Source organism: Canis aureus, chromosome 1 (genome assembly GCF_053574225.1).
Source record: "Canis aureus isolate CA01 chromosome 1, VMU_Caureus_v.1.0, whole genome shotgun sequence".
In the NCBI taxonomy this organism is placed as follows: Eukaryota; Metazoa; Chordata; class Mammalia; order Carnivora; family Canidae; genus Canis; species Canis aureus.
In genome coordinates, this window is record NC_135611.1 from 117947415 (window position 1) to 118015651 (window position 68237).

A 68237-nucleotide genomic window follows, 5' to 3' on the forward strand; every position below is an offset into this window, starting at 1 on the left:
GGGGGGGACCTCAAGGAAGTGACTTGACCTCTGTGTCTCAGCACTTCTAGGTTCACAAACGTCAATGCGCCAGAATCACCTGGAGGAGTCATCAAAACAGACTGCTGGGCCCCACCCGAGTTTTTAGTTCTGTAGTCTGGCATGCGGCCTTGAGAATGTGCCTTGCTTCCTTTTTTTTTTTTAAAGATTTATTTATTTATTTATTCATGATAGACACAGAGATTGAGAGAGAGGCAGAGACACAGGAGGAGGGAGAAGCGGGCTCCATGCCAGGAGCCCGACATGGGACTCGATCCCGGGTCTCCAGGATCACGCCCTGGGCCAAAGGCAGGCGCCAAACTGCTGAGCCACCCAGGGATCCCCCCCCCTTTTTTTTAAGATTTTTATTTATTTGATAGAGGGAGAGAGAGAGTACAGGAATGGGGCAGGGAAGGGCAGAGGTAGAGGGAGAAGCAGACTCCTCATTGAGCAGGGAACCCAACGCAGGGCTCGATCCCAGGACCCCGAGATCATGACCTAAGCTGAAGGTAGATGCTTAACTGACTGACCCACCCAGGTGCCCCGAGAATGTGCCTTTCTAACAAGTTCCCAGGTGATGCTGATGCTGCTGGTGCAGGGACCCAACTTGGAGAGCCATTGTCATACCAGTTAGAGAAGGTAAGTGGAGGTTAGTTCACGTAAATCGAGTAGAACCACTCATAGTAAGCGCTCGACAACTCTTAGTTATTACTACCATTCCTCCCAGAGAGTCTGGCAAAATTCAAATTGCCAGCGGGGGTTATGGAAAAAAGAATAACTGAGACCAGGGCCTGGCCACTCTGTTTCCTAGCTCTGGGACCCTAGGAAAATCCCCTGGCACATACACTGAACCCCAGTGTTATCTTCATGACACGGTCCCTTCCCAGGGCAGCCTGAATTCCTGAAGGGGCTCCATACACAGCTGAGGCCTAATTAGTGTTTCTGAAACCAAAAAAATACACTTGGAAAGGCTGCAGCTGCGGAGTACGGCCTGAATGCGAGGGACAGCAGTCAAACCCCCACAGGCCCATGAAACACCCCGAGCTGCAGGGGACAGGAGGGAATGTCAGTGCGTGAAGAGGCCTCAGCCCACAGCTGCCAGCTCAGAGTGGGAGCGGCGTCAGGGCGGGTGGCCTTGGGCTCGGGGCTAGAACACCCGGGCCCTTGTCCCCACACGGGACCTTGCAGGGGGTGGGGAGGGCGACAGCAGGCTCCCCTAGGACGGATCAGAAATCATCAGGATCTGGACAGGTGTTTGGCTTTGTGGCATTTATTTCACGTCCCTCTGTACAGGCCCTGGGGCCGGGTGTGGGGGGCAGGAGACCAGGCAGGGGTAGCAATAAATAACATGGACAGACAAACAGGGCTCCCCTCCAGACAGATGAGGTTAAAGGAGGTTAGAGAGGAGCCACAGTGTGGGGTGGGTGCTGGCAGGGCTGGGGGCGGCTGGGAAGGAGGGGAGGCCAGGCCCCCAGGACCTCGCTGTCACCTGCCTCCTCCCTTTCCTGCCCTGGCCCCCACCACTCTGGGGAGCAAGGGAGCCCGTAGCCAGTAGGGGCCAGTGAGGGTCCTGAGGGAGGGGTGGCCACACAGGCGGCCCCCAGCCCCCTCACTTGACCCGGATTTCAGCATACTCGGCCAGCTCCTCCGTCAGGGTGTAGCTGTCCTTGGTGGCTCGTTTGCCCAGGTCCGAGTGAGAATAGCTCAGGTCCAGCTCTGGGGGTTCCCCCCGAAGGCCCAGCAGCCTCCTCTCCGATCCCAGTCGCCTCTCACTCTATGAACAGACCCAGCCCATTAGAAGGCTATGGTTCCACCTTTTCCAGGTGCAGAGGCAGCAGGTACCTGCACCCCCGCAGCTCTGGGGCTGAGTCCCAAGGCCCTGTGCGAACCTCCTTTCTTAAGGACCAGCACGCAGCCAACCCTTCGGTGTCCGGGTCCCGCTCTGGAGCCTCTGCCCCAGCTGGCGCCACCACGCACCACCCCCTCTTCCTTGCTAAGCCTGAAAGTCACCTACAGATCCACTGTCCCCAGGAAGCCCTCTTCGACCTAGGAATTGGCGGGGGCGGGGGGGGCACACTATTCAACCCATAGCATCTTCCCAGATTAAAGCCACCTGGCTGGGACCCCACCTTTCCAAATATTTGTAAGCACCTGGCTCGGTACGTTCTTCCCCTGATGCCTGGGTCTGGTGCGGCTCCCCTCCTCGCTCCACCCGGGTGACCCCCGCTTCCCCGTCGCAGGCTCCACCCTCACCCCCACCCTACACGGGGCCTTCAGACACAGACACAGGACAGTGGCCACAGACAGAATAGACAAGGCCGGGAGTGCCAGGCAGGGCCAGGCTTAACCAGGGAACATTCTGGGTGCCTGACGAGAACGCACACACATGCACCCCAACCCCCAGGCCCGACAGGGGCCCAGAGGCGGACACACTGAGGCCCCGGGGACCTACCTCCTGGGGCGCTCAATCCAGGGTAGAGACCTCTCTGGACTATTAGAGAAGGAAATGCAGTCATAGACCGGGGTGGGGAGGTTGGGGCTGCCCTCCGCTGAGCCCCTCAGCCCCCTTCGTGGCCTCCGCCTGAGCGGCCCTCCCAGCCCAGGTGCACCCAGCCCTCCGCACTTCCTCCTTCTCCCTCCCTTGGCCTCCCAGGCCCTCCCAGGTCCTCAGGGTCCCTGGCACCCACCCAGGTTCTCCAGCTAGCCTGGAGCCACAAGGCTCTGGCCCTCACCTCATACTTCTCTGGTGCCCCAGAGATGCGGAAGTCACTGCTGAACAGGACAGGGGGGTTGTCCCCCGCCGAGAAGCTGGGGCTCTCTGTCACGTTCTTTCTGCAGGACAGGACATGTCAGGCCCCAGCGGAAGTCCTGGGCTTCCCTCCCAGCTCCCTTTCTGCACCCCATCTACCTTAGGAATTTGGCTCAAGGGACCCCATGTCTCTAAGATGGAGCAGATGCCTCTTCAGAATGACCAGCCTCCTCCTGCCCCACCCCCCACTGCCCATCCCCCTGTCTGGTCCCTGGTCTCTGCCACTTTTCGGGGCCCCAGCCTAGCTTCTTGGATTTCTTCTCGAGTGCTCTGGCTGTCAGCCCCTCGCTGCCAGGATGCGGAGCAGAAAGGTGCATTCATTTTCAGGAAGGCTGACGTGCGTGTGCACCACAAGGAGGAAAACCAGCCCAGTTGTGGTAGGTGCGTGTGGTTTGGGGCTGGGGAGTGTTTTCGTTGCCAGGGATGATGTGTGTAAGGATCGGAGCCCTGGAACCCACGGTGCCTGACCCCGTGGCTACAAGCCAAGGGACGCTGGCTCTCCCCCATCACTCCGGAGCGCTTGCGGGAGGGTTCCCGGAGGACAGGAGGCCACAGCACCGAACGTGGGGCACAGGCATCCATCAGGATGCGCTCGGCCCGGCGCCGGCCGGCCTGACGGGCGGGGGTCTCTCCTCCATCCAGCCAAACATTCAGAGAGCAGAATCCGCCCTCCGTCACACGCACAGGGCCGCCCTCCGCTGCCCACCCGCTGCCTCTAACTGACCTCCCCACCTCCCCAGCCCTGGGGCACCCGCCGCCCCCAGGGGAGCCCTGGCAGGCCGCTCACTTTCTGCGTGTCTGGGTAATGTAGCAGACGATGGCAATGAGGATGGCGAAGGCTACCACAGCTCCCACGGGGCCGATCTTGGCCCACATCAGGCGGTCTGAGGACAGAGGACCCAGGCACCCTCAGGAATGCCAGCGGTAGCGAGGACACGGGGGCTTGTAGGAGACGGGCCGGGCGGAGGTGACAGTGAGGACATTTACACAGCTGGCAGGTCCCTGCACTGCCCGACGGGCCCAGAGGGCTTAGTTGCCAGAGAGCCCAGGACAGGGCCCAGTAAAGCGCCGGCCAACCCAGGGCAGCCCCCCCTTACCACCCGGAAAGGGCATCTTTATCACTTGCTCCATCTGTGTCGCCTGGCCCATGCTTGGAGGCTGATGGCCAGCCCCGGGGCAGGAAGCCTGGATCCAAGAGGTACCCTCCCTCCCTCCGTGCCCACCCCCCCCCCACCCCGCCAGCACTCACGGGCTCCCTGGAAGGGCAGCTCCAGGCTCTTGGAGCCGTAGAGGTTGCGGGCGGTGCAGATGACCCGTGGCGGGGCCTGGGCCTGCCCGCGCAGCGTGAGGATGCTGGTGAGCAGGAGGCCGCTGCGCTCCGAGTACACGAACTCCCGCTCGGTCTCATTCACGGTCACGTTGCGCGAGGGCAGCTCAAAGGCCACGGATGGCTCCGGGTTGGACTTCACCACGCACAGGCACTGCACTGTGTCTCGGGCTGCCGCGCAGTGGGACTCCAGGAGGATCACAGGGGCAACTGCAGGCCAAGAAGGACCAAGACTCAGGGGACGACGGGCGACAAACGGAGGCGGAGGGCCAAGAGCAGGTGGTAGCTGTCGCAGAGACGAGCGGCCTTTTCCCCTTTGCATGGTCTCTGGCCCCCTCTCTAACTTTGTTCACCTTGTAAGACCCAAATGACATCACGATGCTCCCCACTCAAAAGACAAACAAACAAACAAAAAATAAATAAAAAACAAAAAAACCCTTCAGTTGCTCCCCATGTCACTGACAATGATATCCAAACTCTTTTCCTGCCTTCATGAGGCCCCGAAAGGCCCCAGCCGCACTAATCTCTCATCGGGGCTCCTACCCAGTCACACTGGCCTCCTCGCTTCTTCTTCTTCTTCTTCTTCGTTTTTTTTTTTTTTAAGATTCTATTTATTTATTCATGAGAGACACAGAGAAAGAGGCAGAGACACAGGCAGAGGGAGAAGCAGGCTCCCCGCAAGGAGCCCAATGTGGGACTCGATCCTGGGACTCGAGGATCATGCCCTGGGCCAAAGGCAGGTCTGAACTGCTGAGCCACCCAGGGATCCCCTCCTCGCTGCTTCTAAAGCTCATGGAGCTTCTTCCCACCTCGGGGTCTTTGCCTGGAACACTTCCTTGACACCTGCTGAACTCAGGTGACATGTCTTTTTTCTGACCACTCATGGAAACTGCACCTCACTTCACTGACCATTCGCACCCATCTCGCCTCGGTTTGCTCCCAGCACTTATCCCTCCCGTGTTAGACACCTGTACAGCTGGGCTCTTACTGCCATCAAGACAGGCTCTCTTTCCGCCTGTACCCTGTCCCCACACTTAGAACGCACCCTCACATAGCGGAGTTCTGTGGAGACCGGTGTGGGCCACTGAGTTCCGCAGGCTCCCCTTCCTGGCCATCCTACAGATGCCCCTGCTGACTCCCTAAGGCTCCCTTATAGGCTGCCTGTCCCACTTTCATGGGATCCTCCACTTCCCCTGACACCAACCCCCACCCTCCACCCAAGACCATTGCATCGAGCTCTCCTTTGCTGCCATTTGTATTCCAAGAATGATACTGGTGTGGTTTTTGTGGCTTTTTTGTTCTTGTAGTTTCTTTCATTTTCCAAAATATGATACTATAATAGAACATCGAACATTCCTTTTTTAAAACTATGTTCTCTTTCCCTCCTGAAAAATCCAGCACCAGAGTCTGCCCCGCTAGACTGAACTCTGATTCTCAGTTCTGACCAGAACCCACTTACAAACGGCCAAAGGACCCTCGGACCATCTACCGCCACTTACTTTCAATTTCCGTCAAAAAAAAAAAAAAAAAAAAAGAATATGCACGTAACATTGACAAGCCAAGGAGTCACATGACTGGATTCAAACTCGAGATGGTTCCAATTGGAACCTCAATCTGTACTTGCATCTAAACCCGGTAAATTAAAAATATATTGCCCGAATTCTGTTCAGGCAAACATGCACTATGCTGGCTCTAGTGTTAACAGATTGACACTCCGCAAAGTGCATAACGACAAACCTGAACCAACAGCTATTACATTTTTTTAGAAACCCTTTCATTCAAGACTGCACCCCTGGTGCTCCTGTGACAGCTTCCACCCTTGACCCCTGCCGCCTCCCTGCCTGCATGTGCTCAGTATCTCCGCAGCTTTGCAGGTGGCCTGGGAGACCTGACAAAGTCTGACTGACCCCACACAAACCCCAAGTCCCAAAGAATGGGGAGTCTGGGGTGTGACAGCTTTGGCTGGAAGCCCAGCTCTGTTGCTTACTGTCCCCGACCAGGCCATTCGGCCTCCTTGGGCCTCCAAGATGGAGTTTTCATTGTGCAAACAGGAGTGGCGGTCCTTTCTTGCAAGGGCCTATGAGAACTCTGAAGATACGCTCCCTAGTGTGATGTTAAGGCTTAACTTTTCCCTTCCAAGGATTTAGGATGAGATAAATAGAGCCATTCCAGCAGGGGGAGCACGTGAGAAAAGCCTTAGCAGCAGGGAGGCCGGAGGCACCCAGCCTGGAGTCCAAGGGAGAGATTAGTGGGAAATGATTTAGGGAGCACAGAGGAGGTGTCAGTCAGGCACTGTGGGCGCTCAGCATAACTTCCAGAGTCTTCACAGGCTTCTTTGGGATAAGCTACTGTTATCATACCCATTTCTCAGTAGAGAGGCTCAGCAAAAGTGAAATCACTTGTCAGGGATCGTGCAGCAAGATGAAGACAGAGCTGGGATTCTGCCCCAGGGCGGGTCAGTTCTGTCTGGTGCTGGACACCAGTTCATAATTTGGTTTCCTTCTATTAAACTGGGGTGAAGAATAGTCCCTCCAATCACGTTGTGGTGAGACCCACATAGGTCAGGGAGCGTCAGGGGCTCAGGTTAGGCCCCTGGGCACAAGCACTCGGTAAGGTGAGTACCTGCTGCACGACCCATGCCACCCTGGCCCTGGGCTCAGCTGGTAAGAAGGAAGCCCCGCACTAGAACCCCTGCCATTGTCAGGGAGCACCAAACCCCTGGTGCTAGGGATCACGGACTTCAGGGACAGAGAGGAGCCTGAGGGGTGCCGTACCCAGCACCCTGTGGCCGCACTGCCAGAGAGCACGTCCTGTGATCAGGGCCCGGGTGAAGCCTGAAGGGCTCAGCAGGTGGGGCGGGGCCAGGTGGGAGGGGGCCTTCCACTCCAAATCTGTTGGTTTGTCTTCAAAAGAAGCTAAAGTAAGTAAGCCCTTGGGTTCCATGGGCTTCGGGGAGGCAAAGCAGCCAGCGGTTTAAGAGCTGGGTGGGACAAGAGTCCAGAAGATTCCTGGCTCCGACCAACCTTCCTTGCTGCACGTTCCTTGGGGATTCTGACTTTTATTTTCTTCTTCACAGGGTGACCACACAGGCTCAGCAAAAGAACACCTGCCGAGCTTGTGGTCCTGCCCAGAGTAGACCATTAATGACCGACCTTACTGCGCAAGAGAATCTGTGACTGCAAATGTGTGTGAGATGCTGTGGTGTGCATGTTCCGGGGCCTCCATATGATTCTCAGGGGGCTCTCTGACCCTTAAACTTAAGATCCACTGGCTTGGGATGCGACAGAGAAAAAGGGTATAGCAGAAGGAGGAAGCTGGGCCCAGGAGGCGGCGTATGGAGAAAGCAGAGTACCCCACACTCATGATCACCCTGGGTACTGCGGGTGAGCAGAGGCCGGGAGGGAATGCACCCCAAGGTGAAAGGTTGGCACAGCAGTGCATGGCCACCCCTCTGCCACAGAAGGTGGCACTCCAGAAATAATCTCTATCTACCACGCGCTGATTCTCGCCACATACAAAGCATTGAGTACAGATTGTGCTCAATACCTTCTGGCAAACTTGCGTGGCGAGGACCACCGTGGGTAGAGTAATGGAGGCCGGGAGCGGTAAAGTCCGGAGACTAGCGCAGAGGCCAGGCAGGAGCTGGAGAGGAAGCAGGGGAGATGGAAACACGGAGGTGACACTCCGGAGGGAGCTGCTGCTGGAGACGGAGTGCAGACTGTGAGTTGGGAGCCACAGCCCTGAATGGCAGCTGGGGGTGGGGGTGGGGGTGAGGGTGAGGGTGGGGGTGGGGGTGTTGGCGATGCCACCGGGTGAGGAGGCCGGGAGAGGTGCTGATTGGCAGTGGAAGGATGAGTTTCACTTCCAAGACAGCTTTCTGTGCGCATCCATCCCATCTCTCTGGCTCGACTGTATCTGCTATAAGCCTGATGTCTGTACTCTCGGTCCTCTCCTCCACGGCCCCCAGAGCCACACTGCCCTTTGCATACAACAACTGCTTGATCAACGTATTCTGGTGTAATAACTTAGGATGAGGTCAGCTATGGCAGTCCAGGAAAGAGGAGGCAGACTGCCTGGATTTGAACCACTTTCCAGCTGTGTGACCTTGGGGTAAGTTGGCATAAACTCTCTGGGCCTCAGTTTGCTTCTCTGGAAACTGGGGACAGTAATAGGACCTCCCTCATAGGAACGTCCTGTGGAGGAAACGAATGGATCCCCGTACAGAGCTTCTAGCAATGCCTGGTACACAGCAATGCAACGCAAGGGTTAGGTGTTGTGGTTCCTGGTGAATGCAAAGGGGCAGAGGCCACGGGATCCAGAAACCTTTCTGGTCAAAAGCGCATCCCCGAGATGTGGGAACACAGCACTCTCGGGTGGGACTGAATTTCTTGCTGTGGATTCAGCTTCCCTCCCTTCCCCATTCTCATCTGCTGGTGCAAAGCTGACCCTTGGCTGGGATGCATGGTGCAATCCAGCAATCGAGGTGCCCCCCACCCCCGAACCATCCACTGAGGAGGGGAATGTGGAAGGAGGTCAAGTCCAGCCGGCGGTCAGCAGGGGAAGGGGCGAGGAGCGGCGGTACTCACACTCCACGGATAGGTTGAAGGTGGTGGCCCTCTGGCCATACTGATTCTCAGCCACACACCAGTACTCCCCATCATCCTCGGGCGTGACGGCAGGCAGCTCGAGCTGCAGCTCGCTCTCGTAGATGACCGTGGCCAGAATCTGCTTCTCCTTGAAGATGGTGAGAATAGGGTCCGGGTTGCTCTGTGTGGAGCACAGGATGGAGACGGTCTCCCCCTCCACGGCCACCATTGTCCCGTTCACCGTGGGCTTCCGGGGTGCATCTGGGGGCCAAGACAGGGGGCTTACGGTCAGAAGGCAACAGTGCCTCTTCCCACCCACCCCCCACCAGTGTGACCGCATATGCCCCAATCTGAGCACACCTGCTCAGGTAACCCTTGTCCTGGCTACCCTGTTTATAAGAACAGGGGCTCTGCTAGCAGGGCGCTTGTGTCTGAATCCCAGCTCTACCCCTTCCCAGCGGTGTGTGTGACCTCTCTGGGCCTCCTCTCTCTCATCTGGAAAATGAGCCTGATAACAGTCCCAACCTCAGCGGGGCCACTGAGAACCTAAGTGACAGGTGCCGTTCTAGCCTGAACAAGGTAAGGTAAAGATTCCCAACCATGTGAGGAGACGCTATGTAAGTAAACACATGTAGTTGGCAAGATGCAGATAAGGGCTTTGGAGAAAAAGAAATGTGGTGACGGAAGTCAGAGTAGTTACAGTTGTAACTGGGATGGTGAGGGAAATCTTCCCCCAGAGGAGAAGAGGTGGGTCAGGGCCAGCCCTGGGGATGTCTGGGGAAAGAGTATTTGTGGAAAGCGCTCAGAAACTGCTGAGTAAATGTTGGCTGCAGTTCTCATTATTATTATCCACAGCCCTGGGCATTTTGCCTCAATAAATATTTGTGAATGAGTGAATGAATGAATGACCTCTCCTTGGTTCCCAACAAAGGACCTTATCTGTCCAGCCCCTCCGCCGGGGACTCCCTAACGTACACAGTGCGGACAAGGGGCTGCGTGGGGTCTGGGGTCCCCTCATCCGTCCCCCTACAACTGCAACGGGGCTCACGGGGAAATGCGGATTTCCAGGGCCCGGCTCTACTCCCACGCCAGCCAAGGCTGTCCGCAGGACCCGGAGTCTACCCAGCTCCCCTGAGCCCTGCGCCTTCCCACCTCGCCCCGGGATGCGTGGTGCGCAGCAGGTGTTCTCCAGGTGCGCGTGCGTGGGGCGCAGGGAGGACCGCCTCCAGCTTCGGGTCCCCCTGCTCCGCCCGAGGCCGGGGGCGGGGGGGGGGCTTCCCCTCATCCCCCCTGGGCCGCCACTCACACATGACGCTGAGCCCCACGGTGCGGTTGTCCTGGCCGTAGGCGTTCTCGGCCAGGCAGGCGTAGACGCCGTCCTCCGCGGGGGTCACCTCCTCCAGATCCAGGAACAGGCTCTCGGCCACCGCCTCGCGGAGCACCGAGCCGTCCCGCATCCAGGTCAGCAGCGGCAGCGGGTTGCTGTCCGCCCCGCACAGCAGGCTGACGTGCGAGCCCTCGATGGCCTCCACCGAGGCGTTCATCTCCACGATCACGGGGGGGTCTGAGGCCCCGAGACACAGCGGGGGCGGGGGGGCGTGTCAGCGGGCTGGGACCGCAGACCCCGCCCCCGGCCCCGCCCCTGGCCCCGCCCCCGCCCCGCGCGGCCCCGCCCCCTCCCGGCCCCGCCCCCACACTCACACTTGACGTCCAGGCTGGCGTAGCCCTCGAAGAGCAGCGTGGTGTTGGGGAACGAGGCCTGGCAGCCCAGCCGGTGGCCGTTGGCCTCCCTGGTGGGCACGAAGTGGAGCAGCGACACCTGCACCCAGGTGCCCTCGTCCTCGCGCAGCCGACCCAGCACGGCGGGCTCCCCCAGCCCCTCGTGGCCCAGCCAGCTCAGCTCCGGGCGCAGCTCCGGGCAGTTGTCAGGCACCATGCAGCTGACCTCCACTTCCGAGCCCGCCACCACCTCCGGGGGGACCACGATGTTGGGGGTGTCTGGGCCACGCGGGGGAGAGGAGGGTTGAGGAAGCGTTCTGGCTTCCTGGTCCCCTCCCCATCCTTGGATACAGAATCCCCTACTGCCTTCTCTCGTCCCGGTGTCCCTTCACCCAGAGGCCCTCCAGGGTCCCCAGGTGTGTAATCATGAACAGAACACTAGAATGGCCTCACAGCATCTACCTTGCCCGGGAGGTGGGTGTTGTTATTTTGCTCGTGTTTTAGATCACAAAACAGGCCACAGCCCGCGCGGAGAAGAGCTTCAGACACTGTCACTCCAGCTTCATCATCTGTGCTCTGGATACTATGTTGTAGCCCTTAAGAAACTTCTCTCCTTTCCCATGTTTGCTTTGGTTCCTTTTCCACTTACGTACGTGAGCGTGTGTGTACGTGAGTGTGTGGTATGTCCTGGAGATACGTCTATGTCTGGCTGTGCCAGTGGGGTCTCTTTCTGTACTGGGGCTGTAACCTGACTCATTTGGACTCCCGGAGTCTGAATTTAGGGGTTCCGTGCTATGGGGCCTCTCAGAAATTGGGCAGCGTGGCCTACTCTGATGGCCAACTCTGGCCCAGAAATGCAGGTTATTTGGCCGAAACTGGATTTGTTTTTAAAAATCCAAATCCGCAGCCAGTGTTTAGGAGTTAGGAGATGACACAGAAAAGCACACGATTCTGGTTTCTCTTAATGCAGACTCCCTGAGAGCAACATTGCTTTCCTCCTAGTTGCTTCTAGAAGAGGAAGCACCCTCGTTTTCCCTCTGAGGACGGCAAGACTATTTGGGGCCCCGCTTTGCTTAGTTCTGTCAGCCTCCAGGTCTGTGCGGGCATCGGGGTTCGCTCCCCAGAAAGGCTTGGGGGAGCCCGTCGAGCCACATGCACCCAGCCTGGCCGGTGCGGCCCCAGCCCCCGGCACGCGCACGCCCTCGGGGACTCACTGATGATGTCCAGGACACTGTGCTCGGAGAAGGTGTACTGGTTGTAGCCGCCGAGGTCCCCGCGGAAGTAGTACTTGCCGCCCAGCTCGGGGCTGAGGCTGCTAAGCAGGAGGGTGCAGTTCCGCAGGCCCAGGTCCCCCAGGAGTCGGCTGCGGCCCTGGAAGCTCTCGTGCACAACTTGGGTTCGAGACTTGAAGACCACCGGGGGATAGTTTTTCGGGTAGGGGCTGTTGAAATACCAGACGCCGTGCACGACGGCCGGCCGCAGCTCGTCAGGGAAGTCGAAGCGGCAGGGGATGGAGACGCACGTGCCCTCGAAGGCAGAGATGGACGAGGGCATCCAGGCACCCCAGTGGCCCCCTCGAGAGGCTGTGGGCAAGCAGGACCACTGAGGTGGAGGGACAGGTCCTTCCCCGATCCCCCACCCCCACACACACACACACTCCCACCACCTTCCGCCCTGCAGGGACCCACAGAAACAACCCCAGCCTACTCGGGGACCAAGGCCCCGGGATCCCCAGCACCCCTAGCCCTTACCTGAGATCATGATCCAAAACAGAGGCAGTGTCGTGAGGAAGATCATCTTGTCCAGCAAGTGAGCAACAGCTGGAGAGGAGAGAGGAGAGCACGGGAGGCTGGGGGCAGTGGCAAACGGTGCTTCTGATAAGGCTTCAGGAGGGGGCCTGTTCAGATGTTCGCTGCAGCTGGTATTCTTTTCTTTTCTTTCTCTTTTTTTTTTTTTTAGATTTTGTTTATTTATTCACAAGAGACACACACACACACAGGCAGAGACATAGGCAGAGGGAGAAGCAGGCTCCATGCAGGGATCCTGATGCAGGACTTGATCCCAGAGCCCTGGGATCACAACTTGAGCCAAAGGCAGACGCTCCACCATGGAGCCACCCAGGTGCCCTTGCTGCAGGTATTCTTATGTGGAATTACAAACATTTCTGAGGCATTGACCATGCATCAGGCCCCAGTGCTATATTAATTCATCTGGTCCCTTTGAGGCGGGAGCCGTTATAACCCGCACTGTATAGCTGAGGTCCAGAGAGGTTAAGCAATTTGCCTAAAGCCGCATGGCTGGTGAGCGGCTGGGTTAGGATTCAAGCCCAGTGTGCCTAGCTCCGGGTCTGCAGACCTAACTGCCAAACCGCCCTGTCTCTGGGTCATAGTGACATGCTGATCATTCTCTTCATCGCCATCATGCCCCCGGGCATCTCCAAGAAAGTAAGGACAGAGCCAGGGCTGGACGGTCAGCAGGAATCAGGGGTAGCCAGGGGGAAAGAGAACCCCAAGAGTTGGAACCCCGCCCCTCACCTCAGTCTCCCTGAGTTGGGAATGTCTCGGGTCTCACTTGAAGCTGTCAGCCAGCCAACCTGGAATGAGAGCCAGACAGGTGCACCCTCTGCCGCCCTCTTTCCGGGTCGCTCTGAGTGGTGGCCAACGTGTGATGCTAGGGACCCTCCCACACGGCCTGGAAGCTGCTCTGTCGTCACTGCCCGCCCCGAGCTGTGATGGCGAAGAACTTTGGGGAGGAGAGGGGAGCGGCGGAGCATCGGGGTGGGGGGAGGCTGGCGGTGTGGTGAGCGGGGTGAGGGAGCAGATGTCCCACGGCAGAGGCCTGGGGGTGGCGGGCAGGGACCCAGCCCATCAATGACCGGGTTTCACAACATCAGCATTCCCAACATGCCGCGGGAATTCCTGCCGCCCTCTCCCACCCCACAGACGGCCCCTGCTGTCCCCACCCTTAGCGGAGGCCAGGGCCCCGTACAAAAGAGCCCTGTTCCCTCGGGGCAAGGGTGCCTCATCCTGGGGGGCTTCACGGGTAGGTGGGATGAAAGAAGAGTCTGGCGCTCCTGGCTGGGCTTGGGAGTGAGGCCAGGAAGGCCCCCGGGGCTGGGAGTTGGTGAGTCCCTGGCACCCAGCTGCTCTGTGGGTCGCCTCAGGGTCGAAGCCAGGGTTCCAAGTGGCTGCCTTCCCTGGCCCTCACCGCCCTCTTCCCACGGACACAGACGCATGCACAGTCAGACACATGCAAACGCTGGCATGAAATGTGACAGATCTAGACCCGACCAGAAGGAACAGGCTCACAACAGCGACCCGGGCACACTCCCGGGGGACCCCCTGTACACACGGACGGGCCCCGAGACCCCTGCCCCTGCAGGAGCACCCCCGCACTGCCCTGCCTCCTATCCACACATGCTCCCAATGACACACAGACCCGCACACACGCTGAGGGTCGCTAAGGACAGACCCACCCAGACACAGGCTGATGGACACATGACAGATGCCATCCTCGCGCCTGCGACGGGAAGGTACGGGACACAGGCGAGGGCCAGTTACGGGGCCAGGACAGACTTGTGACACAAGCATGCATACCCCCTGCTCGTAATGGGGGCAGAAATTGGTTCTTGGGGTGGAGGCCAGGAAAATCTTAGCTGTCACAGTGAGCTGTGACTCCCTAACGGGCCGCCCTACATAGACACCTACCGTACGGCTATAGTAGTAGCATTTCGTGGGCGGAATCGGATTAGGAAAAATAGCTCTGAAATAGTTCCTTAGTGGGGTACAGTGAAAACAAGGTGGAGGAACACTGATGTAGATTAAGGCTCACCCAGGGATGGTGTGTGTGCGCACACACACACGCACACACACACCTGTCATGCATCCAGGTGCTGGAACTGGCTCGCTCACAGCCCACTGCCCCCACCCCCTCACAGATGGCAGGACGCAGGTGGCTGATCACCTGCCCATCCTTCTGCTCTTCATCCAGCCCCCGACCACTGCCACCCCATCTGCCCCAAACTTAGGAGCCCCAGGGCTGCTGCTCCTGCAGCCCTTCCACCCAGAGATGCTGAGAAGAGCCCCTCAGTCTTTCTCTCTGGGGGTTTCTTCCCTCAGCCCGGTCACTGTCCCTGCCGTGGTCCCAGCCCATTCCCAACGCGGTCCTGAGCAGCACCCGGCCCCATCCTGAACCAGCCGCGGTCCCCGGTGAGCATCGGTGGCCCGGAGCACCTGGCCTTGCACATGCTGCTGCGCACCCTTTGCCCCACCCTCTGAGCCCGGCCCTCGGCTCCCCTCTCCGCTGGTCCCAGCCCCTCCGGGCCGCAGTACTCACTTGGATGCTCTCGCTTCTGCACCCTCCGCTCCACCGGCCCCGCTCACAGTCCCCTGGCTCGCAGGGTCCAGGCCCCCACTTGCCAGCCCGTCCCCTCCCCCTGGGTGCCAGGGGCCGCCTGCCTCCAGGGCCCAGCTCCTCCCTGCCCCCGAGGGAGGGGGGCACAAAGGGGCCCTTGTCACCACTGCTGGGACTGGGCAGCCTGACGCCTGGGTTCTACTAGCTCCTTCCTGGAGGGGACAAGGGAAGGCAGCCTCCATCGCAGCGCGCCCGGGTCTGGGTCCCTGGGAGGGCCTTCTAAGATCTCTGCAAGCCTCAGGCTAAGAAACAGAAGGCTTTGTTCTCAGTGTCTAGGGACTCTTGGTGGCCCGAGCAGGTATAGGTCGGTCCCAAGAGGCCACAGAGTGGGAGCAGGAGGAGACAGGACCTGCCCACCCTTGGTTTTCGTGTCACCTCTATCTTCTCTTGAGCCACTCCCTGGGTCATGTTTGGTGCCGACGTCCTGATCCATTTTCCAGACTCTTCTGACCGTCAGAAATGACCTTATGGATTGATTGTCTCCTCTCAAGAGAACATGATCTCCAGTAAGATAAGGGCTTCGCCTGCCTATTTCCAATCTATCCTGTTTGCAGACTGGCACTTGGCACAGAGTTAAGGTTCATAACCACTGAACGCCTTATTCCTCAAACACCAGCGGCACCTTCTGGCTGCCGACCTTTGCTCTCATTCCTTCCTCCTGGACCCCCACCCCATCCCACACCCCACTCTGCCGCAGGCCACAGCCTGCACATCCTACAGGCTCCCCACCCGGATGCCACTTCGTCTGGAAGCCTGCCCTGCCCGGCTCACCGAGCCAAGCCCCTCCACCCAGACGCTGCCCACAACCCCCCGCACATCTGCCCATTGCCCTCTGGGCACCCTCCTTCTCTGCCCCCACAGGAGCTCCCCGAAGCCAGGGTTTCTGCCTGTCTGCTCTGCCCTCTGTCCCCTAGGACAGTGCCTGGTGCTCAGTGGGGCTTATAGAGGGCTCTGCTTACCCTTCGAGCTGGGTGAGGACCCACTGTGTGCAGACTCCGGATTCCACAGCGATCCTCCTCCCGCCCCCACCCCTCCCATCGGTCATGACCCTTGCAATGTGCTTGAGTGTGGGGGCGGCGGAGGGAGCCGATGGTACTGTGATCGGGCATAGTCATGGTTTGACCACGAGCTGTTGAGTCACGCTGGAGCATCTTCTGTCCTTCAGGGCAGAGCAGTTTTGGAGGAGAGGGAGGGGGTCCTCTCTCCCAAGGGAGAACCCGGCCGGGCTGGGGAGGGTGAGGGGCAGGGAAATCCCTCAGACTGGGGTGTGTGGAGTCAGAGAAAGCTGGATAGAGGGGGAGGGGGTTCCCACCCCCACCTCAGGCTTCATGATGTCAGACTCTGCCCGTGCCTTTCCCAGGCAGGGACAAAGGCCCATTGAGAGTGGGGTGGGGCTTGAACGCCTGGGTCCTGGAGAAGAGAGGGGCCTTGGTGCCTGGGCTTTGGAGGAGGATGCCGAGCTCCTGGGGTACTCCTGGATCACAGCCTTCAGCCTCGACACCAACCCCCTTGGGGTCATGTGCCTATGCAGTTTGGGAGTCCATCACCTCTCTAGGTGTGGATGGAAGGCTGACCCTGGGGGAGGGGTGCACAGGCAAGTGTGTCCACAGGCAGCACCTGCAACTACCGCTGAAATCTGCAATCCCAGGTCCCTGGACCACAGGAGGCTGGGGCGCTGGGGAGCCTGGGCCTGTCCGAAGGGGGAGCCACCAATCCGATCCAGCAGAGCCCTCTCAACAGGGCAGGTGTGTTAGGGCTGCTGTGAGAGAGCACCACAGACTGGGTGGCCTAAAAACAGAACTTATTGTCTCGCAGTGCTGGAGGTCACAGTCTGACGTCAAGATATTGGCAGGGTTGATTCTTCTGAGCACTGTGGGGAGGGATCTGTTCTAGGTTTCTCCCTTTGGCTTATAGATGACAGTCTTCATGTTCACATGGCATTCCCATGGTGTTCACAGAGGCCTCTGTCCAAATCCCCGCTTTGTATAAGGATACCAGTCCAACTGGATTAGGGTCCAACCTACTGACTTCATTTTAACTTGATTATCTCTATAAAGACCCCATTTCCAAATCAGGTTGCAATCTGAGGGGCTGGGAGCTGGGACTTCAACATTTAAGTTTGGGAGACGGGCGACACACACATCTCAGCTCATAAGTCATAAGGAGCTGCACAGCCTGAGGAGCTGAACACTGCAGAAACTTCTCCTTTTTCAGATGAGGAGGCGGGGTTGCAGAGTGGAACGAAGATGTCTGCAAGATCCGGAAGCTCATGGTCCATGACCATGGACCATGCTGTCCACCTGCCTTCCTCTCCCCACCCTCCATTCAGAAAAACCTCTCCAGGCGATGGGCCTCTTGTGGCTTACAAGACAGAGGGTGGTGGACGGGATTGATCTGGCTCCCAGCTGGGTTTAGTTTGGCTCCCAGAATGTTGATTTAAAAAATAAAATCCCTTTAATCAGTTGTCAATATTTTAAAAATCAAGAAATTTCACCTAAAAATCAACATGGCCACCTTCTCCTGAGAAGAAGCTCTAGCTATGTTTGGCCTGCCTTTGGCCATGACAGCCATCTCCCGGTCCCCCTAACCATCTAACCCAGGCTTCCCTATCCATATGTGACACTGGGGCCAAAGAGCCAAGGCCGTTCATCACCATGCCTGTGCTGACGTGTTCTTAGGGGCTAAGAAGAGAGAAATGCATCTTCTGTTTCTGTCAAAAGTGGGGAAATGGGATGAATTGAGAGGGATACGGTTTCGAGAAGATTGGGAGGGAGCTGACCTCCTTGTGGAGGTGAGCAATATTCTCCAGCACATCTCAGCGCCGGCGTGTCCTCCCTGAGAGGACGTAGCTTCCCGCGCTCCCCTGAAACCCAGCCACTGCCCCCTGCTCCTTCACTGTGTCTGCCTGGAAGGCCAGCGGTTCTCCGACGTCTTGGTGCCAGGACCCCTTTCTGCTCTGCAGAATTATGGAGGACACCCCAAAACACTTCTGCTCAAGTGGGTTTGATTGACAGCTGCTTACTGTATCGGAAAACAGACTGGGATATTTTTAAAGCCCAAGGCGCACGAGCACCCAAGCCGTTATCGTCAGAGCGGTGAGGTGACCCCACATCGCAGGGCCTGTACACCCATGACGGAGGCGAGGGAGGGAGGCAAGTAACATCTTAGTGGTTTCCACCCAGTGGAGCCCTGCGAGGGGTTCCCCGGACCTTGCTGTGAGCACCCTTGTGAGGACTCTGAATCCGTTAACCTTGTCTCAAGAAAACTTCAAGGAGAGGAAACTTGGTTTAACTTCCAGGCCCTGCTCTTGCAGCAGAGATTCTAGGGCTTCTGAAGAGGGGGAGGAAGGGAAGAACAGGAAACAGATTTCCTTCCCCGAGCCTCCGCGCCAAGCCCCGTCCACACTGAGCCCGCACGCCCTCCCGAGTGCTGGCCCTGACCAGGCCGGGCCCGAAACCAACCTCCGGCGCAGGCCTGGGGCGGGAAGAAAGGACAGTGGACAGGCTAGTATGGAAAACAGCAGACAGAACCAGCCATTTTATTCCAAGTCTGGTCACCGAGGGGTGGAGGGCGAGGCAGGAATAAATACGGAGTGGAGGGGGCACCGGGGAGGGGGGCGGCCGGGGCGCTCTACGTCCTGCAGCAGAACCCACACTTCGGTGTTTTACAGCAGCCACAGCAGAATATGCAGATGGGGAAGTGGGTGTCTCGCCTCCTTAGCCTCCGGAGCTGGAGCGTGGGCTGCAGGGAGGAAGGGAGAGTGAGCGGAGATCCAGAGATGGGAGCTGGGGCCCAGGGGAGGCCGGGGGAGGCTCAGAGGGGGGCAGGCCCTCTCACCTGCAGGCCTGCCTCGGCTCCAGCTGTGTCCTGGGCTCGGAGGTCTGTGAGCTGTCCTGTCTGCGGGAGCAGAAGGGGTGGTGAGCATGGCCAGGGCCCGGGGGAGCTCGCCCACCTGCTGCCCAAGTGTCGGTGTCCCGGGGCTCAGTTGGTGTCCTGGGAGCGGCCCTACGGTGCGGCTTCTCCCCTTCCCTCGGGACATCCCAGGTGTGTCTCCTTCTCTTTCCACAGCTACTCTTTGGGGGACAGCGCCCTCCCAGCCCGATGCCCCCCCTGCCTGCAACAGCATCCACTCGGTTCCGTTCCACTGGCCTTCTCAGAGTGAAAGCCTGCAGGGCCCCCCTTGTGGTCGCTCTCCTAGCATCATAATTTTCCATTACTCATGAAGAGCATTTACTAAAACAGTCACCTTGTTTTAACTGGTCACTAATTCCCTGACCGAGACGTAAGCTCCGCGAGAGCAAAACTCTTCTCTCGGCTCCCGTGCTCGTTGCATGATCCCCACCGTGCAGAATCGGACTTAACACAGGCAGGGGTGGCATTGGGCCGCCCGTCCATCGGGTGGAGGGGGCTCGGGGCCCTGGTTCTCAGGGTCCCATCCCTGCACTTCACGCAGCTGTCCATTGTCCCCCCTTTTCCGTCCCTGAGCTCTGCGTGGTGCTAAGGGATCCCCAGCCCCAGGGTCTGGCTCTCCCGGGGTCTCGGCCGCCGGGTCGGGCCCAGGCCCCATGGGCTCTCACCTGGTGTGGAAGGACTGAGCCACTGGCCACGCTGGCCAGGAGGAGGAGCAGGAGGCAGGCAGCCTGGATCCGCGTGCTCAGGGCCATCGTGCCGTCCGTCTGGCTGTCCTGCTGTCAGGTTTCAGACTTGCTGTGGTGTCTGGGGCCCCGATTCGGTTGCTTTTATGGGTCCTTCTGGGGGAGGCGGGGGTGCTGAGCCCCCTCCCCTTTGTCCTAACTCATTTCCAAGAAGGTAGTGGCGCCGACAAGACGGGAGATAAGCGGGAACAGAGTGACAGGGAACAGTGTTATGTCACCCTTAGCCAGCAGAGGTGTGTCCAGGGGGTGGGGCAGACGGGGCCACAGACACACACAGACACACGCCTCTAGCCAGCCACCTGGGAAACACTTTCCCTGACATGGCATCATCTGTTGACGGCGGAAAATAAAAGTCCCCCCTTTGCCCCAAGAGTCGAACAGGTCGATGAGCAGGTGAGGTGACCTCTATTCTGCACTCTTGCCGGATCCGCGTCCACAGGAAGGCTAGGCTGGCTGTCACTTGTGGGTCCCTCGGGGGTGCCCAGCACAATTCCTACTGCTTCAGGCTCCCTTCGCGCCGGCAGGGATTCTGGCACGAAGCACTGGGGCAGCCAGGAGCAGCTCGTGTCGGCACAAGCCCCCAGCGAGTGTGGTTTTCTGTTATCAGAAAATGTATCTGGAAAACGTCCCCGTGCATTTTGGGCCAGGGTTAGCAGTGGCTGACATCGGATGCCCGCCTCTCCTATGCCGGCAGACACGTACTGACCCGCTTTTGTGTTACCCCAGCCTGTGCCACCTGTCCTCTGAGCAGCTCCTGCCTGCCCCGTGCTGGGCTCTGCTCCATATTCAGGGGCCGGGGCCCGAGCTGCCTGCTTAGCCACCGACCCCAGGGGCCCGGCTGCCCAGACCCTGCTCCCTCTTAGCACCATGCCCACCCCATGACTTGTTTTCTTCACTTTCTGGGAGGAACTGGAGGCAGAGATTGGGGAACTGCCCAAGCTCACTCAGGCAGAGGCAGGAACTGGGATTCCAGCGTGAGCAACCTGACCCGGGGCCCATGTTCTCCCCATTTGGCTTTCCCGGCTCCCCACAAGCACAGGCGGCCACAGGGGACTGTGCCAGGCCTGGGTCCCACGGCTCCGTGATCACGCGCCCCCGTCCCAGCAGCGGGTTGTGAGACATCACCCTGGCACCTTGCATCCAGCGATGGTGTATTTAAAGCACAGACACCGGCTGACACTACAAACCTGGGCCTTTCTTTTGGAGAGCCAGTTCTCCAGCAGGTCACTGGATGGAGATGAACCAGGTTGCCTGACCGTGGCAACCTCACTCCTACCCACTCTGAACCGTCTTTGGGTGCACATGTGCCAGGGAACCACGAACCTTGATTCCACATAGGCCTTTGGGCATGTTGCCTCCCTGACTCACTCTGGGACCACCTGGGTCAGCTCTGGCATGAGAGCCTGTGCACGATGCTGCCAAGGAATGAACACTCTTCCCAGCCCTGAACTGCTGCCAAGGCCCACTCAAAACCCACAAAACTGGGGGTGTGGGGTCCAGGGAGTGAAGGCTGCTCCCTGCCCTCTGCCTCCCGTTCACCTCACGTGAGGCTCTTCCTGCTGCACACACCTTGGCTCTAAGACGGCCTCAGATGGAGGAAGAAAGGGAGATGGGGTTGTCAGGGGGAAGACCAGTTGGGAGGATCTGGGTTAGGACCGGGTGGAGGGCTCAGCCAGGTGACTAGGCCGGCCGGACTAGGTCCAGGGAGTTGCATGGGGCCGCGGGCTGCAGCAGAAGGCAGCAAAGGGCCCACACTCACCCATGGGGAGAAGCAGCAGTGTCCCCCAGCACTACCCCGCATCACTGCATCTCCGCTCAGGCCAGGTTTCGTCATCAGCCAGGGCAGGGGTCACAGTACAGGCGCCAGAGCCACAGTATGAGGCGACAGGCTGACGGGCCAAGCCTGGCTTCCTGGCCATCTGCCCTTCCTGGGGGTGGGGGGCTCAAGGCCAGGCCCCACCATTGGCTGGTACAGAGGGGAGGGCTTCAACCCCTTAAGGGCAGGGTCAGGAGCCAGTTCTGTTTTTAGTAACAGATGACAGGAGAGACCCCAGCCTCTCCTCCAAACACATGTGCCATGTCCTTGACCCTAGCTTCCCACGCCCTCACACCACATATGCGCACCTGGAGCCTCAAAGAGGATATCCATTCCTTAATTTCTCCGCCCATCCGCCCAACAGCCTGGGGACCAGGTGGGAGACGATGGCAGGGACCCGCACACAGCCACACAAACAGCGGCCGAGGCACTAACCACCCTCGTGGAGCACCGCAGAGACCCCGGACCCCCTCCCCATACCCGAGATGGACAGATACACAAACAGACAAGGCGGGGCCACATGGGGCCAGTTTATTGCAGTTAAATACCTCTCTCTCTCTCTCTATTTTTTCGTCCACTTTTCCATAAAGAAAATTAAAACACACACACACACTCAAAGGGGAGCAGGGATCCAGAAACAAGAGGTGGGGTGGGACATGGCCTCCCTGCTCAGGTCCAGGCCCCAGGGTGGCCCCCCTAAAGGCTCCCCTCCTTCCCGAAAGCACCCTGTCTCAGTACCTCTAGAGACCAAGGAGGCAGCGGGATAGGGCAGGGCCTGTGTCCTCCTCCCTCTTGCCTCCAGGCGAGACCACTAGAAGTGCTGGGGCTTTAGTGGGGGCCGAGAGAAGGGAGACAGACAGGGGAGGGAGGAGATCGCTTCTCAAGTTGAGGAGAGCGGTGGGAGCTTATCCACAGAAATGCATTATTTCTCCCCGTTTTGTTAAAAATCTACTATAAAAAAACGCAGCTGGGGGAGGGGCGTCTGTCCCTCTCTGTGCTAAGGGCTGGGGAAGGGGCAGCAGGGGCCGGAGAAGCCCCCTCGCGCCGCGGGCTGGGCGTCACTGCCTCGCACTCTCGCCCACCATCTCCAGGTTGTGCTGCTGCAGCTGGGCGCGGAGCACGGCGTTCTCGTTCTTCAGCTCCTCGATCTGGCACACAGGACACGACAGGGCACAGGACAGTGGACGAGGAGCGGGCTGGCTCCCCGCACCCGGCCGGCTGCTCCGCCCGCGCCCTGCCCGGCTCCTCACCTGTTGCCGCAGAAGCTCGTTGTCCATCTGCAGCCGCTCGGCCTCCTTGAAGGTCTCCTGCATGCGCTGGTTGGTCTGGCGCAGCTCCCGGATGTAGTCGCAGGCCTTTGACAGGATCCCTCCTTTACTCTGGGGGGTGGAGGGGCAAGAGCACTGCTGGTGGGCACCGCTGGAGGGCTCAGCCCCCAGGGGACAGCGCCTGCGCCCAGGAACCCCCCCTTTCCCAAAGGGCCGGGGGCACTCACCGCTCCCGTCTTGCTGTTGTCTGCGTTACAATCTGGAATGATTTTTGAAAGTTGGACGATCCAGTTGTTGATCTTGTCCCTCCGCCTCCGCTCCACTGCAAGGGTAACAAGGGCAGGGGCTCAGGCCGTGCTCCCTTCGCCCGGGCGGGGACAGTGAGGCAGGAGGAAGGGCTCCCTCCCCCCGCCCCCTGCCCCAGGCAGGTCTGGGTGAGGGCAGACCCGGCACCCCCTCACACTGCCTCTCAAGAGGAACCCGGTGCGGCCTCAGGGGCCACACACACACCTTCAGGCACAATCGACGCTGGAGGCAGCGGGTGCATTTTGTTTACCCACCGGGCATATTTTTAAAAATCTGAGCCAAGATTTAAGTTTGAAAACTTCACATAATCATTGGTGCCTTCTGCAAAGCAGAGCTGTGGCTCATGTTCCTGGGAGGCAAGAATGGGCCAGAGCCCCTTCCCACGGGACCCCAGTGCCCCTGTCTGGTCCTCCACAGCTGCTGCCTGATTTTCCACGGTCCTCGGGCCTCTCGAGCTTTGGGCTCCACAAGTTTGGTTCTTCACTTTTAAAATCGTGTCTGACCATGTCTCACCCCCTGGTTAAAATCTTCCTCTGGAGCCCAAGCAGCAAGACCCCAGCTGCCCAGGCCGGCACTGTGGCTCCCAGGGGCCTGGCCCCATCAGGCATGCACCACCCAAGGGCAACGCAAACCCTACCCTGAAGGCCAGGGCGAGCGAACTCATGGAAGACTCTGCTTAGAAAAGTCCAGATATGTGATTTTGTCCCATTACACTCTGCAATCTCACCCAAAGTGTCAGCTGGCTTGAGTGGCAGCAACCCCGTTCAGACAGGGCATGTGCCTTCTCTCTAGGGCTTCTCATCCAGCTCACGTAATGGCCTTATGACAGCAGCTTCGGGGCTGCCTGCATTGGAGCCCAAGACCATGGCTCAGCGCTTACGGGAGCAAAGCTGTGCCAGAACCTTCCTTACCTCCCAAGCACAGTACTAGGCACTGGTGTGGACACACAAGAAAGCCCAGTCACTTGCCCCAACTGTCACATGCCCTCACCCCTCCTGCCAGGACAGCTCATGGACAACTGTAGGTAGTGTTTGTGGTGAGACTAAGCCTATAGGTGGGATTTGGAAAGCAGGGCAAAGGAGTATTTTCTCCAGGCTGGGTGGTGCCGATGGGGGTCCCAGAAGGGGGTCTGGGTGAGAGTGAGAAAGGAGGGTGGGCCAGAATCACACCCCTTACTCCTCATGGCCTCTGAGGCTGGCACCTGCCCCTTGACCCTGCTGTTCTCACAAACAACATGCCTGGCCCCTAAGAGGCAAATCCCATTGCGGGCTCTTGGCACTTGGCTTCATCTGCTCAATGCCACCCAGTCCTTCCCCACCTCCAAGTGCCCCATTACTGCTGGGGGGAGCTGAACCTCCCCACCGAGGATGGCCGTGTCCTACAACCTGCCAATTCTGTGGCTAAAAATCACCGAAGAGCCAAGAATCTGGCCCAGGCCAGCGGCACCGCCCACCGGGTCCCCAGCAGTGTGCTCTATTCCCCAGGCGTCAGCAGAGGGCTTCTCGGCTGCCTGCACATCCCTGCACACCGTCTGGCATTCTCAAGCCAGGGCACCACTGTGCTGTGCGGGGTCTCCTGCCATCCCTCCCTTCGGGCCACCAGAGGGCGGGGCCAGGGGCCGGGCATGACTTTTGTAGTTGTTTGCTTTCCTGCCCAGTGTGCTCAGGGGAGCTCAGTAGGTCGAGCAGGCATGCTCGAAAGGAGAGAAAGGACTCTCCTTTCTCGGTTCCTGCTGGGGTTGTGATCTGTCGTGGGATTGAACTCCGGGTCGGGCTCTGTGCTCAGTCGGCTTGAGATTCTCTCCCTCTGCCCCTCCCCCTGTTCTCTTGTGCACATGTGCACTCTCTAATATTAAAATAAAATAAATAAATAAAATAAAATAAAATAAAATAAAAAATAAAAAATAAAATAAAATAAAATAACAAATAAAATAAAATAAAATAAAATAAAATAAGCCCCTGCTGCCTGCCTTAACCATGCATACAGTCTATGGTGGACTCAGGTCTCTGCCTGGCTGGTGCTCACAGCATCCTTGAGGCGTGTGGGAACGGTGGATACTGACGCCACAGATGTATTAGGATGGAAGATTGTACCAAGTGCCTGGGGAATGCCAGGGAAGGGCAAGGACTTCTGCAGGGGCTGGGGTGTGGTGAGCCTTCAGAGGAAGATGGGAGACGGAACATGTGGGCTGGTTTCTGAGGGGCGTCAGGCAGACAGGTGTAGGAAATGCAGAAATGGGGCCATGGAAATACTCTGGAGGGGGCGGAGGCAGGTGGTGGCAAAGGCCAGGTTGGGAAGGCCTTGAATGCCCTGCTAATGGGTCTGGGCCCTTTCATCAAGCAGATGGGGAGGTGGTCCGGCCCGTGGCTCGGAAAGACCATCCTGGCACGTTGGAAATGGAATGGAGGACGACCAGTTGAGACCCAGGCCACGTCTACTCCACAGAAGTGCTTCAGTTAGGCCATACAACATTGAAAACAATTCAGAAGCAAAATCTGGCCAAGACAGATGGGAGAAGTAGACAAACTCCCAAGCATACTTGGAGATGTTAACGTTCCTCTCAGTAACTGATAAACAAGTAGACAAAAAAATCAGGATAGAAAACCGGAACAGTGTCAAGCACCTTGACCCAGCTGATGCTGAGGGAACCCTCCACGCCACAGCAGAGATTCGCAGCCTCTTCAAGTGCATGTGGGAACTTTCACAACACGGACCAGATTCAGGGCCATAAAATACATCTCAACAAATTTCAAAGAACCTAAATTATACAGTAAGAGTACGCTTCTGATAGTTCTGAACAGAACTAAATTAAAAATCAGTAACAATAAAATATCCAAAAAACCCACAAATGTTTGGAAATTAAGCAAGATACATCTAAATAACCCATGAGTCAAACAAAAAATCAGGAGGAAAATTGGAAAGTATTTTAAAGTAAATGACAATGAAAACCAATATATCCCAAATAGGATGCAGCTGAAGCAGCACTGGAGTGAAATTTGCAACTAGAGAGGCTTGTGTTAGGAAAAAGAGAAAGGTTTAAATCATCTTGAAAGGCTAGGAGGAAAAAAAAAAAAGCGAATTAAACCCAAAGTAGATGGAATGAATTAGCAACATTAAGAGTAGAAACTAATGAAATAGAAAAAGCAAATCCATCCTGCATTTAAAAATCAGATTTCACCTAAAGATGTGGATTTTTGGCTCCTGAGAGGCTCCCGGCCACAGTGGGCCCAAACTCTGACCCGGCTGCAATGGGCTGGCACAACAAGGGCTCCAGTTCCCCGTGGGGCCTGAGGATGAGCTCCTACAGTCCCAAGAAGCGGTGGGAAAGAGGGAAAAGGAGAAAGAGAAGCTGATTTGAGGCCCACTGCAGCACAAAATCTTGGGGTTCGAGGATGTGAGGGAAGGAGAAGGGACAGAGCAGGGTGGCCCTGGCTTTCGGTTCTAGCTTGGGTAATTCTAACAGGGGTGTCTTTTACCACTCTGGAAAAAGAAATGTTGCATGGGAGCCTTTGGGAGGCTTGGGGAGCAGCGGGGGGGGGGGGGGGGGGGGCTGTGCTTGTTTTGGACAATTGAGTATGAAATGTCTAAGGACGTCTAAAAATGAAGATTTTTAATGGGCAGTTCAAGCTATGGGTCTGGAGTTCAAGAGAGAAGAATGGAATAGAACAGTTTTGCACACAGCCAGGGTCTGGGGTGCGGGGGAGCCCTGGGAGGACTCCAAGGAGCGGTTCTCACCTTGTCCGAATCACATACTCCTTTCTGGAGCAATGATGGGTACCTACAGTTGGGGATAGGCTTTGGGGGTGTTGCCCATCCCTGGGCCTAAGGATTCAACTCTCCTGAGGCCAATGGAAGGCAGGACAGACCTTAAGGGATGCCAACAATCAAAGCAGTTTCCCAGCCTCTCCAATGGGAAGAATCACCAGGGCACCTTGTTGAAATACAGGCTCCTGGGCCCCCCTCTGATCTACTCGTTCAGAACCTAGAGAGGACAGCCCTGGAGCTCGTGATTCTTGACAAGCTTCCCGGAGCTACTGGGGAACTCTGCTTTGAGGAGCAGGCCGGGCAGGAAGAGCAGAGCGAGTAAAGCATAAAGGAACATTCCCGAAAGGGGAACAAGCAGGGTCAGATGGTTGGAGCAAAGACAGGAAAGGGAGCCAGTGGATTTGGCAATGAGGTCGTCACGGGTGACCTCAGACAGACCTCTTTTGGTAGAGAAATGAGCCAGACTGCCAAGGTACAGGGAGATGGGCAGAGGATGGGTGGGACGGCACAGGTTAGGAGAGAGGGTGGGTGCAGCTGGAATGTAAGGACAGGTGCGGAGAAAGATCGCTGTCTTCTGGAGGATGAGAAACATTCAAGACCTGGCAGAGACTTAGCTGGTGAAAGGCGGAGGGTGGACGGTGGCTGGATGGGACCCCCCAAGTGTCTGCGGTGGCCTTAGCACCACTGGGGGCCTCGTGCGTCTGGACGGGCTGAACTCGCCACGAGCCCCAGTTAGTAGTCATGCTACCACCACCTTACGCAGCACTGGGCAGGCGCAGGGACTGAGAAGCAGCCGGGACGCCCCCAGACACACCAACCACGCTCAGGCTCTCCCCCTTCCCTCCAAACCAACCTGACGCCATCATGAAACCCCACTTCTCTGGCCTTGGAATCTTCTCCCCAACGCGCTCCCCTACATCCTGCCGTGCCCTGTCTCAGGCCAGCATCCGCAGTCACCTCCCACGCTCCCGGCCTCTGGTGTCCCATCACCCTTACCATCCAGCCTCTGTACACAACCCCTCTGCTGGCTTCCCCTCCAGTTAGACTAAAACCCCGGAGTAGGAATGCTGGTCTTACAAGGCCCCACGTGACCCGGCCAGCCCTCCCGAAACTCCACCAACTTCCTCTTTCCTTCTGTGAATCCTGCTCTTTTTCAAACACATCGAGTCTGTTCCGGCTCTGGCCTGGCTGCACTTGCCCATCCCTCTGCCTGCGACTCTTCTCCAGGGACCTAGTTGGCCCGTTCAGGCCTCTGCTCCCATGTCACCTCTCAGAGAGGCCTACGGAGCCCACGCCGCCATCACTCTCCACCTTCCCTCGCAGCTTTATCTTCCTTCTTGGGGCCCATGTTACCTCACACCCCTGGAGCTTGGTGTAATCTGTCTCTCCCACCACTGCGAGCACTGCGAGAGCCAAGACGTCATCTGTTCTATCATCTGCGGTACCCAAGGGCCTAAAACCCAGGCAGACGTGGGGTACAGATACATGAACGCCAAGCTCAGTGAGCTGCTCAGATCATAGCCACAAAGACCCACAGCCAACCGAACGCGTTCAGGCTCTTGGGGCGTCACCCTGACATTCAATGCCTTCCTGAGTCCTCCCTGGTCCCCTGTCCCCAAGCACTCCGCATGGAACCTCTGCTATGACCAAACCAGCACTCCCCGAAGCAACCTTTCCCACTCTGCACTTCCTCCAGCCTGTGCTCCCCTCTGCCTGAAAGGCACTCCCGAACGAAGGTCAGCTCTCCTGGGAAGACACCAGCCTCAACTCCTTTCAGCCTCCTTCACACTGCAGACCAGGGTCCAGACCCGGCCTGGGTGCACGCTGCCCAGCCTAGAACCACCTTGAGGAAACATCTGCTGAGACACGACTGTCTGGGTGTAAATGTTCCCCTGGACTCGCACGCTACCTCTTCCACTGCAGTGGCTACCGACTGGGGGCAGGGGAGGGTTGGAGGACTGAGAGACAGCACCGAGGGCCAAAAGGACCTGAGGGTAGGATATGGTGCTTCCCGGAAGAGCATGATGCTCTGGCCTCAGCCAGCCAGAGGCATAGTTTCCGGGAGCTTCAATCTCAGATGTGTTCCCTGGCACACCAGAGCTGCTTCTGGAAGTCAGGTGGCAGGGGAATGGAGGAATGAGGGACTCAAGCTAAACAGCTGCCAGTGGGAAAGTTCTAGGGAAACCAAATCAGACTGATTTGTCAAGATAAGCAGAAACTCTGTATGTGAACGTGAAATTTGCCATTTCAGATGTTGACCGTGAATTCAAGATCACTAGCCAGCGTGACAAAACGCCTTCCGGATCGCACCTCCTGCCTACGTTCCTGACAACCCACTTCTACCTATTTCTCCTTCTCCAGCATCCAACAAACACCTCTTATGCACTTGTGGTGTGCCAGTGATCCGGGACACCAAGCACTGCACCCGGATGTGCCCGTGGAGCCCAGGAACTCCATCCTGACCTTACCTTCATTGTGCTGGGCCCTCCTTCTTTCATCCCGTGGTGTTCTGGTTCCGTCAATTTTCCTAGAAGAGGAAAGAAATGGGCATACGTTATCTCAGGTCCCATTTGTCTAAACATCTATTAAGACGTCAGACTTAAAGTTACCTCTGTGAGATAAACTCTTACGCAAAAAGAGAAGAACGCTAATTACTTACTTAATTCAAGAAGCAGAGAAGGCCAAAAAATACGCTGTTTGCTCTGTGCTCAACTGTCTGGCTCCCATCCCAGAACACCTTCCCTTCCTTTGGCCCCCTCACACCAGACCCTCCCAGGGTCCCCCATTTCTGGGCCCAGGTGTCCCGCACGTACGGGGAGTAGGGGTGCGTCCGGGGTGCAATTGTCCTCTGTGTTCCTGTCTGAAGCACGTCCTGTGGCGTCATCATGACATAGAACTGGCCTGCAGCAAAAGCAGGAGTTAGTGTGAAAACTAGGGGGGGCAGCCAGAACCAGTTGGGGGGCTTCCCTCCCTGCTAGGCCTGCTGCCTCCCCTGCCTTCCGCCCTGGCCCCTTCCTCCCTTTACCTCCGGCCTGCAAGCTCTGGTCTGTGGTCTGTACGGACACAGCTGTGGTATCTCCCACACTGGATGCTGGGAAATAGGCAAACCGTGCCTCCCCACTGACAGCCTCAGCTGCCGGGCTGCCGCCATTGCTGAAGGGATTTTGGATTACGGCCTGGGGAGTAGGAGGACACAGAGGCCACCCTTAGCCGTCTTTGTTGGCCGACTGGTCCCCTTGTTGCCGCGGCTCATGGTTCACCGCATCCTCTGGAGGACGGGAAACAACGGCTACGTGTGCCACTCCGTCCTGTCTCCTAGCCCGGGGGCTCAGCGGATGCCCTGCAATCGCTTGATACCTCGATCCGCTTTTATCTCTAAGAGACTTTCCTGTTCCCTTCACTCCCATTTTACAGAAGGAGAAGAGAAAAAAGGTCTTCCAATGCTCCCGACCCAAGTTTCACCTTGCAGAGCTGGATTTGACCCACACCGCCTGGCGGCCCAAAGGCAGCAGCGGTGTCTCACTTGCCCCACCCCCTGGGGATTCCCAAGAACAGCATCGTGTCCCCTGGCCACCCCCCCCCCCCCCCCCGGGGGCGGTGGGCACCTACCAGCGGGAAGGGCGCTGCGGGCCCTGGGGGCACAGAGGCGGCAGTGGGGCCGGGGCGCTGGGCTGCCCCATCCACACCCACCTGGGTCACAGCCTGCTGCCCCCCCGCGAAGGCGGCCGTGGACACGACGCTGACGGCGCCGGCCGTGTCGCCTTGGCCATCCAGCTGACCGTCCGTCACCTGGACGACGCGGTACGTCACCTGCAGGGGGCGGCAGAGCAGCGGCTCGGCTCCGGCTCGGGCTCCGGCTCCGGGTCCGGGTCCGGGTCCGGGCCACGGCCGGGTCGCGCCCCTCCCCGCCGCCCGCCGCCGCCGCCGCCGCCGCCCCCACCCGGGCCTCCCCGGCCGCGGCTCGGGGCGCGCAGCCTCACCTGTCCTCCATTATTCTCTGTGCGGAACTGGTACTGGATGTTGTGGTCGCCAAACGCCGCCTGCTGGACGCTGGCGATGGCCACCGCCGTCTGCTCCTCCGCCCCAGGCCCGTCCCCGCCTGCGGCCGGGGGGGGGGGGGGTCAGTGGTCACGCGGCCCGGGCGCCCCCGGACCCCCCGACCCGGCCGCGGCCCCGGTGGGCCCCGCGAGCGCTCACCTTCCTGCAGCTCGACGCCCTCCTCCGCCTCGGGTCCCTTGTCGTGGCTGCGGGCAGGACGGGGGAAGCCGGGGGTCAGGCCCGCCCCCGCCCGTGGCCCCGTGCACGGCCCCGTCCCGCCCGGCCCGGTGCGGCGTCGCGGCCCGCGGGGACCGGGCCCGAGGGTGCCGGCGCGGGCCCCCCTCCCTCGCAGCCTCCATTTTGAGCCGGGCCCGGCGGCCGCTCGGGATCATGGCGGCCCGGCCGGCGGGCGAGGGGCCGGGGCCGGGCCGGGGCCGGGGCGCGCGGGGGCACGGGCCGGCCGGCGCTCTTACCTGGCGGCGGCAGCAGCGGTGGCCGAGGCAGCGGGATCCAGACCCGGGTCCAGCATGTCCATGGGGGGGGTGGGGGCGGGGGGGGCGCGGGGCCCGGGGGGGGGAGGGGAGGGGAGGGGAGGGAGGGGAGGGGGCGGGCGGCCGGGGGGGCCCCGAGCCCGGCGCTCACGCCGCGCGGCAGGAGGGGACGGAGGAGACACGGGAGCCGCTCGCGCTGATCACGGGGACAAACAGTGGGGTCATGTGAGGAGGAGATGCCGCCGCCGCCGCCGCCGCCGCTGCTCCTGCAGCCGCCGCCGCCGCCTCCGCCCGCCCGCCCGCCGGCTCCCGGCGGCTCCCGGCTCCGGGACGCAGCGCGGCCGCCCCCCGCCCGCTGCACGCGGCCCTCGGGCCTCCTTCCCTGAGCAGCGGCCGCCGCTGCCGCGACTTTTTTTTGAACCCGGCCCGCCCCGGATGGCTGCCGCCTGTCCCCCGGCTCGCCGGCTCGCGCGTCCGCCGCCCGGCCTGGCCCAGTCCGGCGGCGGATCGCTGCTGCAGCCGCCGCGGCTTTCTATTTTTTCCTCCTTTTTTTTCCTCCTTTACTTGAGCTGCGCGCGCGCGGCGGCGGCGGCGGCGGCGGCGGCGGCGGCGGCGGCGCGAGCCCGGGGCCGACGCGCGCGGGGGGAGGGCAGCCCCCGGGGAGCGCGCGCGCTGTGTCTCGGATGGCGGGCGGGCGCGCGCGGGCCCGGGTCTCGGCGGGGCGCGGGGTCGCCGCCGGCGCCTCCGCCTCCGCGGCCGCCCTGCACGCGCCGGCGGGCCGCCCGAGGGGAACGCGGGCCCGGATGGAACGCCGGGGGACCCGGAGGAGGGGCTGCGGCCGCCGGGGCCGAGGCGGGCTGCGGGGTCTGGACACAGTAAAGTAGGTCGGACTCGGGGGGAGGTGAACGGGGTTGAAGGGGAGAGGAGCGCGCACGCGCGCTCCCGGCGGCCGGTCGGAGGTGCGCGAAGGCGGAGGCCGGGGCGCATGCGCACGTCCGGGCGGGGCCGGGGCCGGGGCGCGCACGCAGGGCGGGGCGGAGTCGGCGCGGGGCACGTACTCCCGGCCCGGGGAGGAAGGCAGAGCCCGGGCGGCCCGCGGCCGCGGCGGGAGTCGGTCCGGGGGTTAGGCTGCACACGCGTCCGCGGGCTCCTGCACACTCGCGGGCGCGCACACGCACACGCACACGCACCCGCACACGCAGCAGCCGCCCGGGCTCCCCACCTCGCGCGGCAGAAGAAACACGTCCCGCTAGACACAGGCCTTGTGATCATAAGTTTTATTAGACTTAGGAGGGCAAGATCATCAATAGTTCCTCAAATTAAAAAAAAAAGAAAAAAAAAAAAGTACAAAAGGTACATACAAAACGTGAGATCAGACGATTAAACTCTCCCGACTCAGGGCCAAGTTCTGCGAGGGAGGAAGAAGAGGGGTGTGAGCTGGAGCCGACTGGTCGGGGTCCAGGAAGGGTCTTCTAGGGCTGGGAAGGAGGGGGCACTCACCTTCTTAAGCCTCCGCTCCCGTGAGGCCTGGGAGTCCGTCTCCGAGTAAGGGGGGGGCGCTGGGGGGTAGTAGGCCTCCTCCTCCTCTTCCTCCCTGTAAGCTCTCCTCCTCTCTGCTGGCCCCTTTTTCCTCAAAGCCTCTTCCAGTAGCCGCCCATCATACTGGGGGTCCCCAGACCTGGAGCCATCCTCCCGAGAGTCCCGGGAGCGGTGGTTGCGGGACCTAGGGTCAGCATGAGGGCGGTCTCTAGGCCTGAAGTCATCGTAGTGGGGATCCCGGGGGTGTGGAAACTCCCTTGGGCCATCTTGATCGTAGAGGTCATCTCGGCTTCGGCTTCTGGGACGACCGTAGGCTTGACCTCTCCTCCCCCGACTTGGGGGAGACCTCCTCCCTGATTCAGCAGAGCTCGGCCGGGTGAGGTCATCCAGCGCATCCACAGATCGGGCCCGGGGCCTCGCAGCCCCCCAGCCACTCCCTGGCCGCTCTGTGGGGGGCTCTTGCTCCCACCGTCTGGGACTCCGGGGGGAGTGGCGATCCCATTCCTCATCCCGGATTGGGGTAAGGGCAGGACCTCGGGACGGCCGGGATCTCCAGTCGTCCTCATGGAGGGAGGTGACTTCACTCATAGCTGTAGGGAAGGGGGGTGTCACTGACTGTGAGGTCAGGAACGCCAAGGCCCAGCACTGTCACCCACTTGGTCATATGCTTTCAAGGGGGCCCTAGACTTCTCATTTTTAAAGTGCTGACGTGCAGGGTGCTGTACACCTCTCACTGTGGCTGTGGTAGGGAAGGAGGTTCTATGTCCAGGATTTGCAGCAAGTGTACCTGGGGCAGGTGTCAGGGAGATGTGCCACTCCCTCCCCACTCAGGAACCCCTCCAACTGCAAGGCTCACACTCACCCCGCTCTACACGGCCATTGGGGGCGCCAGGTCGGGAGGGATCAAAGTTGGCCAGCTCTTTCTCCATGTAGTATAGGACCCGCATGGAGTCATCCTGCTGGCTGGCCTGAATCCTGTAGCCACTGCGGACTTCTAAGGACAGGAGTTGGAGGTGATCAGTGTAGGAGAACAGCTGCTGACCCAGCCCCCTCCCGTAAAGACTCGTCCAACCTTGTTAACAACTGGTTCTCACCAGAGGTCACGCTGCTGTCTGTGTCACGAAGCAGGGGTACCTGGGAGCTGTGGCCGCCAACTGAGGGAGATTGACCGAACCGTGAGTGGCTGTGCCCCCGAAACAAAGCTCTCCGTACCCAGCCCCCAGTCCCCTTCCTTCAGCCCCAGACCCCTTAGTACCCAAATGCCCAGCCTACCCCTGCCCCAGCCACTCGTGGTTCCACCAGGCCTCACCTGAGCTATTCCTGTCGAAGTCTCCAGGGTACCCGTTGTAGAGAGGCCCCATGGGAATCATGGCTGGCGGGGGCGGGGTCTTGGCAGGGGAGAGGTGAGCGTAGGTGCTGGGGGCGTATATGCTTGGGACGCCTGAAGTGGCAGCTTTGCCAGCTGCATACACTGGAGAGGACACACGTTATGAGAAGGCAGGGAGCCAAGCTGCCCTCTGCTGTGTTAGAGGGTCTGGAGGGACCTGTGCCCGGACCTTCTTTCCAACCCCCAGGTGTGGGGCTTCCCCAGACGCTTAGACTGGTTTCCACAGAGTTCGCGAGATTCAGGACATCAGCTTCACTGAACCCACACCTCCTGTGCTTCCTCACACAGGTTTTGGGGCAGGGGGTGCACGCTGGCAGCCACAGCTCCAATCTGGCTAGCTAATATGTTTGACTGTATGATGGTTTGCCAACATCGGATGAGGTTTTACATTCAACCCCAGCTCTGTAGCCACCTTATCAGGAGATGGGGCCACCCCAGGCCTGGGTTCTTACAGAGCAGTTGGGGGGCAAAGATGCCCCTTTAGATAAAGCCCATGTGTTAGACCCACTAGCCGGATTCAAGTGTTCCCTTTGGCAGGTAAGCCACCATTCCAGAAAATGCATCATCTGTGGGGAATCCCAAGCCCACTCCCTTATGGCTGCTGGGTTCTCCAGGCCCAGACGCAATGGGAATCATTCTGAGGCAGAAGCGTGGGAGCCTCAGAGTTCACTTGCCTCGGCCAAGAAGCAAAGTACCTCTAGTGTTTCCAGCCCGAGGGCCACACCCGCTCCCACCCTGGCGTGGTTCTAGGCCGGATAGCTCAAGGGCCAATCCTCCTTGCTGCCTTCCTCCCCAGGCAAGAGGCAGGGTTCAGGCGGCTGCTCTGGTGTCAGAGTCCCTGGGAAGCTGACAGGGCACTGGGGGACTCAGGAAGCCCCCTCCTCAGATTCAGTTTGGAAGCAGAAGGCTCAGCGCTCAGCAGCCCCAGGAGAAGCCCCTCAGTAGCTCAGGGGACCTGGCACTTCATAACCAGCCGCGGGAGTTGCTGTTCCTGGCAGGCTCGGCAGGGTTGTGGCCCTGGCAAAAGGAACCGGGTCTCCGCAGTGAGTTAATGGCTTCCCTGTTGGAAGTTTCAGGGTCTCAGGATGAAGGAACGTGGCCTTGGGACAGACATTTGCCATCCTGGCCCTGGCCTTCATGAGTGGGGTAACTGCAAACTTGGTTGCGGCCCCCAGAGCTGGGGGTGTCCCTCCTCACCTGTGATGGGGACTAACAGCCACCGCCTGAGCAGGAAGCCCTCAGCTAAAAATGACAAGAGAAACAGGACGGCCAGCAGAGCCTCCAGAGAGCAGCAACTTTGAGGAACCAGGTTACCCAGTGCTGAGTTCACAGTCATAAAATTAGCCAGTGTGGACCGAGCGGCAGCCCCGTGCAGGGCGCCCACACAGTCTTCCCTGGATGCTCACAACGCCTCATGGGAACCTTGCAAAGGAGACTGTCTCAGGGAGCGAGTGAGTGGCATCTGAGGTCACCCAGTGGCTGTGGCAGGCCTGAGATTTGCTTCCTGGCCCTTGGTCACCACCCGTGCTGACAGCAACACATCTGGCAGCTAGCGGGTGAGCAACATTTCATGTAGGCTGAGCCCCGTGCCAGGTGCCAGACAGTGGGGAGGCCACTCATCAGGCTTCCAAGCAGGTAACCCAGCCAGCCAGGCCTCACACCTCCACCTGCCTGAGCAACTACGACCTCACTGAGAGTTGCCATCCCCCAGAGGAGAAATGGGGCGGTGTGGCAAGAGGGAGACTCACTTGCTTCCTCTCTTCCCACTTCCCTATTGGGTTTGCTCCCTCCCCCTTCATCTCTGGTCCCACATCTGTCCCCAGTGCCCAAGAGACCTACTGTGACGTGCTAGAGATGTCCTTAAGCATAGAATCTGTGTAACACCCAGAGTGCCTGTGTGCATGGGGTTTTTGTAATTGTGTACATTATATCAGTGTTGTAAATCCTGTTTGGTTTCTTACCTTTTTCATTTAAAATTTTATTTTTAAAGGGAGCTTTACTGGGGGACCTGGGTGGCTCAGTCGGTTAAGCATCTGCCTTTGGCTCAAGTCATGATCCCGGGGTCCTGGGATGGTGCCCCCCATGCTGTTGGGTGTGGGGGGGGCGGCGGGGGAGGGTTCCTGCTCAGCAGGGAGCCTGCTTCCCCTTTCCCTCTGCCCATCCCGCCCCCTACTGGTGCTTCCTCTCTCTCTCTCTCTCTCTCTCTCTCTCTCTCAAATTAATAAAATCGTTGAACAAGGAAAAAAAGAAAAGCTGTATTTTCCAGTGAATGATGTTTTGGACTATCTGAATTTTTTTCCCATGTGGATAAATTATGCTTTCAAAACAAACAACTGAAAATAAGTGAAAAATTTAAAATAAATGAAAAGTTGGAAGTATGTAAATGATCATCTAAAACAGCAGATGCTCCTTGGCCCACCTTCTCCCAAATTGCTCACCCCACACCCTCCGGACCAATGGCACTGCAGATGGCTCCCTCCACCCCCTGAACCCAGGGGGAGGCCTGTGGGGGTGGGCATATGAGGGGCACTTACGGGCCTCGGGGCAGCAGCACTTCTCCGGGCAGCAGGGGCACCTGACATAGCAGCAGCAGGTGTGAGGGCAGCATTGACACCAGCAGATGCCCAGGAGGAGGAAGACGAGGAAGACAGCCAGGCAGACCACGACCACAAATAGCCAGTCTGCACAGAGAGAACAGGCCATGAGCAGGAGGCTGGGAGGGAAGAGGGGAAGAGGGACACAGGCACACAGGCACAGTGGGGCAATGCAGAGTCGGGGCCGAGAAGGGGGTGATGCCTACTGGGGAAGCTGCGATGCCTGCTGGATTCTCCAGCCCGATGCGGGGGGCACAGCAGCCGAGGGACGCCCACCCCCTCCGACCCAGGCCAGTCCTGAATTTAGGGAACCTACACTGGGCTCATCTGGCAAAGCCGAAAACGAGAGGTGACCTGGCTGGAGCGAGAACAGGATGTAGCTTCAGAGGAGGGTCAGAGAGCCAGCTGCCCAGATCCCACTCTCTAGAAGAGCACTGCAGGCACCAGTCAACAGGAGCCCCCTGCCTACACCCCAGGCCCCTCTGCAGCCAGCCCAGCCCCCCGCCGCCAAATCCCAGGGCCAGGTCACTAGGTGCCACAGAGCTGGAGTCAGGTAAGGTTAGTGGGGGTCCACAGGGAGCAATGTTTAGGTGGTGGAGAATACTTAGGAGCAGTAAACTGGGGGTTTGGGGGGGGACTCCACCCCGTACCTTCCATGGGCCCCGCCTGAAAACCAGGTAAGAGCTCGGCCACCCCCGAGGTCCTGCCTGGAGGGACAAAAGAGAGACAGATTATGCTGGCAAGGGCCAGCCCAGCCCGCCCCTACCCCGAAGCCAAGTTCAGGCTCATCTGGGTGAAGGTGTGTCCTGAAGCAGAGGGGCTGGTGGCCAAGGAGGGTCCTAGCACATGGTTCCTGCCCACCCACCCCCATGGATGCTATTTTCCAGAAGGCTTCCACATAATTTACCCACTCTCTCATCCCATGGGAAATTCTGTTGCCCCAGAGGGTTCCAGAACATACCCCACGGGTTTTGAAGGTTCAACCTCAGAGTGGGCACCCATCTTTTCCACATACATGGGTCCTATCACCCCAAAGGGCTCCATCTCCTGTGACAGGGACAGTCCTGTTCCATCAGGTGGGGTAGGCACGATGCCCTAGAGCCCATGAAAATGTTTTAATTTTATTTTAAAATCGGAAGGAAAAAAGAGTAATACTGAATATGTAGTAATTGTCTTTACAGCAACACAATCATAAACCATATGCCCATGAGGGCGGAAGTGCCACCGGCCCATAAAAATCATAGTAGGAACCTGCGTCCCAGCCCATTTCACGCATTCTGTCCCCTGTACAGACCCCATCTGCGGCCCAGCCGGTGCCTCCTCGAGGGCCACTGGCTGCTCTGTGCCCCACGAGGGTCCTACCGCCGGGGCACCCACACACCCCGTTCTGCATCAACAGGGCTCGCGCACTCGCTGCCACCTGCCCTCACGAGAAGGTTCTAGCATGCAGACCCAAAGTGGGGTCCCGTCCGTCAGGCCAAGACTGCTTGCAGAGAACACCAAGCCGTTCCTGCCTTTCTCACGCGCCTTCTCCCTCAGGTGTTCCAGAGACTTCGTGGTGTGATGACCTCATCGCTCGGACGATAATGGCCTGTGCACTCACGGGCCTCGCGCTTTAACAGTTTCCTGCTTTCAGTTTGTAACTAGCGTCAGGCAACCGTAGACGTCACCCACAAAAACTCAGACGGAAACTCTTTTGAGATCCTTAAGGGTTCTTTAAAGTGTTAAGCAGGTCCTGACGCTACGTTTTGAGAAATGCTAGACTGTGTGTTCTAGCAACGGACACACAGAGTTCTCCGGGTCACTGCTGCGTGCGCGGTCACCCAACGTGAGGTCTGTGATCCGAGCGCCCTGGAGCATGCCCCCGTCATGTGTGCTCATTCACACATGCGTTTCCTTGCATCATGCGTGCGATGATGGCAACGTACAGCCCCGCAGCACCGCACACACAGCACACGCCTCCCAAGGCCATAGGTGTTGGCTGCAACAGAGCATACGGCTAATGGTGGCATCCCCTCGAGGCAGGGGGGCATCAGGGCCAGCGGGGGGCTGCTGGTGGGTACCCCACCCTGCCCTTAAGCATGTGGAGGCGGCCTCATCCTGAGCTTTGGGTGGCCCTGGGGATGTGGCAGGTGGGTCCAACCCCCACCCCCCCAGTTAGACACACCATCTGCCCTCCTCACTCACTGCCAATTAACTCTAAAAATGGGGGGATTTTTAAAAAAAGAGACCGGGAAGAGGTAGGGTCCCCAATTCTCTCCACTCTCAATTTGGCTCTGGCTTATCTGAAATGTGGGGGGGAGGGGGTCCTTGCCTGGGGTGCAGGGCACAGAGAAGCCCCCGTGACTGGCGGTGCCATGAGCGGAGAGCAAAGCAGGCGACAGAGTCCAGAGAGCGAGCGGAAGGGCAGAGGGCAGACACACAGAAGTGGCTGAAGAAGGGGGCCCTGGTCCCGGTTCCCAACCCCTTCCCAGGCCCTCAGGGCCCAACCCACTCACCCAGGACGATGAGCTCTGCATAGGCCTCGTTGTTCCCCTGGAGGTCCTGGGCCGAGACCACGGAGCAGTAATACACGCCACTGTCCCCCCAACCGGTCTGGTCAAAGGTCAGGTCAGCATCTGCAACAGGAGAGGGGTGAGGACACCTCGGGAGAGGATCAGAGCCTCCCCACGAGCACAGCAGGAAGGAACGGGGCACGAGAGCGGGGCTGCCGACGGCCCGGGGAACGTTACAGAATTTGTACCAAGGGTGTGCTACGTTTTAGGATCTGCTGTAAACACTTAGTGAGCACAGGGTATTTCAACAAGTCTGTGAGGTGGGTCCTGTTACCTTTCCTGTTCTATAGATGAGAAACGAGGTCTGGCAAGGTTACCTAATCTGCCCCGTCCGAGTCATCAGTGGTGGAGCTGGATGGTCCGAGTCCAGAGCCTGGGCTGCAGTTATGGCCATCCTCTTACCTCTTCTCACGGCTAGGGTAACTCCCCGGACTCGAACCACCCCAGAACCTGGTGCCGACCCAGGGGCAAGGGGCCAGGGGCCTGGGGGGCGGGGCGAGGCAGAGATAAGTAGGCCAGATTCCAAAGATCAGGTGCCGCCCAGGCGTGAGACAGAGTGGCTGTGACAGAGAGATGAGGGCCGCCCCCAGTTCTGGAGTCGTGGGCCCCACATTCCAGGTCAGGCCTGGCGCTTAGGACGCTCAGGCTGGCAAGGAGCCTGTCAATTATGGCAGTAATAAAAGTCTTTCAGCACATCCGGTTTGCTCTCTACTCCTCAGGCCCTAATTAGTTAAAGCCCTTCAGTCATTCACTCACGTGGGTCAGGTGGGTGGAGGACCGCAGATGTGAATGGGCAGAGAGGAGCACCCCCAGAGCTCCCCAGCCGCTCTTGCTCCCTGGCTCCTGCCGACCTGCCCACCTCCTCGCCCCACGCACCCCCTGCCCTTCTCCAGGCCGACTCGGGGGATAGTAACCGTGTGCACCCCAGTCCGTTGCTGAGGGAATAAAAGAACTGGAGCCTTCTTCCTTCTTCAAAAGACCTCACGTCTATAGAAAAACCCTCCCGAGGTGCCTGGGTGGCTTCATCAGTCAAGCGTCTGACTCCTGATTTCAGCTCCAGTTGTGATCTCAGGGTCATGAGATGGAGGGAGCCCTGTCTCCCTGCCTCGGGCTCCATGCTCATCGGGGAGTCTGCTTGGGATTCTCTCTCCCTCTGCCCCTCTCCCACACCCACCCTCTCTGAAAAAAAAAAAAAAAAAAAAGAGAGAGAGAGAGAGAGAGAAAGAAAAACCCTCCTATTGATGTCTTGGGCCTGTACTTCCAGGGCTCGTGCTACTCCCTCTGGCCGGCACTGGCTTCCCAGATGCTCACAGGGCTCGTTCCATCCTGCAAGCGTATCCCCGGCCTGGCCTGACTGCTCAACTGTTATCAGCCACCTTAGGGGCTGACCCTCCATGACCCCACACCCAGGAGAATGCAGGCTCCATGCAAGCATAATCCGGCGTGTCCTGGCCACTGCTGGGCCCCCAATGCTTGACACGGGGCCTTGGCCAGGACCTGGAAATGAACCCCTTCCCTCTTCATGCCCCCCTTCCTTAGCTCTTATTGTCCATTCCAGCATTCCGGACACATGGCTAAACTCAAACAGGCACTTGATACACTCATTCAATATTCAATACATAATTACCAAATGCACCCTATGTTCCCGGCAGTATCTGAGGCCCCGCCATCCTAGAGAACAGCAGTTCTCAAAATCGGATCTGTGGACCTTGAGGTCCCCCCAGAATCTTTTCAGGGCATCCTTGAGGTCAAGGTTATTATCATAATAATACTAAGATGTTATGTGCCTTTTTCACCTAATCGCTCAGGAGTATGCGGTGAAGTTTTTCAGAGGCTCCAGGGTTGTGCTGTCACAATAAACTGAATGTAGAAGCAGCTTTGAGAAACCCGCCTCTTCTACTATTCAGGCAGACTTGAAGGAGGCGTGCAAAAATATAAAGCTAAAGCAACACCATACTCTTCATTACCGTTTTTTGCTTTGTTTTGGAAAATACAGTTATTTCTTCATAAAAAGCATGTTATGTATATTAACCTATAATGAGTTTGGTTATTGTCATGTTAAATATTTTTCAAACTTCCCTCAGTGTGCTAGATATAAAAACAAAGTTCTTTGAAGAATTTAAGAGTGAAAAAGAAAAAGCATAGAGGTCCGACAACCAACACATTTGAGAACCACTGCCACAGACAGGAGATATGAATCCCTGTGCTTACGAGCTTAGATCCTAACTGGGAGAGAAAGACAAACAAACAAATGTAAATAGGTCACATCAGATGGTGATAAGCTGTATGGAGAAAACTGATCAGGAAAAGCAGACAGAAAGTGCCAGAGTGGAGGTGGGAGTTGTGCAAATTTAAAAGGTGACAGGGAAGCCCTTCAGGTAAGGTGACCTTCCGAGTAGTCGCGAAGGGGTGGAGGACACGCCACGGTCACATGTCTAGCCACCAATTATTGAGCTCTGTCTGCACTGGGTCCCTTTCCACGTATTTGCTCACTGAAACCTCACAAAACGCTCTACTACGTGCTCCTAAATCTTCCTGATTCACCATAACACCCTGTCGGCCCATCAGTTTTCAATTTTTCCACCTATGTCCTTAAATCAGACTGTAACCACATCTCTCCAAAATCAGAGCTCAGGGGCAGGTTCCCTACCCAATGCTGAGGAGGTGGATGGGAATCCCGTGCTACTGCCAAAGTTCATAGGCCGGGAGTTGAAATCTGGGCGCCATTGGGCCGGATCCCAGCCTCAGTGTGTTTTGTTTGGCCCGCATAATGTTTTCAAAGCCCACAAAAAATATGGCCTTCCAGCTTCTTTTGATCAATTCTAAGGCCTGGGCCCACCCCCTTCCTGCAAGGCGCACCCTGTTCCCGGTCTATGTCTGGTCCTGACATCACTTTGGCTGGGCATTGGCTTCATTGTTTTAGGTGCCAGGAGATGCTGGGTCTTCAGTTGAGAACAGAAGTGGGGCCTTCTCCAAATTCCTGGGTTCCTTATCTGTAGAGAGCAGAGGCAGCCCTCATCTCAGGGGTCCCATGGGCTCTTTTTAGCACTAATGGGTGGGAAGGGAGCCCCAAGCAGCCTGATGAGGTAGAAACAAGGCTCCTATCCTGGGGCTCCAGGTCACCCAAAGTGGGGAGGAATGCAGGGGTAGTAGGAGCCACCCTGGGCTGATGGACACCGAGGGTGCGCAGTGTTAGTTTATCTGGGACAACTTTCGGTTAAAACCCGGACAGCTGGTGCCCCCAGGAGCACCAAAAGGAGGTCCACTTTTCTCCATCCTCAAAGCTGGAGTGGAGGAAGCTCCTACGGCTCCCGGGTTTCCTGAGAGGACGCGCACACAATGGGTATTTACAAATTATGGCCTGTATCAAACACCCGAGCACGTCAAGGCAGCTTGAAACACCCAAACCCATGAGGCCTATGGAACACAGACAGTCTACCCCAGGAGAGCCTGAAGGTCACTCTCAGCAGAGGAGGCACAATTCCAGCTGGCCTTCAAGGACACTCTCGGTTTTGGGGTTATCCTGACTGGGCTGCTGGGCCATTGTGCCCGGTCCAGGCCAGAGAGGGTGCTGGGTAATGGGGAGGGGCCCATACAGGTTGAACCCCCAAGAAGCTCTCCCACCGCTGGAACAGCAGGATGCCTCAGGTTGAGCTGCTCAGGAAAATTCAAAGCAAGCAGATCCAGTCCCCCCTCCCCCAAACACGACTGAAGGGCTGGGTCCCTGGACACCTGCCTCTCATCCACAGACTAGCAAAGACCCCTCCCTTCAACCCCTCTGTCCCCAAGCCCAGGATGAAGACTCTAATCCTTGTGTAAGACGGTAAGAGGATAAATCCATTAAGTGAGTTGAGTGTTTTCATCCCTTGCCCACTGCAGTCCGTCACCTTCCTCGAGGTGCTTTAGGGACTGGTCCTTCTAAAACCACATTCGCAAAAGATCTTAACGGTGGGCACCCGAGCCATTCCATTTAGCACATGGTCCTATTTGGTTTCCTTTCCTCTTGCTCTTTATCTGCCTGTTTACTGCCTGTGTCACCCCACTAGAATGTCATCTCCTTGAGGGCAGGGACCACGGCTGTCCCGATCACCACTTACATCCCCAGCACAACAGCAGCACCGACACTTAGGAGACGCTCGATAACTACCAAAAGAATGAGTGAACGACTCCCCACCTCCCTCTTACTTAGTCCCAACAGGCACTTCCTATTAGCTGGCAGCATTACGGTTAAGTGCAAGACTTCTGAGGGGTGCCTGGGTTCCAATTCCAGCTCCAGCTCCTTCCTAGCTCTGTGCCTAGACAGCCACTTGACCTCTCGGTGCCCCGGATGCTGTGAGTATAAAATGTGGTTGTGAGGACTGTATGGGACAAAGTGTGCAAGGTGCCTGGCAAGTTATAGGCTTTATCTGTTAAAAGCTCTCATCCTGTCAGTTCACTCAGGTTACCTCCTTGGTGAGCCCTTTGCTGACCACTCTGGGGCAAGTACAGGGGTCACAAGCTTGGAGAGGAGACCCAAAGTGGCTCACTTAGCCCCTTAGAATCCCAGCCCTGTTACCAGCTTTGTAACCCTGTGCAAGTCGCTTTACCTCTCCAGACCTGCATAAAATGACAACAGATCACACAATCACTGTGTGGTCTAAATGAGTTCATCCACATAAACCTGGATTAGAGCCTGGCACTTGGGAGGCCTCTAGAAGTTGTTATTTATATACAAGTTACTTACTGTTGCTGGAACTAGTATTATTATAGAACCCCCTGCTTCTCTTCTTTACCCTTGCATGTCCCAAGCACTTGATAGGATATGTTGTATTATCTCATTTGTCTCCCTCACCGGAATGCAAGCTCCCGGAGGGAAGGGTTTTGATGAATGTGTTTACTGCTGTATTCCCAGCTTCAAACGGTGCCTGTATATGTTAGGTGCTCGATGAATCTTTGTTGTTAAACAGTCTAGATGGCTGGACAAATGGGTGGATGGAAGGAGGGATTCCTCCCTTCATCAATCGTTTCAGACACTGGTGCTCAAGAGCTTTGAAGTGGGAAGCCAGGTTGGACACAAGGGAGTCACCACCACCATCACCACCACCACCACCCAAGCAAGCCCAGCCCCATCCCCTGCCCCGCCCGACATACTTCCTGTGATGGTGATCCTCCGGCCCTGGTAGTAGTCTCCCAGGGTCACAGCATTGCCCTGCTTGGTGGCCACGACCCGGACCGTGCGCATGCTGTCCTGGCACTCCACATACGGGTTGTAGCCGGGGTTACCGGCTGCCAGCTGGGCATTCAGCTGGTTGTCAGCACTGGCTGGGGAGAAGGCATCGGCGATACGGTCGCGGCAGAAAGACTTGTACTTCCAGATCACGATGGGTGCCGTAGGGGTTGTGGTCAATTGGTAAGTGCAGGGCAGGGTCACCGGCTGGAATAGGATCACCACGTGGTAGGGGTCTGATACAGTCACCTGGATGGCACTGGCAGGGGCTGAGGGCGAGAGGAATGTTAGCAGGGCCTCTGTGAGCTCAGGGAGGTACTTCATTCAGCAGGAATGTGCAACACCACTTGTCACCAGTTTGACATTTAAAAGTATAATGGTTTTACAGAGCGCCTAGCACACATTGTTTCTTAATCCCTGGGACCGGTAGGTTCCGATAATCATGCCCATTTTATAGACCCATGGGGCTAACGTGGCAAATACAAAGTTGCACAGCCAGATTTCTTGGAACATCCTGTTCATCCCTCTTTCCAAAGCGTGGCCTCTGAACCACCCCAGCTCCCTCTTCCCTTAGCCATTCCCTCATGGAAAAGGCCACCACTGTGGCCTGTACAGGAAAGCGCACATGACCACCACAAAGCCGCACTCAAGGCCCTCCTGCAGAAAACCACCGCTAAAGGTTCCAAGTTATGCAGGGGTTTGGGGAGGAAGGGGGAGATGGTGGAGTTTTTCTATTCAACTATTTTGCCATGGAGTAGGTAAAGCCCCCATGGTGTCTCCATCAGCCTCCCACCTCGCCCTACCCAAAGCCAATTCAAATAAACACAACAAAAGTGCTTGGGGAAAGATAAGTCCCCTCCACACCCGCACCCGCACCCAAACAAACGCCCCATCCAGCTGAAAGCTTGCCAGCAGAAGGGGATTTCACACCGAATCCACACGTCCATCCCACCAGACCCTTAAGAGGACACTTCGGGACACTGGTTAGGACTGGAGTCCCCAGTCCTACACCCGCTCCAGGCCTGGGCACTGTTTCTTGAACTCTCTCTCCAGGAAGCGTCGGATCCAGCCCTCCTGCGTCCGCTCCCCGTTACCTCAAGGCTTAGAAACCTTAAGGTGCGCCCAAGTCCCCATCCTGGCCCTTCCCAGTGCTCGCGGGTGGGGTGGGGGGTCCTCCGTCCCTACACCACAAAGAGTCCCATTCTCCTCGCCGCTCCAGGGCTCGCGGTCCGGGGAGTTTCACTTCCTGCTGTCTCCGAACAAGGGCGGGGGAGCGCTCCCCGACTCCAAGGAGCAACTCCTCTCACTCCGGCACCCAAAGATTTCCCGAGACCCTCGGGATCAGCAGATCCCGGCCTCGGCTCGCCCCCTCCCCCAGCCCTCCTGCCCGCTCGGCGGTGGGGACTCCATCCATCGCCCTCCGCTGTGCCCTCCCGCCGCCCCGCTCTCCCTACCTGCGCACAAGGTGCTGAGAAAGAGGCACCCGAAGACGACCGCGCCCCAGCCCCGAGAGGCCGGCCGGGGGCCCACCCCCCCGGGGAGCCCGCGGGCCACTGGCGCCATCGCGGCCGTCTGGGCGCGCCCGGCCCGCGCGTCCCCTACTTGGTACCGAGAGGGTCGGGGGCGCGGCGCGCACCAAGGCGGGGAGGGGTGCAGTCTCCTCCCCTTCCCGCCTCCGCTCCGTGGCCCCCTAGAAGCCCACTCTGCCCCTGTCCCAGGACGTTAAAGGGCGGAAATAACGTGGACGAGGAGCACGGCTCCAGCTTTCGGGGAGAAACTTGCCCGACCCCCGGTGGCTCCCCGAGCCTCTCCACCCCCGCGCACTCGGGGGAATGGATCGGCCCAGGTACACGGGGCGAGCGCGCAGGGCTGGGCCCGGGGGTGGGCGGCGGGGAGGGGCTCCTCCGCCTCCCTCCCCGGAAGTGGGCTGACCCAGGTGCGCCCCGGCCCCCGAGGGTCGGAACCAAGTGACCAGCCCGCCGGGAGGGCGCCTGCACACTGGGGCTGCTGGCCCGCCCTGTCCTGCCCGGGCGGAGCCGAGCGGAGCGGAGCTCGCGAGGCCCGAGGCTCCACCCGGGTGATTCACCTGTTGACGGGGGCGGGTCTCTGGCTGCACCTGTTCCCGCTCTGCCCACACCCCCCTCCCGGCTGACGATGGTCCCGCCTAGGTACACCCCGCGGGGAGGGGCGCGGCTCGGCGAGCGCGGGGCAGGACCGGCTCCCTTGCAGCGGCCGCGGAGGCGCGGGGCGCCCTTGTGCCTTCCACTTAGAAACTTCTGGATTGGAAGCTCTGCCCTCTTAGGGACGCTCGAGGGGAACCGGGCCCGGGAAAAGTTGGAATTCTCTCTCGGAAGTTTTGCGCCCCCCCCCCCCCCCCCCCCCGGTTGCAGAGTCGCGGTGCAGCCCGGGGCATCCCCGGCCCCGGACACTCCGGCTCTTAAAGGGGCCGAGCGGAGGCGCGGAACCAGGGATAGGTTTCCGCTTAAGGATTGCCGGGGAGGGATCCCTGGGTGGCGCAGCGGTTTAGCACCTGCCTTTGGCCCAGGGCGCGATCCTGGAGACCCGGGATCGAATCCCACGTCGGGCTCCCGGTGCATGGAGCCTGCTTCTCCCTCTGCCTATGTCTCTGCCTCTCTCTCTCTCTCTCTCTCTCTCTCTCTCTCTCTCTCTCTCTCATAAATAAGAAAAAAAAAAAAAAAGGATTGCCGGGGACCCGGGGACTGGGCCACCTGCGCCCCAGGGTGGGGCGCGTCGAGGCACCCCAAGAGCGGGGCGTTCAGCGCGCCTCTTCTGCCCCCCGAAGGCGGCTGGGGGAAGCGCCTCCTGGGAAACCCTAGGCGCTTTCTGGGAGAGACCCGGAGGGAGACGGCAAGCCGGGGCGGGGGGACGGAAAAGGTGCAGCTGATGTTACCGAAAGGTCATTTCTTATAAAACTCTCAACCCTTTCACGTCCCTCCCTCACATTTTAACTGTTTTGTGCATGCATCGTAAAGTATACACCGTGGGCAGCCCCGGGGGCCCAGCGATTTAGCGCCGCCTGCAGCCTGGAGACCCGGAATCGAGTCCCGCGTCGGGCTCCCTGCGTGGCGCCTGCTTCTCCCTCTGCCTGTGTCTCTGCCTCTCTCTCTGTATCTGTCATGAATAAATAAATAAAATCTTTTAAAAAAATAAAAATAATGAAATATACACCATAATACTTATATTAGCCATTTTTAAATGAACAGTTCATTACATTCACAGCGTTACCTCCTCGTCCCCAGTATAAACTCTGCATCAATTTAACAAAAACTCCTCAATTTTACCTGCCCCGAGCCCCTGGTAACCTCTTTTCTACTTTCTTTATCAAATTGTCAATTCTGAGTACCTCATACGAGTGGAATCATACATTTGTTATGTCTGGCTTATTCACAAAGCACAGTGTTTTTGAGGCCCATGCACGTGGTAGGATATGTCACAATGAAAATTTCCGGGGATCCCTGGGTGGCGCAGCGGTTTGACGCCTGCCTTTGGCCCAGGGCGCGATCCTGGAGACCCGGGATCGAATCCCACGTCGGGCTCCCGGTGCATGGAGCCTGCTTCTCCCTCTGCCTGTGTCTCTGCCTCTCTCTCTCTCACTGTGTGCCTATCATAAAAAAAAAAAAAAAAAAAAAGAAAAAGAAAATTTCCTTCCATTTTCTGGCTGCAGAGCATTTCATTGTATGTATATGCCACGTTTTGTGTATCCGTTTATCTATTGTTAGACGCTTGTTTCCACCTTTTAGTTGTTGTAAATAATGCCGTGAACATTGGTGTACAGATAGCTGTTTTCAGTGCGTTAGAACCTATATCTAGGAATGGGATTGCTAGGTCATAGGGTGGGTTTTAATCTTGAGTGACTTCCAAACTGTTTTCCACATCCAAAGCTGCACCTTTTACACCGCCGCCACCAGCAGCACAGGACGGTTCCAATCTTTCCACATCCTCCCTGACATTTATCATTTCCCATCTCCTTGATTATAGCCATTTTAGTCGGTGTGAGGTAGCATCTTATCACAGTTTTTATTTGCATGTCCTTAATGACTAATGGTGTTGACCACCTTTTCATGTACTTATTGGCCACTTGTATATCTTTGGAGAAATGTCTATTCAAATCTTTGCCCATTTTTGAATTAGGCTGTTTGTTGTTATTATCGAGTTGCAATTCTTTTTCTATTCTGAATATGAATCCCTTGTCATATATAACCTGTGAATATTTTTCCCATTCTGAAGGTTGTCTTTTCACTTTTTTTTTTTTTTAAGTCAGCTCCACACCTAGTGTGAAGCAGGCATGGGGCTTGACCTCATGACTGTGAGATCGAGACCTGAGCTGAGATCAAGAGGTGAATGCTTAACTGAGCCACCCAGGTGCCCCTCTTTTCACTTTCTTAATAGTATTTGTTCTTGACAAAGGTTCTTAATTGGATGAAGTTCAGTTTACCTATTTTTTCTTTTGTTGCTTGTGCTTTTGGTGTCATATCCTCAAAATTGTTGCCAAATCCAAGGTCATGAAGATTTTCTCCAAAATTGTCTTCTAAGAGTTTTACAGTTTCAGCTCTTAAGTCAGGTCTTTGATACATTTTGAGTTAATTTTTGTATATGGTATAAGGTAAAAGCTATTCTTTAACCATTGAATGATCTTGGTACCTTTGTCAAAACTCAATTGACCATATAGATGAGGATTTATTTCTGGGTTCTCTGTTCTATTCCATTGGTCTGTATAGCTGCCTTTATGACAGTACCATACTGTTTCAATTACTGTAGCTTTGTATTAAGTTTTGAAGTATGAGTCCCGACTTTATTCTTTTTTTCCCCAAGATTGCTTTGGCTATTTGAGGGTTAAATGCAATTCCATACGAATTTGAAGATTTGTTTCTATTTCTTTGAAATAGGCTATTGGAATTTTGATAAGCATTGTGTTGAATCTGTATAGCACTCTGAGTTTTGTTGACATGTTAAGTCTTCCTATCTATGAACGGCGAATGTCTTTCCATCTATTTAGATTAAAATATTTTCATTTCTCTCAGCAGTCTTTTGTTGTTTCTGCTTGCAAGTCTTTCACCTCCTTGATGAGATTTATTGCTAAGTATTTAAAATTTTAGATGTTATTTTAAAGGGAATTGTTTTCTTTATTTCCTCTTTGGACTGTTTGATACTATTGTATAGAAACACAACTGATTTTTTTGTGTGTTGCTCTTATACCTTGCAAGCTTACTGAATTCATTTATTGATTTTTAGTGGCTTTCTTGTGGTTTCTCTTAGACTTTCTCTATATCGGATCATGTCATCTGTGAATAGAGATAATTTTACCTCTCTCCAGTTTGGATGCTTTTTACTTCTTTTTCTTGTCTGATTGCTGTGCTAGGATTTTTAGTAGTGTTGAATAACAGCAGTGAAAGTAGGCATCCTTGTCTTGTTCCTGACCTTAGAAGGAAAGTATTCAGTCTTTCACATTAACTATGATGTTAGCTGTGGATTTCCAATAATACCCTTTATCAGATTGAGAATTTTCCCTCTATTCTTGGTTTTTGAAGAGTTTTTATCAGTAAAGGATGTTGGATTTTGTCAAATGCCTTTTCTCCATCAATTGAGATAATCATGTTTCTTTTCCTTTCATTCTTTTTTTAAAACTTGTTTTTATTTTTAAAATTTTTGAAAAGATTTTATTTATTTATTAGAGAGAGAGAGAGTGAGCACATGAGTAGGGGCAGGGGGTCGGGGAGAGGGAGAGGGAGAAGCAGATTCTCCCATCAAGCAGGGAGCCCAACTCAGGGCTGGGCTCAGTCCCAGGATCCCAAGATCATGACCTAAGCTGAAGGCAGATGCTTAATCAACTGAGCCACCTAGGTTTACCTCTTTTCCTTTCATTCTATTAATATGATGTATTATTTAATTAGTTTTCTTATGTCGAATCACTCTTTACATTCTTAGATAAATTCTACTTGGTCATTGTGAATAATCTTTTAATATGCTGTTGGATTTGCATTGCTAAAATTTTGTTGATTTTTGCATCTATATTCGTAAGAGACATTGGTCTGCAATTTTCTTTTCATCTGATGTGTTTATCTGGCTTTGGTATCAAGGTAGTTCTAGCTACATAGAATCAGTTAGGAAGTGTTTCCGCCTTTGCAATTTTTTGGAAGAATTTGGGAAGGATTGGTGTTAATTTCTCTTTAAATTATTAGTTAATCTGTGAAATCATCTGTTTCTGGGCTTTTCTTTGCTGGAAGATTTTTAATTACTTTTTCAATCTCTTTACTTATTATAGATCTGTTGAGATTTTCTATTTCTTTTTGAGTTAGTTTAGGTAAATGTATGTTTCAAGGAATATGTCCATTTATTCTAGATTATCTAATTTCTTGGCATATAGTTGTGCCTAGTATTCTCTTGTAATCCTTTTTATTTCTGTAGGGTCAGTAGTAATGTACCCACTCTCATTTCTGATTTTAGTTATTTGTGTCTTCTGTCTTTTGTTCTTTGTCAATCTAGCCAAAGGCTTGTCAATTTCTTTCCCTCCCCCCATTCTCTATTTTATTTGTCTCTGGTCTGCTCTTTGTTATTTCCTTCCTTCTGCTAGTTGTGAATGTAGTTGGCTCTTCTTTTTCTAGTTCTTTAAGGTATAAAGTCAAATTACTAATTTGAGGGTTTTTTTTAATATATGCATTAAAATCTATAAATTTCTCTCTGAGCAATGCCACAGTTTGAGCCTATTACATTTTCATTTCTAAGTATTTTCTAATTTCCCTTGTGACTTCTTTTTTGACTTCTTGTTTGTTTAATTTCCATAGTTGTAAATTTTCTATTTTTCTTTCTGTTATTAACTTCTTTTTTTATCACATTGTGATCAGAGAAGATAGTTTGTATGATATCTGATTTTTCTCCCGAGACATAGTTGGTGGCCTAACACATGATATATCCTGGAAAACATCTCATGTGCACTTGTTTTATTGTCGGGTAGAGTTTTCTGTATATGTATGTCAGGACGAGTCGATTTATTGTGTTGTTCAAGTCTTTTATTTCCTTACTTATTACCTTTTTGTTCTATCCATTATTGAAAGTAGAATATTGAAGTCTCCAACTATAGCTGTAGACCTATCTATTTCTCTGTGCAACTCTGTCCACATTTGCTTCATATTTTGAGGGTCTGTTATTAGGTGTATAAATGTATGGGGTATAGCATCTTGCTGTGTTGAAACTTTTATTAATAAATACTGTTCTTGGGCATCCCGGGTGGCTCAGCGGTTTAGGGCCGCCTTCAGCCCAGGGCCTGATCCTGGAGACCCGGGATCAAGTCCCACATCGGGCTCCCTGCGTGGAGCATGCTTCCCTCTCTGCCTGTATCTCTGCCTCTGTCTCTCTCTCTCTCTCTCTGTGTGTGTGTCCCTGTCTCTCATGAATAAATAAAATCTTAAAAATAAATAAATAAATACTCTTCTTTGCCTCTTGAATCATATTTCTTTTTTTTTTAAGATTTTATTTATTTATTCATGAGAGACACAAAGAGAGGCAGAGACATAGGCAGAGGGAGGAGAAGCAGGCTCCGCGCAGGAGCCCAATGCAGGATGTGATCCTCCAGGATCACGTCCTAAGCCAAAAGCAGATGCTCAACCACTGAGCCACCCAGGCATCCCCTGAAACATGCCTTATAGCTTTTTTTTGCCCCTCATTTACACCATTATTGCTTTCTTTTGTGTTTAGTTAATGTTTTTATGTAAAATGTTCTGATTCCCTTCTCCTTTCCTATTGTATATATTCTATAGTGATTTTCTTTGTGGTAACCCTGGAAATTACATTACATATAAAACCCCCTAAAGTGATAACATTTCTATTTGAATTTATACCAGCTTAACTATAAAATATCATATAAAATCTCTGTACCTATTGGTCCCTATCACCTCCTTGCTGTTACTGTGTCTCAAATTACATCTTTATATGATGTTTTCCCAATAGCAAAGACTTAATAATTATTTTTATGGATTTTCTTGTAAGTCATGTAGGCAATTAAAAGTGGATTTTAATACAACAATACTAGCTTTTATAATTACAATTGTCTATGTATTTACCTCTGCTGGAGATCTTTGTTTCTTCTGATGGCTTTCATTTCAATGGGGAGGGCTCCCTTCGTCATTTTCTTCAAGGCAGGTCTAATGGCAACTAACTCTCTTAGCTTTTCCTTATCTGGGCATGTTTTAATTTTCCCCTCATTGTTGAAGGACACTTCTGCTTGTTATAGAATTCCTGGCTGAAAATTGTTTTTGCAGGATGCCTGGGTGGCTCAGTGGTTGAGCATTGTCTTTGGCTCAGGAAGTGATTCTGGGGTCTGGGATCGAGTCCCACATCGGGCTCCTTGTGGGGAGCCTGCTTCTCCCTCTGCCTGTGCCTCTGCCTCTCTCTGTGTGTCTCTCATGAATAAATAAATAAAATATTTTTTAAAAATTGTTTTTTCTTTCAGTACTTTGAAAATTCCAACCAATTACCTTCTGGCCTCCAGAATTTCTGATAAGGAATCAGCTAAAACTCTTACTGGGGACCCCTCTATGTGACAGTTGCTTCTCTCTTGCTTTCAAGATGGTCTTTTTCTTTTTTGGCTTTTACCGGTTTGATTACAATATGTCTTGGTGTGGATCTTTAGGGATTAATTCTATAGAAGTTCAGTTGATTTGTAGATTCATGTCTTTCTAAAATTTGGGAGGTTTCTGGCCAATATTTCTTCAAATGTAATTTTGTAGCAGCTTTCTCTCTATTCTTCTTCTGGGACTCTAGCAGTATGTATGTTGGTCTGCATGATCATGCTCCATAGGTCATTAGGTTCTGCTCACTCTTCTTCAATCTTTTTTCTTTCTGTTCCTCAGACTCGATCCTTTCAGTTATTCTATCTTCAAGTTCACTAGTTGTGTCTTCTGCCTCTCACATCTGTTCTGAACTCCTTGAATGAATTTTTTATCTTAGTAATTGTATTTTTCAGCTCTGGGATTCCTTTTTGATTTTTTTTTTTTAATATTTTCTATGTCTCTATTTTTTTTAATTTTTTATTTATTTATGATAGTCACACACACAGAGAGAGAGAGGCAGAGACATAGGCAGAGGGAGAAGCAGGCTCCATGCACCGGGAGCTCGATGTGGGATTTGATCCCGGGTCTCCAGGATCGCGCCCTGGGCCAAAGGCAGGCGCTAAGCCGCTGCGCCACCCAGGGTTCCCCTATGTCTCTATTGATATTTTCATTCTGTTCATACATCATTTTCCGTCTTTCACCATATCTTCTCAAGTTCCTTGAGCATTTTAAGACTGTCATTTAAGTCTTTGTCTAGTATGTCTACCAATCGGGCTTCTTTGGGGATATATTTTTGCTTTGAATTGGCCCCACTTTTCTGTTTCTCTATGCCTTACGATTTATTTTGTTGAAAACAGACATTCAGGGGCACGTGAATGACTCAGTGGTTGAGCATCTGCCTTTGACTCAGGTCATGATCCAGGGGTCCTGGGATCAAGGCCCACATCAGGATCCCCACAGTGAGCCTGCTTCTCCCTCTGCCTATGTCTCTGCCCCTCTCTGTGTCTCTCATGAATAAATAAACAAAATCTTAAAAAAAAAAAAAAAAAGAAAAAAAAAGAAAGAAAGAACACAGACATTTCAATCTTATAATGTGGTAACTCTGGAAATCATATTCCCCCTCTTCCCATGCTTGCTAGCAGTTGTTGTTGTTATAGGGTATCTCTGTGCTGGGGATCAGCCTGAGGTGAAAGTTTAGGGTCATCTCAGATCTCTTCTGAGTTTGCATTTTTCTCTGGGCTTATGCAATGACTTTCTAAATTCCCCTACATTATGTATGTATTGTTGCTTACAAATGTCCTAATCCCTAAATGTCTGGCTTCCAAAGACAGGAAAGGGGAGAAAAACCCTGAGGCTGTCCCTTTAAATCTCCAGGAAACTGCTTCAGGCAATGAAGGTCGAAACAATGGTGGCCTGCTGCTGTGTCTGCACTTTTGTGATCAGAAGTAGTAATCTGCAATCAGAATATAGAACCCTGATATATAGAGGACAAGGTCCTTATTGTGCATTCCCCAATAACGACACTGGCTGAGCACTTCATTTACAGGATCTCATCAAATCTTCATAAGTGCCCTTTGTAGCCAGTACCATTAAAATCCCTATTTTAAAAATGAAGAAACAGGTTCCCAAAGAAGAAAGCCATTTGATCAGCCTTTCAGTGCAAGAAGAGACTTCACTGCTGTTCTAGATATGTGTGAGAAAGAGAAAAAAGCAGCCTCTGATGTGGGAGCTGGCCTGATACTAATAACTGTTGGTGTTACTGGAAGCTGGCCTAGGTTATGGTATACTGTCAAACATAAATAATTCCACAGAACACCAACATCACACAAAACCTCCCTGTGACAATGATGGATCAAGACAAAAATGAGATCTATAATCATATCTGAAAAGATAAGACAGAAACATTGTCCAAGCCACAAAATACCAAATGTCATCCTCTCCCAGGTCATATGAGTGGCTGCTACTTTAGCTTTGCATCTTCTAGATAGTGTAGAATTACTCCCATCAAATAAGGATTCTCTTCTATATCTCTCCTATATACAAAGCCCTGATTTTTGTCTTCAATGACTTCTGTAGTCAGAGAAGGTTATATTTCCCCAGTCCTAGAGACCAAATCTGATTGTCTTAAGCCTATCATAAAAATTCTATTTTTTCTCAGGGATTGGTTTGGGTCTGCACATGGCACCTAATCCTTCCCAGTGAAACCTTAGGACATCTGATGGGATGATTTTGGAAAATATTTTAACTTTACGATGTAAAAGAACACTCCTTTAGTAAACATCAAATGCAGTAATCATTACTGACTTTCTTTTGCCAAATGTGTTTTGGGCATAGCAGAATTCCATTTGTTTGTTGGGCTGGTGGATTGGTGGTGCTATGTAACTGTTCCTGGCCAGTGGCTTGTGAGCAAGTGACAGGTATCATTTAAGACCAGAGCATTTAATTGTAGACATGAAATCTTACAAAGCTCTCTTTCTTCCTCCTCTGGCATGAAACTAGAAATGTTTGAGATGGCTTTGTTCCATTATCCTCGGTCCCTACGTGATTATATGCCACCCACAATGGACATGGAACTTGAGTGGAGGAGTAAACCTTTGTTTTTATGTCACTGAGATTTGGGATAAGTTTACTATAGAAGCAAATAGACTATCTCGAGTGATGCAGAAATGAGTATCAGGAATTAGGTGCTTCTGTAACCAAACATAAAAATACATGGCATTGGCTTTGACACAAAGCAAAGGGAACAAGAAAATTTATTTGAAAGCATCAGGACTGGGCGGCCCCAGTGGCTCGGCGGTTTAGTGCCACCTTCGGCCCAGAGCCTGATCCTGGGGACCAGGGATCGAGTGCCACGTCGGGCTCCCTGCTTGGAACCTACTTCTCCCTCTGCCTGTGTCTCTGCCTCTCTCTTTCTGTGTCTCTCATGCATAAATAGATAAAATCTTTTTTTTTTACAATTATTTATTTATTTATTCATAGAGACACACACAGAGAGAGGCAGAGACACAGGCAGAGGGAGAAGCAGGCACCACGCAGAGAGCCTGACGTGGGACTCGATCCAGGGTCTCCAGGATCATGCCCTGGGCTGCAGGTGGGGCTAAACCGCTGCTTCTCCCACTGCCTGTGTCTCTGCCTCTCTCTCTCTGTGTCTCTCATGCATAAATAGATAAAATCTTAAAAAAAAAAAAAAAGAAAGAAAGAAAGCATCAAGATGATGATTGTTGCCCAAGATACTTTTTTTTTTAAAAAAGATTTTATTTATTTATCCATGAAAGACACAGAGAGAGGCAGAGACATAGGCAGAAGGGGGAAACTGCTCATGTGGGAAGGAGGGCACATCTTTCAATGCCACCTCAGGCATAGCGAAGGATAGTCATGGAAAAGGAGAAACCTCTCTGGAGAGTAAGTAGAGACGTGAGCCGCAGGGAACAAAGATTTAGAAAGCACCCCCACCCCCCTCAATGAGCTGATCTGGTGCTCTGCTAATTGAGCAGTCCTTCCAGTTTACAAGACAAGAGGTCCTGGCAGTTTCCTCAGTTGACTTTAGAAATGGTACAGACCAGTGAGGTCTGCGTACTCCTGAAAGTGCAACAGGACCAAGTTTCATTCCACTCAGGGCTGATGTCTGAGTTCTGTGGGTGACTTCACAATGCCCAGGGTGGTTCCCAGCATCCTTTTGTAGTCTCAGGCTACCATGTTGGCCACCCTGTGGCTGCTTAGCCTTTCTCTCCCCACTCTGCGGGCCTACACATTAATCAGCTGTGCCTATAAGAGTCTCTGCCAGCAGGCCCTAGTCTCAGGCAATGATGTTGTCCTGCAGTGTGACTATCCCAAGGCATTCTGGTACTTCTCTTCCGTTCTGGGGGAAGAACCCCTCCTGCTCTCCTCCATGCCTTACGTAAAAAAACTGCCCGGGGGCAGCCTTCAATTGACCAACCCTCAGCCCTCCCAGACAGGCCTCTATCACTGCCAGGATAATGACAGTGCCCTTGTGGTAGAGTATGAGATTGACTTCCAGGATGTCAGCACCCTGCACATTACACACAAAGACCTGGGCCAAAAGCCCCTGCAGAATGAGACTCTGGGTCTGAGTGGCCACGTACTCATCTTCACCCGCTGGGAGCCTTGGCAGGACTGTAACCGCTGTGGGGAGCCAGGCGAGCGGAAACGCTTGGGCTACTGCTACATCGAGGAGCACCTGAAAAAATCCATGCCCTGTTGGCTCTATCTGAGAACCAAGAAGGCACGATACAGCCGTATGCGGCCTGAGCTGCAGGTGGAAGCCTGTCTCGTACCCTGCAACCACGTCAAGGAAATCGACCAGCCATACTTCATCTTTGACATTCATCAATTGGGCAAGTTGACCAACAACATGTGGCTTACCTGCCCCTTGGCATCCATCTACAGGTGACTGGACCAGGGCATCAGCCCTGCCTTTGACCCTCACCTAGACTGTTTCCTGTACCCACCTGGGGGGCAGGGGTTTGCCTTCCAGTGGAAAAGAAGGCTCTGTCTCCCAGCCCATAAGCCTTCACCATCAGTCTGTCTAGAAAGGAGTCTCTTCACTGGCCTGTTCAGATGTTCATTCAGTAGGAAGTACTTGTGTCCCTTCTGAGTCAGGCCCTGGGCAGGTGATACTAGGGACACAGTAGTGACCAAAAAGGTTTAGTCCCTGCCCTCATAAGCTCTTGATATTTGGAATGACCAAATGTAAAACCTAGACACCAAGACGCTTTGGTCCATACTCTTGCCAACATCATCGCTAGTGTGGTTTTTGTCATCTCATGGGACTCTGATGAATTCAATTTGTCAGTCCATCCTTGCACCAATGCCACAATATTTTTATTACTCTACTTTTATAGTAAGTCATGATATCTGATAGTATAGATTTTCTAACTAGTTCTTCAAGATTGTCTTGATTATTCTTGGCCCTTTGTATAAATATTTTGAAATCAGCTTGTAGTTTCTATCCCCCCACAAAATCCCATTTTTTAATAAATTGAGACTTCATTGAATCTAAAGATAAATTTGGGTAGAATTAATGTATTACAATATTCATACTTCCAATCCATGAACATCATAAATATTCCCATTATTTAGGCTTTAATTTCTCCCAATAATGTACAGTTATTAATATAGAGATTTTACATATATTTTTATTATATTTATTCCTAAGCACTTGATTTTTCATGCCATTACAAATTGTGTCTTTTTTATGGATTTATAATGCATGATTTAATAATACATAAAATAAAATAATCCAAGGTTGTAAACAGTGTTTTGACTATTGACAAAATTTTATTTTTTTTTAATTTTTATTTTTTTATTTATGATAGTCACAGAGAGAGAGAGAGAGGCAGAGACACAGGCAGAGGGAGAAGCAGGCTCCATGCACCGGGAGCCTGATGTGGGATTCGATCCCGCGTCTCCAGGATCGTGCCCCGGGCCAAAGGCAGGCGCCAAACCGCTGCGCCACCCAGGGATCCCCTATTGACAAAATTTTAATATATCTGATATTAAAATCTGATTCAAGTCATAGATATGTATTATATGTACCACACACATACAATATATAATACATATTATTATAATACAATATGTTATTATATTATCTACATTACAGTATATTGTATAACTGAAGCTAATATAATCTTATATTTCAGTTATACATCCCCCCCATATATAGAGAGGTATAATTGAAATATGACATTATATTAGTTTCAGGTGCACAATGTAATGATTCAGTATTTCCATACACTGTGAAATAATCACCACAATAAGTCTAGCTACCATGCATCCCCATACAAAGTTACAAATTTTTCTTCCTGTAATAAGATTTATTCTCTTAAAAACTTTCAAACATACAAGAAAATATTATTGACCTTTGTCACCATGTTGCACATTACATCTCCACATGCATTACATCTCCATTTATTTGTTTTCCAACCAGAAGTTTGTACCTCTTGACTCCCTTCACCCATTCTACCCACCCTTCAACCTTCCTCCCCTCTGGCAATGAACAATCTGTTCTTCGTATCTATTTTGTTTGCTTAGTTTTTTAGATTCCATGTATAAGTGAAGTCATTTGGTATTTGTCTTTCTGTCTGATTTATTTCACCTAGCATAATGCCCTCAAATTCCATCCATAGTGTCACAAATGGTAAGATCTCATTCTTTAAAAAAAAAAAAAAAAAAAAAGATTTTATTTATTTATTCATGAGAGACACAGAGAGAGGCAGAGACATAGGCAGAGGAAGAAGCAGGTTCCCTGCAGGGAGCTTGATGCAGGACTTGATCCCAGGGCCCAGGCATTAGGACCTGAGCCGAAGGCAGATGCTCAACTACTGAGCCACCAGGTGTCCCAATTTCATTCTTTTTTAATGGCTGATAGTAGACCACTGTGTATGTATACCACGTCTTCTTTAACCATTCATCCATTGATGGGCATTTAGATTGACTATATCTTCTACAGTGAACATAAGGATACATATATCCTTTATATATTTTCAAATTAGTGTTTTCATTTTCTTCAGATAAGTTCCCAGAGGTGGAACTGCTGGATCATCTGGTAGTTCTATTTTTTTTTTAATTTTTTAATAGTAACCCCTTATTGGAAAAATAATTTTCAAATATTTTCTCCTAATCAGTTCGTTGCCTTTTCATCTTGTTGATGGTTTTCTTTGCTGTGCAGAAGCATTTTAGCTTGATGCAGTCCCACTTGTTTATTTTTACTTTTGTTGCCTTGCTTTTGGAATCAGATCCAAAGATTTGTTGCCAAGGCCAATGTCAAAAAACTAACTGCAGAACTAACTGCCTGTGTTTTCTTCTAGGAGTTTTATGGTTTGGGGTCGTATATTTAAATCTTTAAGCCATTTGAGTTAATTTTTGTGTTTGGTGCAACATAGGGGTTTAGCTTCATTCTTTTGCATGTAGCTGTCCAGTGTTTTCCAACATAATTTATTAAAGAAGCTGTCCTTTCCTCATTGTTTATTCTTGATCCTTTGTCATAAATTAATTGACCATATACATGTGAGTTTATTTCGGGGCTCTCTGTACTGTTCTGTTGATCTGCGTGTCTGTTGTTATGCCAATACTACACTATTTTGATTACTGTGGTTGTGTAATATAGTTTGCAATCAGGGAATATGATGCCTCCAGTTTTGTTCTTTCTCAAGATTGCTTTGGTTTTTGGGGGTCTTTGGAGTTTCACCAAATTTTAGAATTATTTGTTCTATTTCTGTAAAAAAAAAGTCATTAGAATTTTGATAAGGATTGCCTTGAATCTATAAATCACTTTGAGTAATATGGACATTTTAATAATATTAATTCTTCCAATCCACAAGCACAGAATATCTTGCTATTTATTGGTGTCTTCTTCAATTTCTTTCATTAGTGGCTTATAGTTTTCAGTGTACAAGTTTTTCACCTCATGGGTTAAATTTATTCCCAGACATTTTATTCTTTTTTTTTAAAGATTTTATTTATTTATTCATGAGAGTTACAGAGACAGGCAGAGACTTAGGCAGAAGGAGAAGCAGGCTTCTCACAGGGAATCTGATGGAGAACTCAATCCCCGACCCCAGAATCATGACCTGAGCCAAAGGCAGACACTGAACTGCTGAGCCATCCAGACATCCCTATTTTATTCTTTTTGATGCAAATGTAAATGGAATCATTTTCTTAATTTCTCTAATAATAGTTAATGTATAGAAAGGCGGCTGATTTTTATACATTGATTTTGTACCCTACAACTTTACTGAATTTGTTTAACAGTTTTTTGGTGGAATCTTTAGAGTTTTCTATATATATAAAACCATATTGTCCACAAATAGTGATAGTTTTACTTCTTTCTGAGTTGGATGTCTTATTTCTTTCTCTTGTATAATTGCTCTGTCTAGGATTTCCAATACAGTGTTGAATACAAGTGATGAGAGTAGGCATCTTTGTCTTTTTCCTGGTCTTAGAAGAAAAGCTTTCAGTTTGTCACCATTGAGTATAATGTTAACTGTGGGCTTGACGTATGTGGTCTTTATGTTGGGTACATTCCATCTATACCCACTTTAAGAATTTTTGTTAAAGGGCAGCCCGGATGGCTCAGCAGTTTAGCACCGCCTTCAGCCCAGGGCCTGATCCTGGAGTCCCAGCATCAAGTCCCATGTCAGGCTCCCAGCATGGAGCCTGCTTCTCCCTCTGCCTGTGTCTCTGCCTCTTTCCTCTCTTGTGTCTCTCATGAATAAATAAATAAAATCTAAAAAAAAAAAAAAAAGAATTTTTGTTATAAATGGATGTTGAATTATGTCAAATGCTTTTCCTGTATCTACTGAGATAATCATATGACTTTTATCCTTCATTTTGTTAATGTGATGTATTGCATTGCTTGATTTGTGGATGTTGAATCATCTTTGCATCCCTGGAGTAAATCTCAACTTGATCATATCTTATGATCCTTTTAATGTATTGTTGAATTTGATTTGCTAGTATCTTCTTGTGGATTTTTACATCTGTGTTCATCAGGGATATTAGCCTGTAATTTTTCCTTTTCTTTCTTTTCTTTCTCTCTTTCCCCCTTCCTTTTTTTTTTCTTTCCCCCTTCCATTCCCTCCTCCTCCTATTTCTTCTTCTCCTCCTCCTTCTTTTTTTTTTTAAGGTTTTATTTATTTATTCATGAGAGACACACACAGAGAGAGGCAGAGACACAGGCAGAGGGAGAAGCCGGCTCCATGCAGGGAGCCTGATGTGGGACTCTATCCTGGGACAGTGGGATCATGACCTGAGCCTAAGACAGAAGCTCCACTGCTGAGCCATCCAGGCATCCCCTCCTCCTCCTTCATCCTCTTCTCCTCCCCCCTCTCCTTCTTCTCCTAAAAGTAAGTTTGAAAACATTCCCTCATCTTGAATTTTTGGAAGAGTTTGAAAAGGATAAGTATTAAATCTTCTCTGAATGTTTGGTGGAATTCACCAGCAAAACTTTTTGGTCCTGGACTTTTGTTTTTTTGGGGGGGTTGGTTACTGATTCAATCTCCATCCTAGTAATCAGTTTTTTTGGATTTTCTATTTCTTTACAATTCAGTCTTGGAAGATTTTATATTTCTAGAAATTTACCTTTTTCTTCTTGGTTGTCCAATTTGTTGGCATATAATTGTTCACAGTAGTCTCATGATTATACATATATTTTAATATTATATATATAATATATAAATATATAATATATATTCATATATATATATGATTTATTCATTTATTGTAGAGAGAGAGTAAGTGTGACTGGGTGGGGCATAGGGAAAGGGACAGAGGATCTTTAGCAAATGCCACACTGAGTGTGGAGCCCAACAGGGGGTTGGATCTCATGACCCTAAGTTCATAACCTAAGTCAAAACCAAGAGTTGGACACTAAACTGACTATGCCACAGGCGCGCCATGATCCTTTATATTTTTGTGATATCAGTTGTAACTTCTCTTTCATTTCTGATTTTATTTGAGCCTTTTCACTTTTTTTAGTGAGTCTAGCTAAAGGTTGTCAATTTTGTTAATCTTTTCAAAGAACCAGCTTTTAGTTATGCTGATCTTTTCCACTGTCTTTTTAGTTTCCATTTCATTTCTTTCTGCCCTGATCTTTATTATTTCCCTCCTTCTACTAACTTTGGGTTTCACTTGTTTTTTTTGTTTGTTTGTTTGGTTTCTTTAGGTGTAAAGTTAGATTGCTTATTTGAGATATTTTTTTAATTTTTATTTATTTATGATAGTCACAGAGAGAGAGAGAGAGAGAGAGAGGCAGAGACATAGGCAGAGGGAGAAGCAGGCTCCATGCACCGGGAGCCCGACGTGGGATTCGATCGCGGGTCTCCAGGATAGTGCCCTGGGCCAAAGGCAGGCGCTAAACCGCTGCGCCACCCAGGGATCCCGAGATTTTTCTTGTTTCTTGAGGTAGACCTGTATCACTATGAACTTCCCTCCTAGAACTGCTTTTTCTATATCTCCTAGATTTTGATATTTTGTATTTCCATTTTTCATTTGTATCAAGGTATTTTTATTTCTCCTTTCATTCATTTCTTCATTAATACATTGATTGTTTAGTAGCATGTGGTTTAATCTCTACATATTTGTGATTTTTTCCAGTTTTTTTCATGTAATTATTTTTCTAATTTCATACTATCATGGTTGGAAAAGATGCTTGATATGATTTCAATTCTCTTTAATTTATTGAGATTTGTTTTGTGGCCTAATATATAATTTATCCTAGAGAAGATTCCATGTGCATTTGAGAAGATTGTACATTCTGCTGCTTTGGGTGGAATGTTCTGTTATATATCTATTAAGTCCATCTTGTCTATCTGTCATTTAATGCTGATATTTCCTTATTGATTTTTCTGTCCAGATGATCTATCCATTGATGTAAATAGCATATTTAAGTCCTGAACTATTGTTTTACTGTTGGATCCTCCTGTTAATATTTGCTTTACATATTTAGGTGCTCCTACGTTGAGTGCATTAATATTTACAGATATTATATCTTGTTGGATTGAACTCTTTATCATTATGTAATGTCCATCTTTCTCTTTTACTGTAGTCTTTTTTAAAAAGGTATTATCTATTTATTTGAGAGAGAGCACTAATGGGGTGGGGGTAGGGAAGGGCAGAGGGAGAGAGAGAAGTGGACTTCGTACAGAGCACAGAGCCTGACACGGGGCTTGATCCCAGGACCCTGGAATCATGACCTGGGCTGAAGGCAGATGCTTAACCAATTGAGCCACCTAAGCACCATAGTCTTTATTTTAAAATCTGTTTTGTTTGATATAAGTATAGCTGCCAGCCTTATGTTTGTTTGTTTTTATTTGCATGAAGCATCTTTTTTTTTAATGCCCTCATTTTCAGTTTGTGTGTAACTTTATATCTGAAGTGAGTCTTATAGGCAGCATATAAATGGATTTGGATTTCTTTCTTTTTTAAAATCCATGAGGCCATGCTATGTCTTTTTTTTTTTTTTTTTTTTTGAGACAGAGAGAGAATACTTGTGAGCAGAGGTGGGGTAGAAAGAGAGGGAGAGAGAATCTTAAGCAAGCTCCAGGCCCAGCACAGTGCCCAACACAGGTTTTGATCTCATAACGTTAAGCTGAAATCAACAGTCAGATGCTTAACCAACTGAGCCACTCAGGCAGGTGCCCCCTATGTCTTTTGACTGAAGAATTTAGTTCATTTAATGATTTTTTTTTAATTTTTATTTATTTATGATAGTCACACAGAGAGAGAGAGAGAGAGAGGCAGAGACACAGGCAGAGGGAGAAGCAGGCTCCATGCACCGGGAGCCTGATGTGGGATTCGATCCCGGATCTCCAGGATCACGCCCTGGGCCAAAGGCAGGCGCCAAACCGCTGCGCCACCCAGGGATCCCCATTTAATGATTTAAAGTAATTATTATTAGATGTATACTTATTCCCACCTTATTAATTGTTTTCTGGCTATTTTGTAGCTCCTCTCTATTCTTTCATTCTGTTGTTCTCTTCCCTTGTGGTTTGATGACTTTCTTTAGTGTTATGATTAGATTCCTTTCTCATCTTCTGTGTCTTACTGTGGATCTCTTTGGGTTCATCTTTTTCAGAACTCTCTGGGATTCTTGGATATGGATATATGTGTTCTTCCCCAGTTTAGGGAGGTTTTCAGCCATTATTTCTTCAAATAAATTTTCTCCTCCCTTCTCTCTCTCTCTCTCTTTTCTTCCTGAGGCTCCTATCATGCGAATGTTATTCCACTTGATATTGTCCTATAGTCCCTTAAACTGTCTTTACTTTTTAATATCCTTTTTTCCTTTTGCTGCTCTGTTTGTGTAAGTTCCACTGTCCTGTCTTCCAGATCACTGATCCTTTCTTCTGCTTCATCTAGTCTGCTATTGAACCCTTCTAGTGTATTTTCAGCTCAGTCATTCTTTATAGTTCTGTGGCTTCTGTTTGACTTTCTTGGATTTTACATATCAATTTTTTTGGATGAAGTTCTCACTGTGTTCATCCATTCTCCTGAGTATCTTTCTGACCATTACTTTGAACTCTTAGTCTATCAGGTAAATTATTATCTCAATTTTTTTGAAGTTTTATCTTTTTCCTTCATTTGGAACAAATTCTTCTCTTTCCACATCTTGTTCAATTTTCTGTGATTATTTCTATGTATTAGGTGAAACAGCTACATCTCCCTGTCTTGAGGAAATGGGCTTGTGTAGGAGATGAACCTTTATCATTCAACTGTGTTCTAGTTCTTGGTTTTCTCTTATGCCTTTGTGGTTTTCCAAGCAGCCTGAGGCATTCTTGATAGGTTCCAGTTGTTGAGGGTGGACCTGTCAGACTTTCAAAGGGGGGAATCTCAATCAGCACCTAGTTTCAGGCTGACTGGAAGCCAGACCATCTGGAAATAGCTTGTAAATTATACAGATGTATACAGTCCTATGGGACCGCAATCATAAACCCTGCTGACCTCTCGACTAGGTGATCTGCAAGTGTCTCTTGTGTGAGAGTTGTGGAAATTGGGGCTCCAGGTCAGTATATAAACTCCTTTCTGGGAGGTAACAGTGAACTGTAAAGAAACCAAGGGAGAGCACAAATATGGTGACCTTCTGCCTACATTCCCTGAGAACTCCTTCATAGCCTCTAGATGTGTGGCAAACTTGAAGCTATGCTAAAACTCTAGGATGTGTAAATAGATCTTTTTCACAGAAAGACTATTATGATGTATTTCAGTCTGCTGTCTGTAGAGTGCCCTGGGGATAGTAGCCTGCCAAGAACTATCCCCACAATTGTTTCAGTCCCACGGGAGCCAGAAACACAAATGCTTACACACACACCCCAGCGAGCCACCAGAACCAGGCAATCAAGGGGAATCCCTTGTGTTGAGTGCATACCCGCTAGCTTTTGTGAGTCAGGGTGAGAGCACAGGGCCCAGGTACATCCATCAGCTTTGGCAAGGCTGCAGGTGAGCACAGGGCTGGAATTCATGCTTGTCAGCTTTGGAGGGGCAGCTAGAGAAATAGATTGTATCTTTTAAATTTCATGTTCTACTTGTCTGTTGTTGGTCAATAAAAATATATTTGATATTTGTATATGACTTTCTATCAAATTATTTTGCTAAATTCACTTGCCTCCAATAAAATGCTGAGTGGAGAAGTTGATGGCAAACATAGTTATGTTATTCTTAATATTTCACTAGTAAATATAATACTGCTCTAGGTTTTTAGTAGAAAAACTATCAGATTAATAAAATTCCATTTTATTCCTAGTTGTCCAAGAGTTTTGAGCCATGAGTGAGTGTTGAATTTTATCAAATGCATGTTCTGCTTTAGTGAGATGATAATATGGTTTTTCTCCTTTATTATGTTAATATGGTGAATTTCATTTATTATGTTCATATGTAAACCCAACCTTGCTTTCCTGGGATAAACCCAATGTGCTCATGATATTTATTCTTTTTGTTTGTCATTGGAAGAAATTTGCTAATATTTTGTTTAGGATATTGTATCCTTGTTCACAAAAGAGATTGGCCTGATATTTTTCTTAGTGGTAAAAACCTTACATGATTTTGGTATTAAGGTGATGTAGGCCTCACAGAAGTTTGGAAGTATTTCATATTTTTATATTTCTGGAAAGATTTTGAAAGATAGATGCCATTTCTTAATTGTTAAGAAATGTTTGGAAGGATTCAGTGGTAAAGCTTTCTGGGTTTAGAGAGTTTTTTGTGCATAGGTTTTTAATTCTAAATAGAGAACAGTTCAGTTTTTTTCTTGTGCCAGTGTTGCTAAGCTTTTCAATGAATTTATCTATTTTATCTAAATTTTTATAAGTTTTGGCCAAAAGTTGTTTTTAATATCATCTGATTATCTTTTTGTGCCTCTAAGATCTGTAGTAATGTTTCTTTTTTCAGTACTAGTATTTGTTATTTAGGCCTTCTTCCTGTTTTTATCTTGATTAGTCTTGCTAGGCCTTTATCAATCACATTCATCTTTGAAAGAACTAACTTGGTTTACTGGTTTTGTTTATTGTAGTTTTGTTTTCTATCTAATTGATTTATGATACTTGCTTATATCTCTAGTTTTTATCTTTCCTTTTTCCCTTGAAAATATGTATTTAGTCTGGAAATTTCCCCCTAAGTACAACTCACTAGCATCCTACAAGTTTGGATATTATATATCTTCTGTCAGTTAAAAATACTTTATATCTTCAGTTGTGGTTTCTCTTTGGATCCATTAGTTATTTGGACATCTCAATGTATAAATTTCAAATATCTAGTGATGTTCTTGTCTTTTTGTATTTATATCTAACTTAATTCCACTAACCTAAAATGTGCTTCTCTTCCTTTAACATTTATTGAGACTTGTTTTATGACCTAGGATATGGTTAATTTTGGCAAAAATTTCATTTAAATGTAAAAAATATGATCTGAAGTTGAGTGCAGTGTTCTATATATATGAATTAGATCAAGTTTATATCATATCGCTCAAATCTTCTATACCTTTACTGTGGACTTGTCTATTTCAACATTTAGTACTATAAGGTTTTGCCTTATATATTTTTAGGTTCACACAAACTTAAGATCATTTTAACTTCCCATTGGACTGGCCATGTTATAAAATGTCTCTTATAGTCTCTATTAATACTTTTGGCCTTTATGTCTACTTTCTGTTATTAGTATAGCTAGCATACCAGTTTTCTTTAATGTTTGCATGATACTTTTCCATGGCTTTACTTTCAATTTCTCTATATTTTTTTACTTAGGATGAATCTCTTAAGTATGTGTTAGATTTTTGTTGGGGACACCTGAGTGGCTCAGCAGTTGAGGATCTGCCTTCAACTCAGGTCATGATCCTGGAGTCCTGGGACCAAGTCCCACATCGGCCCCCACAGGGAACCTACTTCCCCCTCTGCCTGTTTTGGTATTCAGTCTGAAAATCTTTGTCCTTAATTGGAGTATTTAGTTCATTACATTTAATGTAATTACTGATATAGTTGGGTTTAAGTTTACCATTTTCCTCTTTGCTTTCTACATGTTCTGTCTCTTCTTTTGTCTTTTTTTTAATTTGGATTTATCAAGTATTTTTTAAAAATTTTATTCCAATATAGTTAGCATATAACAGTGTTATATTAATTTCAGGTGTACAATACAGTGATTCAACGATTCTAATACATCACTCAGTGCTCATCAC

At 52.3% G+C, this 68237-nt stretch overlaps 5 protein-coding genes across 9 annotated transcripts in view; 1 reads left to right on the forward strand and 4 right to left on the reverse strand.

Moving 5' to 3' along the window:
* Window positions 1-1272: 1272 nt before the first annotated feature.
* MAG (myelin associated glycoprotein) lies at window positions 1273-14895 on the reverse strand. 4 transcript variants are annotated; one of them, XM_077854840.1, is made up of 12 exons: window positions 14795-14895; window positions 12994-13052; window positions 12211-12279; window positions 11674-12042; window positions 10442-10738; window positions 10047-10304; window positions 8741-9001; window positions 4077-4364; window positions 3615-3711; window positions 2751-2850; window positions 2471-2509; window positions 1652-1792 (listed from the first exon to the last, which is right to left on the reverse strand). In XM_077854840.1, the coding sequence occupies exons 3-11, from the start codon at window positions 12254-12256 to the stop codon at window positions 2483-2485; spliced, it is 1743 nt and encodes a 580-aa protein (XP_077710966.1). In that variant the 5' UTR covers window positions 12257-12279; window positions 12994-13052; window positions 14795-14895; the 3' UTR covers window positions 1652-1792; window positions 2471-2482. The 4 variants fall into 4 exon arrangements, with proteins under 4 accessions (XP_077710946.1, XP_077710959.1, XP_077710951.1 ...); XM_077854820.1 differs by lacking the exon at window positions 2471-2509 and having other exon boundaries at window positions 1273-1792; XM_077854833.1 differs by lacking the exon at window positions 2471-2509 and having other exon boundaries at window positions 1273-1792; window positions 12211-12356; window positions 14795-14882.
* A 3485-nt stretch (window positions 14896-18380) lies between these two features.
* HAMP (hepcidin antimicrobial peptide) lies at window positions 18381-19691 on the reverse strand. Its single transcript, XM_077854866.1, has 3 exons — window positions 19450-19691; window positions 18710-18769; window positions 18381-18613 (listed from the first exon to the last, which is right to left on the reverse strand). Exons 1-3 carry the CDS (start codon window positions 19534-19536, stop codon window positions 18503-18505), a joined length of 258 nt encoding a protein of 85 aa, XP_077710992.1. The 5' UTR covers window positions 19537-19691; the 3' UTR covers window positions 18381-18502.
* Window positions 19692-21847: 2156 nt separating this feature from the next.
* USF2 (upstream transcription factor 2, c-fos interacting) lies at window positions 21848-31301 on the reverse strand. Its single transcript, XM_077854852.1, has 10 exons — window positions 31194-31301; window positions 30880-30926; window positions 30663-30781; window positions 30292-30492; window positions 29708-29858; window positions 29496-29583; window positions 29151-29209; window positions 22839-22933; window positions 22594-22722; window positions 21848-22491 (listed from the first exon to the last, which is right to left on the reverse strand). Exons 1-10 carry the CDS (start codon window positions 31253-31255, stop codon window positions 22402-22404), a joined length of 1041 nt encoding a protein of 346 aa, XP_077710978.1. The 5' UTR covers window positions 31256-31301; the 3' UTR covers window positions 21848-22401.
* Window positions 31302-32473: 1172 nt separating this feature from the next.
* Window positions 32474-46105, reverse strand: LSR (lipolysis stimulated lipoprotein receptor). Of its 2 annotated transcripts, XM_077854879.1 has the most exons (10): window positions 45947-46105; window positions 44417-44761; window positions 39230-39349; window positions 37382-37438; window positions 36672-36818; window positions 34060-34221; window positions 33845-33904; window positions 33613-33744; window positions 32712-33340; window positions 32474-32619 (listed from the first exon to the last, which is right to left on the reverse strand). In XM_077854879.1, exons 1-10 carry the CDS (start codon window positions 46053-46055, stop codon window positions 32584-32586), a joined length of 1797 nt encoding a protein of 598 aa, XP_077711005.1. In that variant the 5' UTR covers window positions 46056-46105; the 3' UTR covers window positions 32474-32583. The 2 variants fall into 2 exon arrangements, with proteins under 2 accessions (XP_077711005.1, XP_077711010.1); XM_077854884.1 differs by lacking the exon at window positions 37382-37438.
* Window positions 46106-56723: 10618 nt separating this feature from the next.
* Window positions 56724-68237, forward strand: part of FAM187B (family with sequence similarity 187 member B) — a 23370-nt gene continuing 11856 nt past the window's right edge. Inside the window, exon 1 of the mRNA XM_077854910.1 lies at window positions 56724-57466. Coding sequence (XP_077711036.1) covers window positions 56754-57466 — 713 coding nt within the window. The 5' untranslated portion in view covers window positions 56724-56753. The remainder of the gene's footprint in view (window positions 57467-68237) is intronic.

Coding starts and splice junctions, on each gene's coding strand:
- MAG (XM_077854820.1), bottom strand. CDS start 12,256: ATGATCTTCCTCACGACACTGCCTCTGTTTTGGATCATGATCTCAG. Junction 12,043..12,210: donor GTTTTGGATCATGATCTCAG/GTAAGGGCTAGG, acceptor GCTTGCCCACAG/CCTCTCGAGGGGGCCACTGG. Junction 1,793..2,750: donor GGGCACCAGAGAAGTATGAG/GTGAGGGCCAGA, acceptor GTCTGTTCATAG/AGTGAGAGGCGACTGGGATC.
- HAMP (XM_077854866.1), bottom strand. CDS start 19,536: ATGGCCCTGAGCACGCGGATCCAGGCTGCCTGCCTCCTGCTCCTCCTC. Junction 18,770..19,449: donor GCTCAGTCCTTCCACACCAG/GTGAGAGCCCAT, acceptor CTGCTCCCGCAG/ACAGGACAGCTCACAGACCT. Junction 18,614..18,709: donor GAGCCGAGGCAGGCCTGCAG/GTGAGAGGGCCT, acceptor TCCTCCCTGCAG/CCCACGCTCCAGCTCCGGAG.
- LSR (XM_077854879.1), bottom strand. CDS start 46,055: ATGGCGCCAGTGGCCCGCGGGCTCCCCGGGGGGGTGGGCCCCCGGCCG. Junction 33,905..34,059: donor CTTCGACAGGAATAGCTCAG/GTGAGGCCTGGT, acceptor AATCTCCCTCAG/TTGGCGGCCACAGCTCCCAG. Junction 32,620..32,711: donor GGGAGCGGAGGCTTAAGAAG/GTGAGTGCCCCC, acceptor CCTCCCTCGCAG/AACTTGGCCCTGAGTCGGGA.
- USF2 (XM_077854852.1), bottom strand. CDS start 31,255: ATGGACATGCTGGACCCGGGTCTGGATCCCGCTGCCTCGGCCACCGCT. Junction 29,584..29,707: donor CCAGAGCTTGCAGGCCGGAG/GTAAAGGGAGGA, acceptor CTTTTGCTGCAG/GCCAGTTCTATGTCATGATG. Junction 22,723..22,838: donor ACAACAGCAAGACGGGAGCG/GTGAGTGCCCCC, acceptor TCCACCCCCCAG/AGTAAAGGAGGGATCCTGTC.